The 72089-nt window shown below is 41.1% G+C and overlaps 3 protein-coding genes across 3 annotated transcripts; 2 read left to right on the top strand and 1 right to left on the bottom strand.

Moving 5' to 3' along the window:
* Positions 1–17756: 17756 nt before the first annotated feature.
* LOC119782577 (galactose-specific lectin nattectin-like) lies at positions 17757–19869 on the top strand. The gene is made up of 4 exons (XM_038283589.1): positions 17757–17862; positions 17974–18108; positions 18195–18306; positions 19802–19869. The coding sequence occupies exons 1-4, from the start codon at positions 17758–17760 to the stop codon at positions 19867–19869; spliced, it is 420 nt and encodes a 139-aa protein (XP_038139517.1). The 5' UTR covers position 17757.
* A 17086-nt stretch (positions 19870–36955) lies between these two features.
* On the top strand, positions 36956–38505 carry LOC119782545 (galactose-specific lectin nattectin-like). Its single transcript, XM_038283557.1, has 7 exons — positions 36956–37004; positions 37095–37188; positions 37275–37304; positions 37407–37516; positions 37628–37762; positions 37847–37958; positions 38209–38505. Exons 2-7 carry the CDS (start codon positions 37128–37130, stop codon positions 38274–38276), a joined length of 516 nt encoding a protein of 171 aa, XP_038139485.1. The 5' UTR covers positions 36956–37004; positions 37095–37127; the 3' UTR covers positions 38277–38505.
* Positions 38506–63377: 24872 nt separating this feature from the next.
* LOC119782705 (microfibril-associated glycoprotein 4-like) lies at positions 63378–71639 on the bottom strand. The gene is made up of 6 exons (XM_038283793.1): positions 71510–71639; positions 68628–68783; positions 67729–67767; positions 67465–67561; positions 66887–67057; positions 63378–64171 (listed from the first exon to the last, which is right to left on the bottom strand). Exons 1-6 carry the CDS (start codon positions 71513–71515, stop codon positions 63918–63920), a joined length of 723 nt encoding a protein of 240 aa, XP_038139721.1. The 5' UTR covers positions 71516–71639; the 3' UTR covers positions 63378–63917.
* Positions 71640–72089: the final 450 nt, after the last annotated feature.

Here is a 72089-nt window from a genome sequence, read left to right as displayed (position 1 = left end):
AGTTGATCCCAAGTTCATGGCAGGCTCACACAAAATTGGTTCCACAATCTGACCTGAATTGTTTGGCGGGCCCTCTGCCTGCAAAAAAGCATCTTAGAGCATTAATGAAACTGGATGAATCCATTGATTCGACAACCTCGATGTGAATGGCATGTGTGCTCATACAAACAAAGATGATTGCCCACCGCTTGCTGTTGACCAGACCTCCACGTGTCCTCCTAGAACTGACACACCATGGTCCAAAAACATCCATTCCAACAAAGGTGAATGCGGGATCTGTACTGACACGATCAGCAGGCAGGTCCGCCATCATCTGCTCCTCCTGCTTCCCACGCAGTCTCCGAAATTTTACACAGTTGTAGATCAAACTGCTGACAGCCGGTTTTCCTCCAATGATCCAAAAACCAGCACTCCTCAAAGCTCCTTCTGTTAAGTGCCGTCCTTGGTGGCAGACCTGTTCATGGTAGTGTCTGATGAGCAAGGAGGTGACATGATGTTTGCCAGGAAGGATAATAGGCCTGCTTTCTTCTGCTGTGAGCTGTGACTTCTTCAGCCGTCCTCTGATGCGCAGAAGGCCTTCAGAATCAATAAAAGGGGATAGTTTACAAAGAACAGACTGTTTAGGAACCTGCTCTCCCTTCTGGATGGAGTTAATTTCCTCTGAGTAGACCTGCCTTTGAACAGCAAGCAATTCTGATCTTTGCGTGATGTAGCTGTTCTGGACTGAAGAGCAGCTTACAGTCATGCCAACCGTGACAAGGACCTTCTTTTGCTGCTATTGTGAAGGAGTGAGCAATGTAGCAGAGCCTGGCGACTGCTCTGCAGAGTAATCTCCAACTGGAAAAACGCTCAAAGCGCTCACTGCCCAGCTGCGGTAACACATTTGTGGCGTTTGTCACTACGACTGGACGTAGTTCCACATCTGTTTCGGGATCAACCAAGCAAAAAGCTGTCTGTTCTAAGTGACTCTGTTTCTTGTCCAGAAGAAATGCAGGTCCAGTCAACCAAGAGGAAGTTGCGAGCTTGTCAGCTGGAATGGCTCTAGTCGCATGGTCAGCTGGGTTGACATCAGAAGGAACGTAGCTCCATTGGCCTTTATGTGTCAAACGTCTGATCCTTTGTACTCTGTTATGCACGTAGACGTAAAATCGTCTAGAGTCATTGAATATATATCCTAGTACCACTTTGCTGTCTGAGAAGAACTTGATGTCGTCAGCCACAATGTCCAACTCTGCAGATAGAGTCTCCGCCAATTCCACCGCTAGAATGGCAGCACAAAGCTCAAGCCTTGGAACGGTGATGTCAGGTTTGGGCGCCAACTTGGTTTTCCCAAACAGGAATCTGACTTTGCTATGTCCTGCAGCATCTGTGACCTTCAAGTATGCGACAGCAGCAATAGCTTTGGTTGATGCATCACAAAAGATGCAGACCTCTTTTCTCTGTGCTTTGGAGAGTGGGATGGTAGTGTAGACTCTTGGGATCTTTAACACTTTTAGGTCTTGTAGAGAGGTACACCACCTTTGCCACTGCTCAAGCTTTTCCTGGGGGAGTGGTGCATTCCAGTCGAAAGTATCAGTGGTCAGGTCTCTTAAGATAGAACGACCTTGAAGTCCGTACTCCTCTTCACCCTCCATGGCTGTTCTCTTCAGACCATAAATAGCTACAGCGGGAGATGGACAGTTACCAAACACATGAACCTTCATGCGGTACTCCAACACCTTATCATCAAGTTGGTGGTTACGAAACCACAAGAATCGGAGGTAGTCCTGATGATCCTCTCTCACAAGGAAGCTGTGGAACATCTGCTCAATGTCTGACATTACAGCAACAGGTTCAATTCAATTCAGTTTATTTATATAGCGCCAAATTCACAACACATGTCATCTCAAGGGACTTTACAGTTCAACCAGATCATACAGTCAAATTGATACAAAGTTTTCTATCGAAGGAAAACCAGTTGATTGCATCGACTCAAATACAATCCCTCACACTAAGCATGCTTGTAGCGACAGTGGAGAGGAAAAACTCCCTTTTAACAGGAAGAAACCTCCAGCAGAACCAGGCTCAGTGTGAGCGGCCATCTGCCGAGGCCGACTGGGGTTCAAGGAGACAGAAGCAGAGATACAAAAAGCAGCTGTAAAAGGCGGCCCCGTCCAGGAAACACACAGCCAGGCAGACAAGCTCCAAGGCAGCTCCCATGCCAGAGGATGAAGAGAGCACATCCAGCCAGTCACGGTCAGAGAAACAGGACCACACTGGCCGATCTCCAACATCTATAAACAAGGGTGTTGATGGAAGAAGCACAGCTGATGTTTCTTTCCAGGATGACGTCACAGCCAAACAGGAACAGACGAGGCAAAGCTACTCTGAGGAAAAGCAGAGAGAGCAGAAGGTTAGAGATTGAACTAACAGATCCTGCAGTTAGGAGAACAGAGAGAGAATGAAGCAGAATGATGAAATGGGGGTCCCTATGTCCTCCAAAAGTCTAAGCCTATAGCAGCATAACTATAGAGATAGCTCAGGATAACCTGAGCCACTCTAACTATAAGCGTTATCAAAAAGGAAAGTTTTAAGCCTAGCCTTAAAAGTAGACAGGGTGTCTGCCTCACGGACTAAAACTGGTAGTTGGTTCCAAAGGAGAGGAGCCTGATAACTAAAAGACCTGCCTCCCATTCTTCTTTTAGAAATTCTAGGAACCACTAGTAAACCTGCAGATTGAGAGCGAAGTGCTCTGTTAGGAACATAAGGAACAATCAGATCTCTGATATAAGATGGAGCTTGGCTATTTAAGGCTTTATATGTGAGAAGGAGGATTTTAATTTCTATTCTTGATTTAACAGGAAGCCAATGAAGAGAAGCCAGGATAGGCGAGATATGATCTCTCTTTTTAATTTTCATTAGAACTCTGGCTGCAGCATTTTGGATCAGCTGAAGGCTTTTAACTACAGTTTGTGGACTTCCTGATAGTAAAGAATTACAATAGTCCAGCCTTGAAGTAACAAATGCATGGACTAGTTTCTCAGCATCACCCCTGGACAGGATATTTCTAATTTTTGCAATATTCCTCAGATGAAAGAAGGAAATTCTAGAAACCTCTTTGATATGGGATTTAAATGACAGGTCCTGATCAAAAATAACACCAAGATTTTTTACTTTATTATCTGAAATTAGTTTAATCCCATCCAAATGAAGTGACTGGCTAATCAGTTTCTTTTTCAGAGACTCTGGTCCAAAGACTATAACTTCTGTTTTATCTGCATTCAGAAGCAGAAAGTTAAGAGTCATCCAGGTTTTTATGTCTTCAAGACATGCCTGTAATCTATGTAATGGGTTAGCTTCATCTGGATTTATAGCCAGATATAGCTGGGTATCATCAGCATAACAGTGGAAATTAATCCCATGCTGTCTAATAACTCTACCAATTGGGAGCATGTATAAAGTAAAGAGAATTGGTCCTAGCACTGATCCCTGTGGTACTCCACAGGTAACCTTTGAGCGTGTTGAAGATCTATCATTAACATGAACAAACTGAATTCGATCAGATAGATAAGATTTAAACCAGTCTAGTGCTGTTCCTTTAATTCCAACAAAATATTCAAGTCTTTCCAAAAGAATATTATGGTCAACTGTATCAAATGCAGCACTAAGATCCAACAGGACGAGCACAGATACAAGTCCATTATCTGAGGCCATGAGAATATCATTAGTGACTTTCACCAGAGCTGTTTCAGTGCTATGATGAGCTCTAAAGCCAGACTGAAACTCTTCAAAAAGTTCATTATGGTGTAAGTGATCGCAAACTTGTTTGGCAACTACTTTCTCAAGAATTTTGGATAAGAAAGGAAGATTGGATATAGGTCTATAATTGACCAAGTCATTTGGGTCAAGAGAAGGTTTCTTAAGCTGAGGTTTAATTACAGCAACCTTAAAAGCTTTAGGTACATATCCCTGTAACAGAGATAGATTAATCACATCTAAAATAGAGGAGGAGATCAAAGGGAATACCTCCTTAAATAACCTGGTTGGAACTGGATCTAACATACAAGTTGAAGGCTTAGATGAAGACAATAATTTTGCTAATTCAGAAAGTTCAACTGGATCAAAGCAGTCTAAACCCGGTTCAGATTCCATGACTACCTCAGGTACAATCGCAGATAGAGGAGTGCTTATGATTTTATTTTTAATAAGATCAATCTTATTTATAAAGAATCCCATAAAATCATTGCTGCTAAGAGCAGGTGGAATGGAAGGTTCAACAGAGCTATGGCTCTGGGTGAGTTTGGCAACTGTATTAAAAAGAAATCTAGGATTATTCTTATTCTTCTCTATTAATGAGGAGAAGTATGCTGCTCTTGCTTTACAAAGGGTCCTCTTATACAGCATTAAACCATTTTTCCAGACTAGGAAGGACTCCCGCAGGCCTGTGGAGCGATATTTTCTCTCCAGTTTCCTAGCATTTTGCTTCAAAGTACGCAGCTCTGCATTAAACCAAGGAGCATGCTTTCTATTTTTAACGGTTTTCATTTTCAAAGGAGCTGCGTTGTCTAAGGCAATACGCAGAGAACTAGCAACCCCATCAACAAAATCATCAACCTGTGAAGGGGAATAAGCTATGCTTTTGCACTCTGCAGCACTGCTCAGCGACACAGAGGAGAGAGAAAGTGAAGCAGATTCTTTAAAATTTATAACTGCACTATCTGATAAAGATCTACTAAAATTGAACCTTCTTTTGGGGGAGGAGAACTCTGTTAAAGTAATCCTAAAGGTTATTAGAAAGTGGTCAGAGAGGACAGGGTTGTGAGGAAATACTGTTATTTCTTCACATTCTATGCCGTATGTCAGCACAAGATCCAAAGTATGAAAATGAGAATGTGTGGGACTATTCACATTTTGAACAAAGCCAATAGTGTCTAAGATAGCATTAAAGGCTGCTCTTAAGCTATCGCCTTCAATGTCAGCATGGATGTTAAAATCTCCCACTATGATGACCCTGTCAGTATTTAATACCAAATCAGAAAGGAACTCTGAAAACTCATCTAAAAATTCAGAGTAAGGACCTGGTGGACGATACAAAGTTACAAAAAGAAGAGGTTTTCTTGCCTTGAAATTTGGATGAGGGAAATTAAGGGTTAAATGTTCAAAAGAGTTGTAGGTATTAACTGTTTTGGGAGTAATCAGTAAGTCAGACTGGAAGATTGTTGCTACTCCTCCTCCTCGCCCAGAACTTCTGGGTATGTGAAAATTTAAATAGCTTGAAGGAGTTGCCTCATTTATGCTCACATAATCCTCTTGCTGCAGCCAGGTTTCTGTAAGGCTAAACAAGTCAATGTGATTATCACAAATCAAGTCATTAACTAGTAGACTTTTAGAGGAAAGCGATCTTATGTTAAACAGACCGCATTTAATTGTTTTAACTTTTTCCCCAATTGGAGTTATTTTGATTTTAATTAGATTATCATGATTTACTCCTTTGGGAATCTTTGCTAATTTATTAGATTTTGGTCGTGGACAAGACACTGTCTGGATGGAGTAAAGAGTGGGTAACAGTAGAGAAGCTGCAGAGATGTGTGTTAAACTAAAACTCTGCTTCCTGGTCTGCACCCTGGGTGGTCAGGGTTTTGGAGGACTAATAAATGTGGCCAGATTCCTAGAAAGAAGAGCTGCACCATCCAAAGTGGGATGGATGCCGTCTCTCCGAATCAGACCAGGCTTTCCCCAAAAGGATTGCCAATTATTAATGTAGCCCACGTTGTTTTCAGGACACCACCTAGACAACCAGCGGTTGAATGACGACATGTGGCTAAACATGTCATCACTGGTCAGATCAGGGAGGGGACCAGAGAAAATTACGGAGTCCGACATTTTTTTGGCAAACTTACACACCGAAGCAACACTAATTTTAGTGACCTCCGATCGGCGTAACCGGGTGTCATTACCACCAGCGTGAATAACAATCTTACTGTATTTAACCTTATCCTTAGCCAGTAGTTTCAGGTAGGATTTGATGTCGCCCGTTCTGGCCCCCGGCAAACATTTGACTATGGTCCCTGGTGTCTCTAACGCCACGTTTCTGACTATGGAGCTGCCAATCACCAGAGTGGGCTTCTCAGTGGGTGTGTCACTGAGTGGGGAAAACCGGTTAGAAACGTGAACGGGTTGGTTCGCCTGGCCAATCGCCTGGCTGCTCAGGCACTTTTGGAGGACAGCTACGTGGGGGGCCTACTTTAACTCCTGGATGTTCAACAGCCTGAAGCCTGGATTCTAACTCTGACACCCTCGCCTCCAAAGCTACAAAAACTCTGCACTTATTACACATCCCATTATCACTAAAGGAGGCAGAGGAATATCTGAACATCTGACACAGAGAGCAGGAGAGAGGAGAGGAAGAAGGAAGAGTTGGAAAAGAGTCAAGGGAGGGAGAGAGAGAAGCCATAGCAATGCTAAGCTAGCGCTAGCCTAGGCTAGCTACTCCTTGCTATCAGAAATAAAACCGTGTGAAACTGACAAGTGCTCAGTAGAAAAGTACAGCAGAAGGTGCTATGTTTTAAAGTAGTCAGTTAGAGTTACTTAGATACAGAGATATCACAGAGAAAATAACTTAACTTCAGATGGAGTTCCTCTGGACAGCTGCAACAGCTGCACACTCAGTTAATCCAAACAGGAAGTGAACAGGTCCAAACAGGAAGCAGGAAGCAGAATCTCAAGGCCAGCTGTCCTGAAACGTACGAGAACCCCAAGGAGGGTGTTGTTGAGGTCTGGACCTTGTAGGAGTACATCGTTCAGTGATATGCCTTTGAACTTTGCACTTGAATCAAAGACAATCCTTATCTTCCCCAGTTTCTGTGGATGGTAAACACCGAATGAAGGTAAGTACCAATACTCTTTATCAAGTTCTGGTGGAGGAGCTGGCTCTGCATGTCCGTTTCTGAATATTTCTTCCATGAAGTCCACAAAATGCCGTTTCATCTCCGGTTTCTTTTTCAAGGTACGACAGAGTGACATCAGTCGACTAAGGGCTTGTCCCCGATTATTAGGGAGGCACAGCCTTGGACTGCGAAACAGTAGAGGATCCACCCAACTATTGGAATCATCTTTCCTGAACTCCATGTCCATGATCTGGAGGAAGATTTCATCTTCGATGGAGGGTGCCATCTTATCGTCATCTTTTGAATGACTGAAGACCAGTTCACCTAGGCTTTGATGAGTAGAAGACAGATTGGCAGGGGATGTGAGCTGTAAGCTTACAAACTTCTCTTTGAAAATCAATCTGTTCCCACAATGCTCGAAATAGCTCGGCCGGCCATTCTCAAGAACATTGGTTTTGAATGTGTTGACAGTTGGAAGGTGAGCCCCTCCAAGGCAGACGTCACCAACTATGACCCAACCCAAGTCCAGAAGTTGGGCATAGGGCTCGTTGTGCTTACCATTGCGCTGACTGCGGACCTTGTGTACTCGGATGATATCTCTACCAAGTAAATAAAGTATCTCAGCTGAATGGTCAAGAGGGGGAATATTTTCAGCTATAGGCTTGAGATGCATGTGGCTACGTGCAGCCTCTGGAGTGGGGATTTCATCTCTATTATTAGGAATGAGGTTACATTCAATAAGAGTTGGCAGTGACAGGTGAAGGTCTCCATCAGCGGACTCCATCATGAAACCAGAAGCCCTTCTTCCAGCGGTGTCTGTGATTCCTGAGCATGTTTTGAAGGTATAAGGGGAAACTTCACTCTGGATGTGAAAAATGTCAAAGAATGCTGATCTGGCTAATGACACATTGCTTTGGTCATCTAGCATAACATATGTCTTCACCTTTTGCTCTGGGTGACCCTTTGGATAGACATTGACTAGACAGATTTTTGAACACGATTTACCTTTAAGACCCTCACCACACACAGCTGTGCATGAAGATGTTGCTAGGTCGGTGATGCATTCAGTAGACTCCCCACCCTTCTCTGTCAATGGACGGGAACTTGTAATCCAAGGTGCTGGTCCTGGATGAAGTGCTGAGATGTGCCGGTTACTGTCACATTCTGAGCAGTGGATGTCAGTCTTATACTCTTTAGCTTGGTGGGCTGTTGAAGCACAACATTTAAAACATATGGAGTTATCCAACAGCAAGCGCCTTCGCTCTGCAAGTGATTTCTCCCGAAAACCTCAACATTTTCTAAGGGAGTGAGGTTTCAGATGGAGAGGGCACTGTTTATCCAGATCTATGATGGATGCTTTGGTGGAATAAGAGGATGAGGGGTTTCCTACCTCAGTTTTACTGACTGATATATGAGGCTTGGGTTTCCAGGGCTTAGAGAGTCATCCGTCACCTTTAAATGTAGCTTAAAGGTGAGGTTTGAGGTAGCAAAAACAAAGCTAGGATCATTTCTCATCTCTGCATAGTTGTACACAAAATTTACAAAGAATGAAAAAGGGGGATAGGGAACTTGGTGTTCCCTCCTATAGTGGGACCCCTGAGTAATCCACTGTTCCTGAACGTTATGGGGCAGTTTCTCCAATATAGGGTTTATTCCCCTTGCAGTGTCCAAAAAGGCGAGTCCTGGCATATAGCCCTCTCTCTTTGCAGCTTCAATCTCTAGGAGCAGATCTCCAAGCTCTTGGAGCTTCGGATAATCTCCATTTGTAAGCTTTGGGAAGCTGTTCAATCTATTGAAGAGAGAAGCTTCAATCGCTTCCGGAGATCCGTACCACTTGTCTAGTCTCTCCCAAAGCATGTCCAAACCTACAGATGGGTTGTTAATGTGGACTGCCCTTATCCTTTTAGCATGGTGTAGCGACTCCCCACCAAGCCACTTAATAAGCAAGCCCAGTTCTTCACTGGGTTTTAGCTGAAGGCCGTCCACAGCATTAACAAAGCTAGATTTCCAGGACAGATAACTAGCAGGCTGGCTATCAAACACTTTGAGTCCAGCTGTAATGAGATCTCGACGTGCCAGAAATACAGCCAACTCGGACATCCGTTGACCTTCTGGGCTCGAGTGGGCTGGAAGTTGGTTTGCTGAGACAGTATGGCAACATGTATGAGTCATAGGAGCATTGTGACCTGCATGAGGGGCCTTAGAGCCACGAAGATCTTTTGTGGGGTTGATTTGTTTCAGAACTTCTGCAGAGCAAGCTGGGGGACCAAACTGTTGCGTATCATAACTGACATTGTGAGCTTCAATATCTGGGAAACGATTATGTTTTGGTCCAGCAGCAGAATGTTCCATTTCTCCATTGTTATGAGCTGAAGTATGATACTGACTTACATTAAAATGGGTTTGGATGTATTCACTGGTGCGCTGTAAGGACTGCTTTGATGCTCGATCACGACTGGCTTTACTCCCAAGATCACAGTTTTCTAAATCTGCTGCAGCCTCAAACACCTAAGCCTCTGCCGAGGCAGCCTCAGCCTCACACTCTTCTTTTAATGCATTCAGTGTAGCCTCAATGCGTGCCTTCTCCACTTCCATATCTATTTGACGTTTTGCATAAGCTGCTTGTGTGCGTGCAGCTTCTGCCTTGGCACAAGCTTTAGCAGCAGCATTGGCTGAGGACCTGCTTGAACTTGACTTTGAAGATGCGACTGAGGTACCACATTCTGACCTAACCTCCAGCTGCTGAGTGTCGGCATTGACAGGGTTTGAGCTTGACATTGCGTAATGCAGGCAGGTGGATGTGTGTTTAATTCACATGAAAAAATGCTGCAGATGCAGATACTGACTGCTTTACTCACTCTACGACTGGTGACTGAAAAGGGTGCTGCCGAGGTTTCTTCATCTTTTCACTGTTCTGTCCTCATTAAGCGTTGTTCCCCTGAACGTGGGCTCAGCTATACAGACAGCTAAACACTCTCCTTTTCAAACTCCAAGGAACAGGCTGATATATTGAGTTGGATGCTTTAATCAGGCTAAAGTGTGAAACTGTTGACAAAATCAGAAATAAACAAAATATTGCATCAATACACAGATGACTTCTAAATATAAAATCAGTGCAAAAATGTACTTTTTAGATTTATGCATAATCTAAACATCACACAAATCAAATGATAAATTAGCTGTAACAGCCATAACCTGCTCAGGTTTTACATTTGTCAGTAAAGTTTAAACTACAGCTTCCTAAAACAAAATAACAATGCACACATGTTGTTTATATACAAAGAAACAATATAACTTACAGATGATGCCGCTTTTAAGCAAGTAAGGACATGGATGGCAACATATGAGCCCATGTGTGACTGCTCTTGGCTAGATTCTTAGAAAGTGACATCTAGAACAGGGACCTCACATCCTGTCTAACTCAGGTTATCAAAATAAAATACACAAACCAGTCACTAGGGGGCAGACAGCTGCATAAAAGAAAAACACTGATTCCATCACATTTACAATGGAGAATCCTTCATGGTATTGTAGCTGTTAATTCTTTTGTGTCTGTTATTCATCCTTCTGTGGAAGATAAATGTCCATTTTGTGAACAGAGAGAAACAGTGTTTCATTGTTTTTCTAACTGTATTCGTCCGTCGGCTCTTTCTGTGCTTTTGAGAAGTATTTTCAACAGATATGGTGAAATGTTCACTAAACATGGATTTATTTGTGGTTTTAGATTCACACGCCAAAAAAAGAGCAATTGTGAATTGATTAATTTCTTGTTAGGACAGGCAAAAATGGCTGTGTACATAAGTAGAAAGAGTAAGGTCGTGGAAGATTTGAATATTGACTTGGTTTCTTTGTTTATTAATTTGGTGAAGTCTAGACTAATACTTGAATTTAATTTTTACAGATCATGTCATGTTGGGTTCAAGGCGTCTAACCCACATGCAGAAAACACTCTTGAAAACAGGGGAAAAGTTAAATGATTTATTTTACAATGTTCACAGAGTAATGATGCACAGGTTCTGGGTTCTTCGGACTGGTCACGGGAGGAACACCACTGAGGAGGACAGAGCAGTTAGAGTAGATCCAGGAAACTTGTAGTTTTACAGATGACGGGGTAAAATACCTGCTCAGAGATGGATCTGATCAGCAGGGGGGAACCTTGAGGGTCCAGAGGCTTGTCGGCGGGCAGAGGGCTGAGGGCAGAGGCAGAGACTGAAACGGAATGCAGGCAGGCAGATTCCAGACAGAGATTTCTATCTTCAGGATTTCAGGTTTCCAGACAAGTCAGGATCTGTGAGGCAGAGAGAAACAGGGTCAGACAGGTTCTCAAAATCAGGGTTTCAGATTAGGCAGGCTGGCTCAGGTTTTGCTAACCATTACTGGCAAACACTCTGGCAGGGAAGTGTCAGCCTCCTCCTCCTTAAATAGGTCCTCTGATGAGGAGAGATTACTGGTCAGCACACTTCCCCCCCAAGACCGGACCATAGCCTCTCTACTGTGAGTGTCAGCCCCACCAAAATCCTCCAGCACAGTTTCCTCTCATTCACCAGTCTCATCTTCTCTGCAGAAGCCCAGAAGAACCTGACCAGACCAAACTGCTTCCAGTTCATGTCCACTATCTTGTTTTTCAATAAAACCCCTTAAACCTTCTCCTGCCTCTGTAGTTGCTCTCGTCCAGAGTCACCTTCAGTTATGACAGAATGAACTGACCAACCTGACACTGGTGAGCAGCTACGGAGTGCGATTTCCCATCAGGGCCTGTTACTAGGCCAGCATGAAACCGTCATTCAAACCATGGTCCAGCAGCAAACTCAAGTGATGCAGACAATGAGCACTCTCACCCACGAGCTTCAGGATATGAAAGCCATGCTGAACTTAAATCAACCTACCTCCGTTTCTCCTCCAGCTCCAAGGCCTCCCGCCGTATCCGCTCTGCCGCCCGTTCCCGGAGTCGGTGTCTCAATCCCAGTCCCCGAACCGTTTTCAGGTGATCTGAGTAAGTCCAGAGGGTTCCTCCTCCAATGTTCTTTGGTTTTCAGTCGCTCCCCACAATCTTTTCCCGATGACGCTCATATTGTTGGTCTTCTTAGAGATCGTGCTCTTAGATGGGCAGAATCTTTTATTGATGAGACCTCAATCTATAATTACTCCTATGCTGACTTCTTAGATCTTTTTAAACAAACCTTTTCCTCTTCCATTAGCGAGGAGGAGGCAGGCAAAAGATTGTGAGAGCTGAAGCAGGGAAACCGATCGGTTGCTGACTTCAGCACTCTGGCTGCTCAGGCTGCGTGGGACAGCCGCGCATTAAAGACGGCTTTCCTCAACTCCCTCTCAGATAGGCTTAGAGACGAGCTGGCCACCCGCGATAAGCCCGATAGCCTGGAGGGGCTAATTGATCTAGCCGTTCGGGTAGACGAACGCCTCCGTGAGAGGACTCGTGAGAGGCGGGGCCGGGACCGCTCCCCTGCTCAACGTTCCAGTCTTCCGGTTCCTGTGGTGTCACATCAATCACAACCGTCTGTTTCTGGTAGTCAGCCTATTGATGAGCCCATGCAAATTGGCAGAGCCAGGTTATCTACCGAAGAAAAAGAACAGCTATTCAGAAATAGAAGGTGTCTTTACTGTGGTGCTGCCGGCCATTTTCGTTTATCTTGTCCCCTTCGCCCAAAAGACCTGGCCCACCAGTAGTTCAGGGAATACTGGTGGGCACATGCTCCGAGACTCCCAGTTCTAGGTTCCTGCTACAGGCTGTAATTTGCCTTCAGGACAAGCAGCACCCTGTTTCCGCCTTGGTTGACTCCGGTTCTGAGCAAAATCTCATCGATCCAGCCTTAGTTAAACATTATAATATTCCGGTCCGTACTTTACCATCCCCCATCTCTGTCACAGCCCTTGATGGTAGCCCACTAGCTACTATAACTCAGCAGACTCTCCCTTTTCTGTTTATCTCCTCTGGTAATCATGAATCCATTTCTTTTTTTGTTTTTCCTACAAGACACTCACCTATAGTTTTAGGTTACCCTTGGTTAGCTGCTCACAACCCTCACATTAACTGGAGAGACTTGCGTATTGAGACCTGGAGCTCCGGTTGTCTGGCTAATTGTCTCCAATCTGCTCTCCCTCTCACCTCAGCTAGTCCTGAACTTCCTGATGTTCCTTCTGATCTGTCTAATGTGCCACCCAAGTACCATGACCATTTTAGCAAAGATCTGGCTCTTAGCCTTCCGCCGCATCGCCCTTATGATTGTGCTATTGATCTTCTTCCTGGGGCTCCTCTGCCTTCTGCTCACCTCTATAAGTTATCTCAGTCAGAGCTAGGTGCCATGGAGAAATATATTAATGATTCTTTAAAGACCGGCATCATTCGACCTTCATCCTCACCCCTAGGGGCAGGTTTCTTCTTTGTGGCTAAAAAGGATAAAACATTGCGTCCTTGCATCGATTACCGTGGTCTTAATCAGATTTCTGTAAAGAATAAATATTCTCTTCCCCTCCTGGCATCAGCATTTGATACGGTTCGGGGCGCCACCATCTTTACTAAACTGGACCTTCGAAACGCCTATCACTTGGTCCGGATTCGAGAGGGAGACGAATGGAAGACGGCGTTCAGACCCCCATCGGCCACTACGAGTACTTGGTCATGCCCTTCGGCCTCACTAATGCCCCAGCCGTTTTCCAGGCCCTCGTAAATGACGTCCTGAGAGACTATAAATCCGTTCGTGTTTGTGTACATTGATGACATCCTTATTTATTCCCAGAACCCCCAACAACATCAGCAACATGTCCGCCAGGTGCTTCAACGTCTTCTGGAGAACCGCCTCTTTGTTAAGGCTGAGAAGTGCGAGTTTCACCAAAGAACCATCAGCTTCCTTGGCTTCATTTTCAAGGGTGGACAGGTGAAGACAGACCCCGGAAAGGTAGAGGCAGTCGTCAACTGGCCCGTGCCCAACACCCATAAGCAACTCCAGCGCTTCTTGGGTTTCGCCAACTTTTATGATTTATCATTTTTTCATCAAGAATTATAGTATTCTTGCCTCACCCCTCACTGCTCTGACCTCCACAAAGAGCGTCTTCCAGTGGTCCCCTGAAGCTGATCAGGCGTTCCGCCTCTTAAAGGAGATGTTTTCACAGCCTCCCATCCTCACCTACCCTGATACGTCAGCTCAGTTCACATTGGAGGTGGATGCCTCCGACTCTGGAGCTGGAGCTGTTTTATCACAGATGTCGCCTTCGGATGGCAAACTTCATCCCTGCGCCTTCTTTTCCAGACGCTTCTCTCCTGCTGAGAGAAACTACGACGTAGGGGATCGAGAACTCCTGGCCATCAAGATGGCCTTGGAGGAGTGGCATCATTGGCTGGAGGGAACCGAGTTGCCCATAGTCATCTGGACTGATCACAAGAATCTTTCCTATATCCAGTCAGCCAGACGTTTAAATTCTCGTCAGAGTCGTTGGTCCCTGTTCTTCTCTCGGTTCAACTTCATCATTACCTACCGCCCTGGATCCAAGAACACTGTGTCCGCATGCTCTGTGTGTGCCAAAAACAAGGGTTCCAGTAGACCTCCTGCTGGTTTGCTCCAAAACCTACCCAGACACAGCCGACCTTGGTCCCATATTGCATTAGATTTTGTTACTGGCCTTCCCCCATCTAACCGCAAGACTGTTATCCTACCAGTTATCGATCGTTTCTCTAAAGCCTGCCACCTGGTGGCCTTGTCCAAGCTCCCTTCTGCTCATCAGACAGCCCGGTTGTTATTTAACCATGTCTTTAAACTCCACGGGTTGCCATCTGAAATAGTCTCCGACCGCGGTCCTCAGTTTATCTCTCGGGTATGGCGTGACTTCTGTGGGTGTTTTGGGGCTAAGGTCTCCCTCACATCCGGGTTTCACCCCCAGTCTAACGGGCAGTGTGAACGGTTGAATCAGGAACTAGAAAACACCTCCGCTGTCTCTGCTCTCGCAACCCCAGCACCTGGAGCTACCAGCCTTCTCTCTTACCCTCAACCTTCCCTGACTCAGTCTTGCCGTCCGTAAGAACCCACCTTCGCTGTTGTCGTAGGGTCTGGGACCAGACGCGGGCAGCCCTTGAACGTGCCTCTTGTCGAGATAAGAGCTTTGCTGACCGCAAACGCATCCCTGCCCCCGCTTACACCTCTGGGCAGGAGGTTTGGCTCTCTTCCAAGGACTTCCCCTTAAAGGCCATGTCCAGGAAGTTAGCTCCCAGGTTTCTCGGTCCTTTTAAGATAGACCAGATTATTAGCCCCACAGCTGTCCGCCTTAAGCTTCCTCCGCACCTCCGTGTCCATCCTACGTTTCATGTCTCCCAGATCAAGCCTGTCATCTCCAGTCAGTTGGTCCCTCCGACCAGACCCCCTCCTCCCGCCCGGGTCGTTGATGGCCACCCGGCTTTCACTGTCCACAAGATCGTGGCCTCCAGGCGTACCAGTACCTTGTGGATTGGGAGGGTTATGGCCCCGAGGACAGGTCCTGGGTCCCTCGTTCTTTTATTCTGGATCCTGATTTGATCTCTGCCTTTGAGGCTTCCTCCTCCGGGCGGCCGCCAGGGGACGGCCGTTGAGGGGGGGGTGCTGTCACACTCCGGGTTCTATCCGGGTGCAGGCCAGGTTTTCTCTCTCTCTCCTCTGCAGGTGATCACCACCCTTCTTAAGGAGCTGGAACCAGGAGGAGGGCGTCAGTTCGTTAACGCCACAGCGTTGAACCCTTGTTTCTGACCCCTGGACCTAGCCGTGAACCGTAGACCTTGGACCCTCCGCCTGAGAAACAACCAGGAACCCGAGAAGGATCTCGGGTTAACCACCGTTCAGCCCTCCTACCTGCGATCACCTGCCTGTCCACCCTCGAACCTCCAACCAGGGAGAGATTACTGGTCAGCACACGGACCACCGGGGACACTTCCCCCCCCAAGACCGGACCACAGCCTCTCTACTGTGAGTGTCAGCCCCACCAAAATCCTCCAGCACAGTTTCCTCTCATTCATCAGTCTCATCTTCTCTGCAGAAGCCCAAAAGAACCTGACCAGACCAAACTGCTTCCAGTTCATGTCCACTATCTTGTTTTTCAATAAAACCCCTTAAACCTTCTCCTCCCTCTGTAGTTGCTCTCGTCCAGAGTCACCTTCAGTTATGACACAGACAGGTTCCCAAAATCAGGGTTTCAGATTAGGCAGGCTGGCTCAGGTTTTGCTAACCATTACTAGCAAACACTCTGGCAGGGAAGTGTCAGCCTCCTCCTCCTTAAATACGTCCTCTGATGAGGAGACAGGAAACAGGTGTGTAGGAGTGAGCTCATGCCCTGAGGAGGAAGATCTCAGGCGCCCTCTGGTGGAGAAAGTGGACAAGCCTCCAGATCCCAACAGATCAGTTTCAGATTTAGATACTTTCTGTCACATCTGGAGTTATGGGAAAGTAATTTGTAGTGTGGTAGGAGGAGAACTCATTTTTGGAAAAGTGTAAATGTAATATATTCTTTGCTGTTTGTTTTTTGTTGTTGTATTTTTCTGTTACATAGTTTGTGATACTATGTCAATTATTTATTGATAATAAATGAGTTGTTAAAATCTCAAAATCTCTCTCTCTCTACCTCTCTCTCACACACACACACACACACACACACACGCACACACCTCTCTCACACACACACACACACATACACTGTACCAGAGACTGCACCTTACCTGCACTACCTCAGCCTGGAATACACTATTGCTGCTGTTTTTATTGCTTTTATTGTAATGTCTATACTCTATATTTATCTTATCTTCTTTTACATGTTCAATGTTAAATATTGAATGTTAACATTAAATGTCATATGTTCTTTGTAATGTATTTATTATTGACCACTTGTTGTTACCAGTCTATCACTGTTACCTGTCACGTCCCGCACTTTATGTCAGTCTGTAAATGTCAGTCTTGTATATGTTTTGTCCTGGCATGGTATGGAGAGAAAACGTAATTTCATTTCCCTTTTATGTCTTGTGCATATGAAGAAAGTGACAATAAAAGCTGACTTGACTTGACTACATGTGTGAGGGATTGTAGGGAGGATGTAATTTCGCTGCATTCTTTTCTAAATTAGAATAACACCCTAATATATTTCTTAAATGTGTATCAATGGTAAAACTAATTTAAACAATTCAGAATTGCAATCAAGAGCTACAGAAAAGTCCCAGAGGGCCACAAATGGACTTTAGACCCCACTTTTTACAGAAAAGGTATCCCTGAGTTGTTGCAACTTTCACAGCCATGACAGGCATAAATGGTAATGTGGGGGGTTGGTCTTTGGTAATTTTAGCACAGGTTACAAACCAGATCTGATCATGTAATTTTATTCTGTGGAATTAGTTTCTGAGTCATTTCCTTATTTTGTGGATGATGATGAAAAGGTTAGTAGCTCTATAAGAAGTCTGGGATGGCACATTGAGCCTTAGGTTGTCCTGGCAGACGAAGAAAACAAACCATTCTGAATCAGGTTTGCTGATCGACTCTCTGCTCTTCTATTTCACTCACTGATGAGTTTAAATGTTCATTACATAGGTAACTTATTTTTCATTAATTCCAGCTTGTATATCTCCATCATTTCATCACTTCCATCATGAAGTTGCTGGTTTTGTGTGTCCTGGCTTTCTCTGAGATGGCATGGGTCGGAGCTGATCGTAAGCATTTCTCAAGTATACAGAGTTTGTAAAGTTACTAAGACTCAAACAAACTCACTAATTCCTGTTGTTTAAAATGCCCACAGCTGTTCCAGATGATGGCTCTGCTGATAAAGGTCAGTGAGTGTTGTTTTGTAATAGGATCATGAAGAATAAAGTTCATTCTAATGCTTAAATACATTGCTTTTAACTAAGGCTTCCATTTGTTTGTCTTTAGAAGCAATGGACTTGGTCCAGAGATATGCTTCTTGTCCTTCTGGCTGGTCTGAGTACAACGGTAACTGCTACCACTATGTTTCCATGCCCATGGATTGGGCTTCAGCTGAGGTGATTTTCAATAACATTGTGCTCTTATGCTCTTTTACCTACTTATCTCATGGTTTTTGATTAACAGAATGCAGCTACTACTTCTGTACATCATTCTGTTTTTGTCTTCAGAGGAACTGCATGTTCATGGGGGGACACCTGGCATCAGTTCATAACGCAAAGGAGTACCATCAGATTCAGCATGTGATAAGAACGGCAAGTTATGGGTCCAACCTAGCATGGATTGGAGCCAGCAATGGACAGAAGGTATTTTTTTGCTAGTTAGTTTATTTGTTAAGTATTTTGATAAGTTATTGAAAGACCTTTATAATGTGCTGGGTTCTTTCTCTCAGCTAAGCATTTGGCTTTGGAGCGATGGAAGCCAATTCCACTACACAAACTGGTGTCCAGGACAGCCTGACAATTGGCAAGGCGACCAGCACTGTTTGCAGATTAACTATTCAGGTAAAAGAAAATATCACACATTGGGCCGGATTTATCAAGATCAAATTTTAAGTGCAGTAATTTGCGCTAACAAACTGGAATTTTGCGCGAGGGGCTGAACCATGGTTTGCGGGTGATTTAACAAGAGCGATTGCATAACTGGTGGCAGGTGCAAAACTGTTGGAGACGCCCTATTTAAATGATGGCTTTGCGCATTTTGTGGTTTGCGGCAAAGTAGTTTGTAGTTTGTGCAAACTAGTGCATTAAGAAATTTTAATCTTACAGTGACACCCCCACCCCCCAGAAAAAATAATATATATATTTATATATATATAGCCCTGCGATGGACTGGCGACCTGTCCAGGGTTTACCCCGCCTCTCGCCCATTGACTGCTGGAGATAGGCACCAGCACCCCTTGCGACCCCACTTGGGACAAGCGTGTAAAGAAAATGGATGGATGGATGGATATATATATATATAAACTTTGGCAACCTTTATTCCCTAAGGTGGTATGTGGCTGAATTTCTACTTCACTGCAGTAAAAAAAAACAAAAAAACAGGTGTTTTGTATTGGCCTGTAGAAAAATGCACATACCAAATGGCTCACAAGAAGTGACTGTGGATAAGATGACTGCGCGCACTTCTGAAAAACGAGATTGGGAGATCCCAGATGCAAAAAAGTGCAATGTTGCAAGGAGTTTTGTGATATCCGGGGTATTGCGTGGGTCCTCCTTGTGGCTGGCTCCAAATCCATTCGGAGTTCCCCCAACAGCTCCAAAATGGCAATGCTGGATAAACTATATGTTTTGATGATCGTTTCCTCGTTCATTCCAAAAATATTCACACGGAGTGAAAAAATGCGTTTTCTGCGTCTCCTTGCTTCATTTCGATGTCTCCTTCTTGCGACAATAACCGCTGCCATGTGTGCGCAATTACGCATACAGACCATTTGCACCTTCTTTTGAAACGTGTTAAATATAGAGTCAGATACCGTTAGCAAAATTGCTTTCAGGTTTAATAAATCACTTTGCGAGCGCTAAATTAATATATTTACATGTTCTCCTCCCACAAGACGCAGTTTTGCGTGTAAACGCCCCATATTGCATATTCATTGCAGAAAAAGTACTAAATGGATAAGAGGCGCTATTTAGCACGTTTTAAAGACCAAATCCTTTTAGCACGCTGTTGATAGATCAGTTTGTACATTTTTTAGCGTGCGCAGTGAAATAGCTCACGTTTTTATACACGCAAACCTTTGATAGATCCGGCCCATTGTATGTTTTTCAAGCAGTCAAAGGAGTAATGCGTAATTAGCAGGTTAAATATGTTAGTAAAACTATAGCTAGAACACTATTACATTTACTGGATTAAATACAGTGGCATGTATTGTTGATTGTTTCGTGTTTTTGTTTGGGAAAACGGTTGTAGAATATCAAGCTTCCCTGCAATCATGGTTCCTTATAAACAGGATTTTGTTTCTGTTATATTAACAGATTTTTTTTTTTTTGTGCTCAGCTTCAAAGTGCTGGGATGACGGAGGATGTTGTTATCGTCACCCATCTGTCTGTGCCAAAAAAGTCTGAGCAGTCCGAGAGGACTTGAACCAGAACCGATGGAGGATGCTGTATTGTCTTTCAGTTATTCTGCCACAAAGAAATCCTGTTTTCTAAAAGCTTCTTCTATTTACTTCATATAATTACTTATAAAACAAAAGGTAGACTCGAGCAGAGTGAATGTTTTATAAATGATTATTTGAGTAAAACCTTTTTCTTTTCTTTAGCCTTGCATTAAATAAACTTTTTATGCATGAAAACAATTAAATGTATATAGTCTATTCTCTGTCTTCATCTAGTCATATTAAGTGAATTTGTAAATTTTGTTATTATTTAGTTTTTTTTTCAAATTTTTTCACATTGAAAATAAGAGAAACTACTGTCATCCCTACTGAATTCCGTTACATAATATGGAGAAACTGAGCACAGTTTTTGCTTGCATTGTTAAATATAGCATAGTAATAATTAAAACGGAAAGGGAATAGATTAATCATTAGCATATTTCGTTATGGCGCTCATAGCATCTCAGCCTGCTGGAGCGTGATAGCTACTTTTGAAAGCAAGTTTTATATGTTCCAATAAAATCAGTTTTTATGATAAAGATTATTACATTTAAGAGTTGGAATTGGATGAATATACTCAATAGAACTTCAGTGTGCCTTAAAAAAGTTCAACAATGTTCTTATTCAGCACATCAAAGAGCTACAGATTCATAAATAAATAATCCCACTAGAAGGAGACCATGTGGTGGCCTATATTACTTAGCAGTCTGGGCTTACAGAATAATGAAACTCAAAGATTTGTATCAGGCCTGCTATCAAACTGTCATGATCTGGCCTGTTTGCTCCTGCTTAATTAGTCATTCCTTTCACCTGCCCTCTTCCTTCCCTGCCTAAATTATAATTTATTCCCCTCACCTGTTTCCTCTGGTTTATATTCAGTTCAGCCTGAGCATTCAGTGCCAGATCATTGCTTGTCTTTCTGTCAGTCTTTCTGTTCAGATCTATTTATGGTTCGTGTCCTGGATCCTAGCTGCCAGTGGAAAGAGGGTTTTAGTGTTTGTCTCGTCTCCTGATTGTCCACTGTTCCTCCCCCACGGAGTCCTCTGGGTTTTGGCTCATTATGGGGGAAGGTTCAGTTTTTATCAAAGTAAGCCTGGCTCCAGGGAGGAGACCAGTTTAAAGTCCTGCTTCAAGTTCCGGTTCCTACGTCCTGCCTTGGCTACCCTCTTCCACTGTGCCTGCCTGTCTGCACCTGATCCTGTCTGCTCCTGTGCGTGATCATCATGCTTCTGGTCCCAGTCAGACTCTGAACCCTCCTGGAAGCCTGTGGATGCCTGGAAGTCTGAATCCTGCCACCTGTTCTGTTCCCGCCGGATCTGGATCCTGCCTGTTCTGTCTGTTCCTGTCTGTTCTGGATCCCTCACCAGGATCGGCTGCCAGCATAACCTCTGGGGCTGAAGCACTGGGGACATTCGTGGTCTGGACTGTTAAACCAGGTAAGTGACCAACACAGATAATCTTCTATCAGTTGATTGTGGTCACTTACCTGTGTTTCTCCCACTACAGAATGTCTGAGATTGGGCGGTGCCCCGCCCCCCCCGCCTGCAGTGTCCACGAGCCACAGCTCCGCTTTTGTTTTGTTTTATTTAATAAACGTTTGAACTTTCCTACTGACTGTCTCGCCTTGAATACTGGGTCCATCTGTCCCCGGTTCATGACACAAACAAGCACCCTAAGACGTACCTGTTCAGCGTGCGGGCGGATTCTCCATGGGACTTTTTTTTCTGCTACATTCAAGTAAACAGCGCAGCAAAACAATGATCAGAAGTCAATCGGCAGATCCTCAGATAAGTTGGCTGCAGATATGAGGAGCCAAAGCAGATCTCATAGTTTTTAGATGTATGTGCTTGTACTGGCCTCGTAGAACCCAGCTCTACTATCCAGGGGTTAAACACCTCCACAAAATAAGTCACCGACGCCAGGATGGGTTTAGACTGTTCTTTATATGGCAGGTGTGAAACTGTAATGAAACAATACAGTATACATGAGTGGAAATGAAAAGAAATACAGCAGCCATGCTTTAAATGCTAATACTAACCAAATGTATCAACATGAATAACAGAACTAGCTTAAAAACGGCTCCCTTTTATCTTCAAAAATGTGCTTTTAAACAATCTTATTAATCAGAATCCTTAACTTAATCCTTAATCACAAATGTATTGCATACTCACAGGGAATGCCTTTCATGAACTCAAAAATCACAGAAACACGTCAGCCATCAGAGAATTCTCCGCTCTTCTGCTTGCTGCCACACATGACTGAAAAATAGATCAAATTAAAGAAAATAATTCTAGTGACATTTCATGAGATTAACTATGATAGTAATCATGAAATTATTATACTATTATCAGTGGCAGCTGGTGAAAAATATTTTTGGTGGGGCTGATATAGCCTAGTGTATGTCTCCAACTAATCAAGAATAAGAATTCAAATAAACAATTGGAAATGAAATACAATTTAACAGTAATGATTTAATTTACTATATAATAACAGTAACAGCAGTGTTGGGAAAGTTCTCTTTCTACGTGAACTAGTTCAAAGTTCAGTTCACACATTTTAAAATGAACTAGTTCAGTTCATAGTTCATAATTCAAAATTTTGAACTAAGTTCACAGTTCCAAAAAATGAACTAGTTCATAGTTCTTTTTTTTTTCATATATTGCTCAATTACACCATAGCCTACTGAAGAACCTCAGACAGCAATTATTTTATCAGTTGTAACACTGAAACTATGCGTCAGATTTCATCTTCATATCCAGTTTTGAATCCTTATCCACCCAGGGTTTACATTAGCATTGAGGGGACAGCATTTCCCCATTGTTGCTTTAATGCTTTGTTGCTGTCGATTCACTTCACACTAGTAGCAGCTGCAGCTTTCACCCCTACAGTATATTCTCAAAAAAATCAGCAAAAATGTACTGCTTGAATGGTCTTTTTTTATAAGAAATTATGAACAGAAAAACAGGAAAGTAGTCTTTAAGGTGCAAATGTTTTTTTAATTTTAATAATTTTTTCCATTTGAAATTTCATTTCAGTACATACTAAAAAGGAATACTGGAATCCTGGAAAATGATACCAGGCAGGTTTAAGTGCGGATTTTTTTACTGAAAGCCGGTGGGCAAAGTTTGCAGAGAAATGTAAGATTGTTGCCATCATTCTCACCGCCCACCTGGTCATAAAACTGTTTTAAGTGATCATACTGCTGTTTTGTCGCCTCCACGGTCGCCTCCATGCTGCTTTGGCTGCCACGCTGCATTTTGTTTTGATGACAACGCGGCTGTAGTCTACGACACTGGTAGCTGGTGTTGCCAGATTGGGTGTTTTTCCCGCTACATATTAAGGCCTGTTTACGGTGTGATTTAGCCGGGGTTTCGCCTGGAGGGCTCTATAGAAATCTGGCAATCTATTGAACGGAGTTGAACTGAGAGAGCGTGCCGTTCACAGACACCAGAATGAACGAGTTCACAATAACGTTCATCAGGCAGTAATACAGTACGTTCAGTTCACGTTCGCCAAAAATATGAACGAGTTCATGAACTTTCGTTCAATGAACGCGTTCAGGAACAACACTGAGTGACAGTGATGATTTTGGTCTCTGTGACGGGGTTCTTTGGCCTCCAAGAATCCAGGCTCAGTCGGGTTACCGGTGTTGGTGATTTGTTGTGCTCAAAAACTCAAAACAGGGTGCAAAAGAAGCTAAACATGTACAAGATACTCTGGGCCTCAGCGTCCCTCCAGTTACCAGCAATGTAACAAAGAAAAAGAAAACAGAAATGGCCGCTCTTCTTCCCACAGCCCTCATTAAATAGTTTAAGCCCCTCACCTCAGGCTCTCTTATTTCTGATTTCTTCTCATAAATCAGTTTTGTCCATTTATTACCTCCACAGACAATTGATATACAAAAACAAATAATTTTTACAACTTAATTCCTTTACACAGATTCATTGACTTATTCAATTACACCAAACTGGGTTTGAACCCAGCAAAGACGCCGCCAGACTGAAGATGACAGGTCCCCGTAGCATAAACACGTACACTCACACACACACACACACACACACACACCCTCACACACACGCACGCACACACACACACACACACACGGCTAACCCCACTGAAATATTAAGTGTGCACCCTCAGTACGCCAGCAGGTAACCAGGAACAGCCTGTGTGTTTTAAGTTAATGGACCGCTACTGGGCTCAGCGCGAGTGTATTGGTCCTCACAAGCACAGTATAACAGGAATGTGTGTGGCGCGCAAAGTTAGAGAGGTTATTTTAAGTGACAAGGTGGATTCGTCACAGTCACAATAACCATGACAGGAAATTTTCATATCCTACAACAGGGATGTTCTTCTGGCAAACGGGTAGATAAATAAGGATCTCACCGAATTTGGTGGAAGCTGCATCTCGTTCGTTACAATCATCATTGTCCCTCTAATTGTCTGCACCTGCGCATTTGGTGCAGAAGCCTGTTAAAGGGCAGTATTTTCAGAGCCCCAAACCATAAATGTTTGAGACGCTGATTGGCCTTTAAATTATTAAATTCACCTAGCAATAGTACATGATTGAAAGATTCTCTGCAAATTTGGGGTAGTCTGATCAGAGACAGAGACGGTAGGAGTCTGTCTGTGGAAATCCACAAATGAATGACAGTAGGTAGGCCACAAAGCAGGGCCCCAATGGAGGAGAAGGCTGGAAGCCAAGATCAAGGCAACACGAAGATGTTGTCCATTCCTGAGGCTCTAGAAACTGCCAAACAAAGACTGGCCGCCCTGGCCACCCGCCTAAAGAGATACAAGGGAGAAGCATAAGCCAGGAGAATAAACCAGGTGTTCTCCACCAACCCATTCAAAGTGTACTCACAGTGGCAGGGTAATTCAAGATCAGATCCACCTAGGGCTGAGACTGAACAGTACTGGAGAAACATATGGGAGAAGGAGGCATCCCACAACACCAATTCTCAGTGGCTAGAAGATCTTAGAACAGATCACAGCAATCTCCCAGAACAAGAACCAGTAACCGTTACAACGGCAGATGTCCAAGAAAGAGCGGCAGGTATGAAGAGCTGGACAGCACCAGGCCCTGACATGATCCACACCTACTGGCTGAAAAAACTAACCGCACTTCATGCACGCCTCGCAGCACAAATGAACCAAGGGCGGAAAATCCTGATCATGAAGGATCCCCAGAAGGGAACAACCCCATCCAACTACCGACCAATAACTTGCCTATGTACAACATGGAAGCTCCTGTCAGGCATCATAGCGGCACCCTTCCCAGAAGGGAATAGGCAGTAACACCAGAGGAGCCAAGCACCAGCTACTAGTGGATAGAACAATCAGTCGAGACTGTAAGACCAGACAGACAAATCTGTGCACTGCCTGGATTGACTATAAGAAAGCCTATGACTGAATGCCACATACATGGATACTGGAATGCTTGGAAATATACAAGATCAACAGGACTCTAATAGCCTTCATCAAGAACTCAATGAAGCTGTGGAAAACAAGTCTGGAAGCCAATGCAAAGCCAATAGCACAAGTCACCATTAAGTGCGGCATATACCAGGGTGATGCACTATCCCCGCTGCTGTTCTGCATAGGCCGGAACCCCCTCAGCCAGATCATCACAAAGACTGGCTACGGATACCAATTCCGAAGCGGAAACAATCATCAGTCACCTCCTCTACATGGATGACATCAAGCTGTATGCCAGGAGTGAGCGAGACATCGACTCACTGATCCACACTACCAGGATCTACAGCAACGGCATTGGGATGTCATTCGGACTGAACAAGTGCGGTCGCATGGTCTCAAAGAGAGGGAAGATGATCAGAACCGAGGGGGTTGAACTACCAGAAGGCCACATTACAGATGTGCAGGACAGCTACAAATACCTTGGGGTGCCACAGGCTAACGGAAACCACGAGGAGATGGCAAGAAAGACTGCCACAGCTAAATACCTACAAAGAGTAAGGCAGGTCCTGAAAAGTCAGCTGAATGGGAAAAACAAGATCCAAGCCATCAACACATATGCCCTACCAGTCATCAGATACCCCGCTGGTATAATAAACTGGCCAAAGGAGGAGATAGAGGCTACTGACATCAAGACGAGAAAGCTCCTCACAATGCATGGAGGGTTCCACCCCAAATCCAGCACTCTGAGACTGTATACCAAGCGTAGCGAGGGAGGCCGAGGGCTAGCGAGTGTCAAGACCACTGTCCAGGATGAAACAACTACGACACAGGAGTATATCAGAAAGATGGCCCCCAAAGACAAATGGCTTGGTGAATACCTCAGGCAGGAGAAAACCGAAAGTGAGGACAAGAAAGAGGAAGGAAGACCATCATGGAGGGACAAGCCGCTGGACGGCGTATACCACAGACAAATAGAAGAAGTGGCTGATATCAAAAAATCCTACCAGTGGCGGGAAAAGGCTGGACTGAAGGACAGCACAGAGGCACTAATCATGGCAGCACAAGAACAGGCACTCAGTAAAAGATCAATAGAGGCCAGGGTCTACCACACCAGGCAGGACCCCCGCTGCAGACTGTGCAAAGATGCCTCTGAAACAATACAGCACATAACAGCAGGGTGTAAAATGCAGGCAGGAAGTGCATACATGGAACGCCACAACCAGGTAGCTGTCATAGTGTACAGGAACATCTGCCATGAGTATGGGCTGTAAGTCCCAAGGTCAAAAATGAAAGACACCTCCTAAGGTAGTTGAGAATGACCGAGCTAAGATCCTATGGGACTTCAAGATCCAGACTGACAAACAGGTGATGGCTAACCAACCAGACATCGTGTTGATCGACAAACAGCAGAAGAATGCAGTAGTGATAGATGTGGCAAGTTCCAAGCGACGGCAACATCAAGAACAAAGAACATTAGAAGCTTGAGAAATACCAAGGGCTGAAGGAAAAGATGTGGGAAGTAAGAGCAGCAGTGGTGCCAGTGGTAATTGGAGCACTGGGGGCTGTGACCCCCAAACTGGGAGAGTGGCTACAGCAGATCCCAGGTAAAACATCAGAGGTCTCTGTCCAGAAGAGCGCAGTCCTAGGAACAGCTAAGATACTGCTCAGAACCCTCAAACTCCCAGGCCTCTGGTAGAGGACCCGAGCTTGAGGATGACACATACCACCCCACGAGGAGTGAGAAAACAGTTTTTTTTATAGACAATATATAAATATGGACAATATATACCATATTGTTTGCACTATAAGGCACATTGGATTATTTGGTGCACGCTCAATAAAATAACTTTATAAAGGCTGTTTTTATAAATAGGGTGCACCGGGTTATAAGGCCCATAGAAAAGAAGCTGCAATCAAACCTAACTGGGGTTGTGTTATGCATCCACTAGATGGAGCTGTGCTAAAGGGAATGTCAACAAAACAGTCAGATAAATCATTCAATCAAGCTTTTGAGGATGCAACGGAAAAAAACAGCATTCTATGTAGACTTCTATTTGTTTATTTAAAATCAAACGTGTAATTTTATCCTTTCATACAACTTAAGGGTCCGGCATGCGCAGTTGAGGATTCGATAAGGTCACAAGCCGGCGTGCTCAGTGTTGTCATTGATGGAAATATTTACCGTACAAACTTGATGGATGACAGTCTATGGATTGCAAACGTTTTGTAGCATTCTGCTGCCTGAGGAAAGATTTTCTGCTTTTCTCTGCTGTCCACAGAGAGCAACTTTGACAGAGAGGTTTTTCAGCAGTTGGAATGGAGTACTAACATTGATTATATAAGAAATAAATACAAATAATTTCAAAAATAATTAAATCAACATAACCGTTATTAAAATAACATTGTTAATTTTTATACATTTTTATACATTTTTTTATAATTTGTTTTTATTTATTTATTTTTTTATTTCTTTTATATTTTTTTCATACATTTTTATTACATACTTTTTAATTTTGCTTATTATAAATTTTTTATATTAATTTTATATTCATGGAGGCGGGACTTATCTATTTTATCTATGGGAGCGGGAGTTACGGCTGTCACTTTGGAATGTGGGCCTGGTTTGGTGATTTGATGGAAGGTGGTGTATATACTATATATTAAAATATTTTGTGCCTTAAAATTTTAGTTGTTAATTGTGCAAGCTTGGACAGGACGTTCGTAGTCAGAAAAGGGAGTCAGAAAAGTCAGGAGGAGGTCTGGTTCCGTTCATTGAAGTTTTCTGGTCATTAAAGGTCCCACATAGCTATTAGAAAAAGGCAAGTGTTGCAGGTGAGATGACAAAGAGCATCCGGAGACGGAGTTAGTAACAAAGCGGGGAGAGAAAAGTGATCACTCTATATCTGCAAAGGATGTCTGCTTTCACTTATAATTGCTACTGCATCCCATTTTCTAACTAAAAAGGGTTAATTGTGCCCAATGTTTAAACATATTTGGTTGATAAGTTGTTAATTGCAAAAGAAGAAGTTATTACATAAACTGGGGACATAAGACAAATTTAAATTTTTTAAGGCGACGTTTAAAAGCTTCAAAACACATCTTCTTTTCCTTTTTCTTTTTCTCTCTGCACCGAGGCAAAAAGCCCCTTACCATTTCTTCCTGTCTCCTCGCACTATGAGCCTGCTGACTGTGCGCTGACACACTCACCCTGGAAGATTTCAAATGCCATTGCGTTCTGTATCTGTTTAAATACAGAAACAGAACTATATTATTCTAAACAACACTATGGGCCGGATTTATCAAGATCCAATTTTGTGTGCAGTAATTTGCGCTCGCAAACCGGAATTTTGCGCGAGGGGCTGAACCATGGTTTGTGGGTGATTTAACAAGAGCGATTGCGTAACTGGTGGCAGGTGCAAAACTGTTGGAGACGCCCTATTTAAATGATGGTTTTGCGCGTTTTGTGGTTTGCGGCAAAGTAGTTTGTAGTTTGTGCAAACTAGTGCATTAAGAAATTTTAATCTTACAGTGACACCCCCACCCCCCAAAAAAAATAATATATATATATATATATATTTATATATATATATATAGCCCTGCGATGGACTGGCGACCTGTCCAGGGTTTACCCCGCCTCTCGCCCATTGACTGCTGGAGATAGGCACCAGCACCCCTCACGACCCCACTTGAGACAAGCGTGTAAAGAAAATGGATGGATGGATGGATATATATATATATAAACTTTGGCAACCTTTATTCCCTAAGGTGGTATGTGGCTGAATTTCTACTTCACTGCAGTAAAAAAAAAACAAAAAAACAGGTGTTTTGTATTGGCCTGTAGAAAAATGCACATACCAAATGGCTCACAAGAAGTGACTAAGGATAAGATGACTGCGCGCACTTCTGAAAAACGAGATTGGGAGATCCCAGATGCAAAAAAGTGCAATGTTGCAAGTAGTTTTGTGATATCCGGGGTATTGCGTGGGTCCTCCTTGTGGCTGGCTCAAAATCCATTCGGAGTTCCCCCAAAAGCTCCAAAATGGCAATGCTGGATAAACTATATGTTTTGATGATCGTTTCCTCGTTCATTCCAAAAATATTCACACGGAGTGTGAATATTTGTGCGTAACTGATGGCAGGTGCAAAACTGTTTGAGACACCCTATTTAAATGATGATTTTGCGCGTTTTGTGGTTTGTGGTAAAGTAGTTTGTAGTTTGTACAAACTAGTGCATTAAGAAATTAAAATCTTACAGTGACACCCCCACCCCCTCCAAAAAAATAATAATAATAATAATAATATATATATATATATATATATATATATATATATATATATATATATATATATATATATATATATAAAAAATACTGTTTTCTCACCCCTCGTGGGGTGGTATGTGTCATCCTCAAGCTCGGGTCCTCTACCAGAGGCCTGGGAGTTTGAGGGTTCTGCGCAGTATCTTAGCTGTTCCTAGGACTGCGCTCTTCTGGACAGAGACTTCTGATGTTTTACCTGGGATCTGCTGTAGCCACTCTCCCAGTTTGGGGGTCACAGCCCCCAGTGCTCCAATTACCACTGGCACCACTGCTGCTCTTACTTTCCACATCTTTTCTAGCTCCTCTTTCAGCCCTTGGTATTTCTCAAGCTTCTCGTGTCTACCTCTTCCCTACACCTTTCTGCAGGTCTGAGAGCTGACTAACCTCTCTTCGTGTTGCCTTGATCTTGGCTTCCAGCCTTCTCCTCCATGGGGGCTCTGCTTTGTGGCCTGTGGTGTTTATCTTATAGCCAAGCATCTCTAGGATCACTGTAGCTGTGGCGTAGGTCAGCTCGTTGGTCTCAGTTATGTCTTTAGTAGGGATAGTATGTAGTGCTGCATTTACATCTTCTAGAAGACTTTCAGAGGGTACTCTGTCACTTAGCCTTGGCAGTCTTGGACGTTGTACTAGGGGATCCAGTTTGGTCATGATCAGCCGTCGTAGGTCAGCCGCCCTTACGTTTAGTGGGTTTGTTGTTGTTGGGGCCCCAATCTCTGTGTGTTGGGATGATGGTATTTCCCTACTGACCTGTTGTCCTGACTCCTCCTTACTGCAGCATGTCAGTTGTACCTCATCAATTTCTAGTTGTGATAGGAGCTGCCGTTTGCGGATGTTAGAACACTGAGTTAGTAGTTGTTTCTTTGTCAGTGTGGATGATGGTTGTTGGAGCTGCCATAATTCCCATAGTCTCTGCATGTAACCTCTCTCACTGGGGACGCTTGTATAGTAGCATTTCATCAGTACCAAGTTTTCTGCTCTAGTCCATCTATGTCTTGTTCCAGTAGCCAATAATGTCATCAAGTTGCCCTGGTTCCCTAGCAACTGACGCGGACCTTGTTAACCCGGGCGACGTCAGAGCCGGTATGGCTCTTGTATTTGCGGTATCACTCATGCCTGAGGTAGGCTACTAAGCACAAAGGACCTTGCCTAAGGGTCCACCTGGATGTCCATGCCGGGAATCGAACCCCAGTCACCTGTGCCGGAGTCGTCGGTGTTACATAGAAGTTATTACATAAACTGGGGATATATATATATATATATATATATATATATATATATATATATATATATATATATATATATATATATATATAAAAACTTTGGAAACCTTTATTCCCTAAGGTGGTATGTGGCTGAGTTTCTACTTCACTGCAGTAAAAAAAACAAAAAAAAAACTGGTGTTTTGTATTGGCCTGTAGAAAAATGCACATACCAAATGGCTCACAAGAAGTGACTGTGGATGAGATTACTGCGCGTACGCATCCCCGCAGCATTGGCATGTTGCTCCACAGGCGCAGGGGGGAGGTCGGGGTTCTCCGGTAGGGCGTCAGGGCGACATGGCATTTAGAACGTTGGACAGTACTTCTGAAAAACGAGATTGCGAGATCCCAGCTCTCGCTGCAACCGTACGCTGGAATGACCCAGATGCAAAAAAGTGCAATGTTGCAAGGAGTTTTGTGATATCTGGTATTGCGTGGGTCCTCCTTGTGGCTGGCTCCAAATCCATTCGGAGTTCCCCCAACAGCTCCAAAATGGCAATGCTGGATAAAAGATATGTTTTGATCATCGTTTCCTCGTTCATTCCAAAAATATTCTCACGGAGTGAAAAAATGCGTTCTCTGCGTCTCCTTGCCTCATTTAAAAGTCTGCTTCTGGCGACAATAACCGCTGCCATGTGTGCGGAATTACGCATACAGACCATTTGCACCTTCTTTTGAAACAGTTTAAATATAGAGTCAGATACCGTTAGCAAAATTGCTTTCAGGTTTGATAAATCACTTTGCGAGTGCTAAATTAATATATTTACATGTTCTTCTCCCACAAGACGCACTTTTGCGTGTATACGCCCCATATTGCATATTCATTGCAGAAAAAGTACTAAATGGAAAAGAGCGCTATTTAGCACGTTTTGAAGACCAAATCCTTTTAGCACGGTGTAGATAGATCAGTTTGTAAATTTTTTAGCGTGCGCAGTGAAATAGCTCACGTTTTTATACACGCAAACCTTTGATAGATCCGGCCCTATGTTAGAAGCCGGCATGTGTCTGTCTTTATATTCTGTGTTTGTCTAACTGTCTGTTGTATTCTGCTTATTCAATGTCTGTCTGGGGTATGAAATGTTTGTCAGTATAAACAGATTATCAAGAAATATGATCTGGTCTAGACAATTTCTATCAGAAAGTGTATGGTTTTGGTTATGTTTCGTTGCTGTCGTTATGCAAATGCTGTCGATGTTTCTGTGATTTTTGGACGTAAACCTGAAGCTGAAAATATAAGAAATATATTGATTGATATATTTAAATAGTTCTGGTTTATGGCAAAGAAATGGAAAACATTGGGTGTGAAAACTTATTTTGATGTCTAACGTGAGCAAATAAATCTTGGACTTCTATAAATGTGCACATGTAGTTTAACAAGGATCCTAAAATTAGGCTGAAAAGCACTGGTGCAGAGGTCTTAAGACCGGACTGGTGAAGAAATTATGATTTTTTCTTGAAATTGGGAAAATTCCTCTATGAAGATTGATCAAAAAATTGTTACTAATGGATTAAACAAACTTTATGGGGCCAATGTCTGTCTGTTTGTCCTATATGTGGAATGCATGTGAGGTAGAATGTGTATGGTGCATTTTGAAATGATCTAGAATAGTTTTTGATGTGACATTAATATGATTAGCATTTTTACAGGATTTAGAAGGAGCTCTCCACCTATGAGAGGCTCTGACAAGAACGGAGCAGGGTGCTGTTGTAAGGCGTGAGGTAATTTTTGGTTGTGGAGTGCAGCTGAGAAAAAATCCTGAGAGAAGCAGAATGGGTGCTTTTACATTTTGGGAAACTAAAATCCAAGACAGGGACATTACATGATTTTAATATAAAAGTAGTTTTATTTTATTTTTCTCTCTCATTAGGATTGCATTAGAGATTGATTAGAAACAGGATGAATCACACTTCGAGCTGGAACTGGACAAAGCAATACCAATTCTTAGCATATGGCCAAGATACCCTCAGGAGCTCAGCAGATTAGCTGGGTCAATCTTTTATAAAAAATAAAAAAAAAGCTGGAGTATTTAAAACAATTCTGATGTGACCTGGTTTTTCAGCCTCCTTTTTTATCCATTTTTATTTCTATCTGTGTATATAATGCCGTTTGGAAACTGCCAAGGCACAAACTGCTTAATTTGCATATCTAATAATTACTTACACTTATCTTTTCACTATTCATCTGGGCATGACTTATCAAATTCTACTTACTCTACTGATTTTTGTGAATGAAATGATTAACTATTGATTAACTGTTTGATTGTTTTTTCTTGGTAACAAACCTGAGGGGTCATTTACTTTTGCCCTGCTGGTAGATAGTGACAGTGAGGCTGTCAGTGAGCAGGCATGATAATTGGAGGCCCAGTTAAGGGGAATCAGGAGGTTGTTTTGCTTAAATATGTTTTTGTTTTTTGTAACAATCCTTAAACGTTAACATTTTTCTTCCAGGACATGCTGGCAAAGTCTCATCCTTCATTGTGTTTTATTTAAGATGTGCATTAACCCTTATTTTCCCAGCAGGTGCAGAAGCCCTGGCAAATGAAATGAAGAACTTGGCTGAGAGTAGCAAGAGAGAGAGAGGGGTTCAGATGGTTGAAACCTTTTGATAAGAGGAATTGAATAGGTTCTGACTGACTGGACTGACTTGGTTAATAACTGGACTGGATCCGAATCATTGATTAGGATATCAGAGAGATGGTGTTAGAATGCAGCATGCCAGATACAGTGTTTAGAGATTGTGAGCTACATGCTTTGTTCCTGGCTGAAGGCCATTCTTGTGAGCTCTGAGTTTGTTTTAATTTCTCTGTGGTTCTAATATAACCTATGAGGTGCAGATGGATATGGTGGTTTGAAGCTTAAGGACTTTTGTTGGGATGGAATTGTGCACCCATTAAGACCAGTCATGCTGGCAGAGGCATTAAATGAATGACATGATGAACCTACAACTTTCTGGAGAAATCAACACCACGGGAGTTTTTTGTTGTTGTTGTCCTACATGTCTGTTGTTGTTTGTGTCTGTATGTTTGTCCTTTTACTAACATCTTAGTCTTTAGAAAAAATAACAAAAAAAGATGTGGCACACATGTTAATTTAGTTTGAATAGCGCTGACTACACTATGGATGGAAATGTTTCAAAATGTACAATGGATTTTTTTTTGGAAAGACATTGGACACTTTTCTTGAGTCACAGGAAGGATCACACTACAGGGGACACGGAGACTAATTTTACACCTAAACTTCAGAAGGACTGATGGTGTGCAGCTGCTGAGATGCAGACATTAAGGAAATGACTGGATGCCCACTGCTTCAGATGGGAACAGGCCACTGGCAGTGATGGGGTGATGGAAGGTCATGGGATCATCGGACAAAACTGATGAAAAAAGATAAGTGAACTGACGCACCAGACTTCTTATTCACAATGAAAAATTATGAGCAACTTATTTAAAACAGGTTGATTAATACAGATCCATGAATAATATATTTGGTTTACAGGGATCAACAGGTAGATCTAATACCTTTCTAAACAACACGGCAGTAGTTGGGGATTTTTTATTTTATTTTTATTTTTTTAAACAGTAGTGATGGCAACAACATAGATTTTAATCATAGGAATAACTTTATCGGCAGGTTGAAACGGTCTACTAAATATTGTCCATATCATTAGGGGGTGAGCTAACCTTAAATAAAGGAATACAAAAGAGGATTTAGAGATGTTTTACTATGTTATAGAGTGGATTGGTTTTTTTCTAAAAAAAAAATCGGTTGGTCAGTTTTAATTAGCAGAATATTAAAGGGACAACAAGTTGAAACTTCAACATTTGGGAATAGTAAAGTAGCAACAACAAAATGCAATTTAAAATAAATTAAAACATTTTAAGACTTAATTAGTTAATGGTGCTTATGGCAATTCAATATCAGGCCCAGGATCTAAAACTTCACCATTTTTTTTGTATTATTTATTATTATTTTAACTGCAAGCTGATAAAGATAGCATTACAGGAGCTATATCTTTTGGGGATTGTTGGGATCCTGAGGCTTGCCCACCAGAGGGCGCCGAGATCCCTTCCTGGGCACTTTTCTGTTATTGTTGGGATCTGGGGGTTTTCTGTCTACCTTTCTCCGCCAGAGGGCGTACTGGATCTCCTGAGGCTGGAGCTGACTTCACCAGCTATTCTTCATCTGCTCATCAGGAGACCAGTACTTAAGTGGGCTGAGGACAACACTCCGGTGCCAGAGTGTTAGTCAGTCACGGTACAGCAAACCCTGAGCCAACCTGCCTGTCTAGTCTTCAAGACAGCTAAACCGGAACCTGAACCTTTTGTTTTCTCTGCTTCTCAGGTCTAACCTGCCTGCAACCAAAAACCTCCAGAAGAGTTTCTCTGTTGAAGATCAGTCTGCCTGATCTCAGCAGAACCCTGGAGAACCAGCCCTCAGCCTGCCGTCTCCCTCTGAACCCTCCTGGTTCCCTCCTTCTGCCTGCTCAGCTCAAACCTCAGCCCTCAGCCTGCCGTCTGCGTCTGAACCCTCCTGGTTCCCTCCTTCTGCCTGCTCAGCTCAAACCTCAGCCCTCAGCCTGCCGTCTGCCTCTGAACCCTAGACCTGAAGATCAACTAGCCCCAGCCAAGCCAAGCCTCCTCCAAGCCCTCAATCTGCCGCCAGCCTCAGAATCCTCCTAGGATTAATCCCCTCTGCTGCTCTGCTCAGCTCCAGGTCAGCAACCCAGCCGTGACCAGCCCTGGACCTGATGACATCCTGATCTGCTTTGTTCCATATTATAAATAAACCTTTGAACTTTTTCCCTGCCTCCTGAGTGTGTTCTGCATATGGGCTTGAATCCAAAACCCATCATGACAGGGATACTATATTGTGGGGATGGATAACCATACATTTCATGCACAAAGAAATGAGAACACCTGAATTTACTTCACTTGCAGCTGCAATCAATACATTAGATGGAACTGCACACTTAATACGATAGTTTATTAGAGATAAAACATATGAGATTATGTTTCCTGCACATTAACGCTCTGTTTCTTTCTACGTCTATGTGATACTGCTGATGACACAAATAAAGACTTATCCTTCAGGGGGTGTGGATACACCTGGGACACAAGACTCTTATGGTTCAAGGCTGCTGTGGTAACAGATGGTAACCTGAAGGACATTGAACTGTTTTACATGTTGGAGAAGGATCACTGCTCCAAGATACTTTCTCTTCCAAGACCAGCACCAGGATGGCACCTGACAGTTTTCCCCAGATAGATTCACTCCCTCACACACACACACACACACACACACACACACACACACACACACACACACACACACACACACACACACACACACACACACACATACGCTGTACCAGAGACTGCACCTTACCTGCACTACCTCAGCCTGGAATACACTATTGCTGCTGTTTTTATTGCTTTTATTGTAATGTCTATACTCTATCTTTATCTTATCTTCTTTTACATGTTCAATGTTCAATATTGAATATTGTTAAATGTCATATGTTCTTTGTTCTGTATTTATTATTGACCACTTGTTGTTACCAGTCTATCACTGTTGCCTGTCATGTCCCGCACTTAATGTCAGTCTGTAAATGTCAGTCTTGTATATGTTTTGTCCTGGCATGGTATGGAGAAAAAACGTAATTTCATTTCCCTTTTATGTCTTGTGCATATCAAGAAAGTGACAATAAAAGCTGACTTGACTTGACTACATGTGTGAGGGATTGTAGGGAGTATGTAAATTTGCTGCATTCTTTTCTAAATTAGAATAACACCCTAATATATTTTTTAAATGTGTATCAATGGTAAACCTAATTTAAACAATTCAGAATTGCAATCAATAGCTACAGAAAAGTGCAACTTTCACAGCCATGACAGGCATAAATGGTAATGTGGGGGGTTGGTCTTTGGTAATTTTAGCACAGGTTACAAACCAGATCTGATCATGTAATTTTATTCTACAGAATTAGTTTCTGAGTCATTTCCTTATTTTGTGGATAATGAAAAGGTTGGTAGCTCTATAAGAAGCCTGGGATGGCACATTGAGCCCTAGGTGGTCCTGGCAGACGAAGAAAACAAACCATTCTGAATCAGGTTTGCTGATCGACTCTCTGCTCTTCTATTTCACTCACTGGTGAGTTTAAATGTTCATAAGATGTCTAACTTATTTTTCATTAATTTCAGCTTGTATATCTGCATCATCTCATCACTTCCATCATGAAGTTGTTGGTTTTGTGTGTCCTGGTTTTCTTTGAGATGGCATGGGCCGGAGCTGATCGTAAGCATTTCTCAAGTATACAGAGTTTGTAAAGTTACTAAGACTCAAACAAACTCACTAATTCCTGTTGTTTAAAATGCCCACAGCTGTTCCAAATGATGGCTCTGCTGATAAAGGTCAGTGAGTGTTGTTTTGTAATAGGATCATGAAGAATAAAGTTTATTCTAATGCTGAAATACATTGCTTTTAACTAAGGATCTCCATTTGCTTGTCTTTAGAACCAATAGACTTGGTCCAGAGATCTGCTTCTTGTCCTTCTGGCTGGTCTGAGTACAACGGTAACTGCTACCACTATGTTTCCATGCCCTTGGATTGGGCTTCAGCTGAGGTGATTTTCAATAACATTTTGCTCTTATGCTCTTTTACTCACTTATCTCATGGTTGTTGATTAACAGAATGCAGCTACTACTTCTGTACATCATTCTGTTTTTGTTTTCAGAGGCACTGCATGTCCATGGGGGGACACCTGGCATCAGTTCATAACCTAATGGAGTACCATCAGATTCAGCATGTGATAAGAACGGCAAGTTATGGGTCCAACCTTGCATGGATTGGAGCCACTAATGCACAGAAGGTATTTTTTTGCTAGTTAGTTTATTTGTTAAGTATTTTTAAATGATTGGAAGATGTTTATAATGTGCTGGGTTTTTTCTCTCAGCTAAGCATTTGGCTTTGGAGCGATGGAAGCCAATTCCACTACACAAACTGGTGTCCAGGGGAGCCTAACAATTGGCGAGGATACCAGCACTGTGTGCAGATTAACTTTTCAGGTAAAAGAAAATATCACACATAAGTGTCTTTTTTAGCTGTTAAAGGAGTAATGGGTTAACTATATTAGTAAAACTTAAGCTAGAACACTATTACATTTACTGGATTAAATACAGTGGCATGTATTGTTGATTGTTTCATGTTTTTGTTTGGGAAAGCAGTTGTAGAATATCAAGCTTCCCTGCAATCATGGTTCTTTATAAACAGGATTCTGTTTCTGTTATATTAACAGATTTTTTTTTTTGTGCTCAGCTTCAAAGTGCTGGGATGACGTAGGATGTTGGTATCGTCACCCATCTGTCTGTGCCAAAAAAGTCTGAGCAGTCCGAGAGGACTTGAACCAGAACCGGTGGAGGATGCTTTATTGTCTTTCAGTTATTCTGCCACAAAGAAATCCTATTTTCTAAAAGCTTCTTCTATGTACTTCATATAATTACTTATAAAACAAAAGGTAGATTTGAGCAGAGTCAATGTTTTATAAATGATTATTTGAGCAAAACCTTTTTCTTTTCTTTAGCCTTGCATTAAAGGAACTTTTAAAGCATGAAAACAATATAATGTATATGGTCTGTTATCTGTCTTAATCTAGTCATATTAAGTGAATTTGTAAATTTTGTTATTATTTAGTTTTTTTTCACATTTAACTATTAATCCAAACTTTAGCCTTACCAGTCTTCTTTTATTTTACTTCCACAAGACTCATTTCTTGGGAATATGTTATTATTACTTTTTTGCAACACTTAAAGTAATATTTTTCCCACATATTGGTGCCGGTGTAAAGTTAAAACTCAGGTAGATAAGAACTCAGTCTTACTCAGCGAAAACTCAGCTTGGCTAGAGTACCCAAAACTGGCAATCAGGTAGTGGCAATCAGCAGCTTAAGAGCACTCCGTTAACAAGGTAAACGTCAGCAGGTGTGTGAGGAGGTGGACCGGAACCAGGTGCATCCTGTTGGGGTTTCTTGCGCAGATTGGCCGAGAGTGGGACTTCCCTGGGGTTACTTCCTTTTAGAGAAGGTAGTGTTTTCTGGTGGAGAACAGCCCGACCTGTCCTGTGACGTCACTGCTGTGACTGAATGATTGGTAAATTGGGATGGATGGTTTATCCATGGTGAGTGGTCACATTTAGGAGGTCTCCAGGTGGGAGTGAGAGTAGATGAATTTGGCCTGATTAGTTTTATAGGCTTAGATTACCTAGTCTCAGGTAAATTAAAATAATGTGCGCATAGGCAACTAAAACAGCCTTCCTTTAATTAGATGAAACCCAAATTGTAGTTGAATGCTGGAACTGTGGTCTTGTGTGACAATATTTGATCTCTGAAGTTTTGATTGTGATTACTTTTGATCTATGATTAATAATACATATCCATGGGGGCTGTTGATTGTTTATTCCATGATTCTATGATGTTGAAAGAAACAGCGCTTAAAGTTTTCTTCTATGATTAATATCCTGGTCATCAGCAGACATCAATGGGTTTGTTTAAAGTTGACATTGAAAACTTCAACTTTTCAGGAGGGTAACATATCAGAGTGAAATAATGGATGTTTAATTCACTGATTTTTGCTATATTTACTGATTTTTAACATTCACTATAGATACTTTTTTAACATGCGTTAGACCTTATTGTTCATATTGAAGAAGTATATGCCATGTATAATCTAAGGATGGGCAGCAAATTTACTATTCCCAGGTGTTAGGCCATAGCTCACAGAGGGGAGGATGAAATCTGTAGATAAGAGGGTAGAATGACCTTGTTCGCACACACATGCAGAAAAAGCTGATTAACAAGGTAGAAGCAGAAAAGTAGGAAGCAACTCCATACATGGAGATAGGAAGTAGGGAGTATGATCATTCTGTGGGACTGTCTGTGTGAAACTGTAAGATGTTCCCCTATGAAGATAATAAAAAGAGCCGGTAATGCAGGGGGGGTCAGAGTTGCAGTTCGCAGATGCGTGCTGCTGATGCTCCTCTACCTTTGCAAAGGCGAATCAAAGCTTTGTTGTCCAGAATTTTTTTATAACACTCCATCTCAGTTAAGCTACCTGCACTTGAATTAACGGACCCCAGGAAAAACCATGACGGTGTTTTTCAACAGAACAATTAAACAGCTATATCTTGAGATATTGATTAAAAATATGGCGAGAGTAGGTGGAATTGAAAGATGTTTTTGGAAATTTTTCTTCTCAATAGGTTGCTCAACAATGCCACCATGGGAATTTCCCCCGGGGAATATTACCCCTTTGGTTTAAGGCACACAGGTTTAATTATGCAGAAGGTAAAACATCTGAGACGGCATTTCAGAATGTAGAAAAATTTTTATTAAATTCTTTCTAAAATTCTCAGTTCTTAGAAGCCAGTTCTTTAAAAATGAAAACCAAAAACAAAAGAAAACTGCAGTGGCTGAGGTTGCCGGCCGAAGGAGTGCTATGGGGACGACATCCAAACACAGCAAACCAAAAAAAAAAACCCTTTGACACACCAGACACAGTGAGATAACCCAAATCAAGGAATCACGGCACACAAAAGAGGTAGACACCGTCACCACACCGACGCCAGACCTCAGCAACTGCAAACAGAAAAACAGTTAAACACAACAAAATAAACAAACAATATTTCAGAAATAAATCATCAAGTTTAGAAATAATCAAAACATTTGTAAGCAAAATGATAAAAAAAAAGAAACTAAGAAAGAGAAAAACTAATCGATGTAGAAAACACAGATTTTAAAAAATCATCAAGGCTGGGTGCGGTCCTCCTGCCACGCCACGATCTGTGGCATACTGGGTACGCCGAGGCCAAACCCCAAACGCTGCGTCGAAACAGTCCAAGTTTAAAGCAGGTACGCCGCCGAATCCAGGGAAAAGAGACAAGGGCGTCCGATAAAAACATCCAAAAAAAGAAGAGAACAGAGCAGCAGTGGTCCAAAGATGAGATGGACCTAAGAAAATTAATCAATCACTGAGCAACTATGGGAACAAACTGAACTTACAATGAGCATTGCAATCTTACCTTTTAGTCCACCCAACCGCACGCACAGACACACTGGTGATGAGGACGAGGAGAACGGTAGCGTGGTGCGTTAACTATCATCACAGTTGCACTTAGATTTAATCAGTAATCAACGGAGGTGCAGAGAGAGAGAGAGAGATAGAAACACCTACCACCACCACCGTTGCCTTTTTTTTCTGTTGGTCAAAAACCCATGCGAGCCACACGGTGGTGATACACAGCTGACACATGTCAAAATGAGCACAGCGGCCCTTTATATACCCCGCCCACTTTACCCAACTGGAGTTCCACACCGGCAAATAACATGTGAAAATAGTGATGTTAAAGGAACAGAAAAAGACATTACAGGCTTTGCATGCTGGTCCAATAATGCGATTGATTTTCAATCAATCAATTTTTTAGTTTGCATGTTAATGAGAAAACAAAAACTCCCATGTTAATCTCTTTCCAGAAAGTGAAATGATTTTTGAAAAAGATTAAAATACATAATAGTCTCTCAGTTCAATGTATTTAATAACACACTAACACTTGCATATACTGCAAAAAACAAGTTAGACAAATTTTGAAATCCACAATGGAATCATTATGTAAATAAAGTTGATTGGATTGGATCTGGGTGAAATTCTTTCTTGGTTAAAGGAAATGATTGATGGCTTGAAGAAAACCAAAAGAAGCCTTTTTAAATGACATTAATTATTCAAGGGGTCCATTATGAGAGACAAACTGGCTGTCAAAAGCAAATGTAACCTATATTACATTTTAGAAATATTAGTATTATTAAATAAATAATCCAAGTTAGAGTAAATTCAAATAATTCTTAAATTAGGTTTGTCTGCTACAGGAAGTGGCAAATTGTAAAACACAAGACACAACCAGATGGTGCAAAATAAGTGAATTGTATTAATATTTACAATATATACAGGTTATCAACAGTTGATGAAGTCCAGAATGGTTCCTTAATCCGAGGAACTCAACAGTTCATGCTGGTGAAGAAAGGGAAAAAATAATCCAATTCTTTCTGGAGCAGGTCAGTCTAGAGTGAAGATTTTAAGGCTGGATGTCTCCAACCAATTAGAAGAGGTTTCTTTGATAGGTGTAGTATTTCAGGATCTGCTTATTGGTTAGCTCACCAGTCTGGTCAGCATGATACCAGACAATCCATGATTTATCCCCAGCAGCAAATTCCTTTGATTGAAATCTGTAACACGCCTGGCCTTTGTAAATAGGCATAAATAATCAGTTAACATGCTGTTAGGTTTCTTCAATTCAATTCAGTTTATTTACATAGTGCCAAATTCACAACACATGTCATCTCAAGGCACTTTACAGTTCAACCAGATCATACAGTCAAATTGATACAAAGTTTTCTATCTTAGGAAAACCAGTAGATTGCATTGACTCATTGACTCAAATACAATACCTCACACTGAGCATGGTTGTAGCGACAGTGGAGAGGAAAAACTCCCTTTTAATAGGAAGAAAGCTCCAGCAGAACCACGCTCAGTGTGAGCGGCCATCTGCCGAGGCCGACTGGGGTTCAAGGAGACAGAAGCAGAGACACAAAAAGCAGCTGTAAAAGGCAGCCCCGTCCAGGAAACACACAGCCAGGCAATCAATCAATAATGATTATAAAATTAATGTATGTACATATAAACATTGAAGAAAGGAGATGCTTCACTCTGTCTTATGAGTCAATCAGAGGACCCTTCTGTCTGATTCAGTCAGTGGAGCATCCTGTCTTATGACCTGATCAATTGTCCTGTCAGAACAATACTCTGTTTTGTAACCATGTGTTATGTTCTGTTAATAAAAACGCTCTGCAGAGGAGGTGTGAGGGAGAGAGAGAATTGGACAGTTGGGTTTGGCCCTTTCCCCTTCTGCAGAAACTGTTGTTGAAAATTCCTTTCTGTCCACAGTCCTGTCCAGTCTGTCCTCAGTCCTTCTTTTACGAACCTACATTTTTTAACCTAACATTTTTGGTGCCGAAACCCATGAGTCAAGATCCAATTGACCAGGACAGTGTGGGACCAAGGCCAAGAATCTGTCGACAGCCGTCCTCCCTTCACCGGACGGGGTCAATAGGTTGGTCCAGCCCTGCCCTGGGCATCCTGGTGACGACTCCCTGAGGACTGATCTGCACAGCAAAGGGTAGGCCTAAAGCTTTTGATCAAAAGTTGGTCTGGGACCATTTAAGTTACAGCTGTAATCGCAAGAATATTTGACGAGACAAAGTCTTGTTGACAGATATGGGATCTGGGTATTCTGTGCGTTTGAGTCTAGGACTCTGTGTTGTTCTCGAGATAGTAAGGTTTGCAGCTGCCACAGCAGGGATGTTTGATGAGACCAAGTTTTGTTGACAGATCTGGGAGTGGGTATCCAGTGCGTGCGAGGGCCTGCACGTGCTGAGTCTGGGACTCAAAGTGTACACATAACAATAGGAGCTTTGCATCTGTATTGGTTAAAAAAAATAAAGTAGGCCTTAAAAAAGGAGTGACTGTCTGAAAGTGTGTGAGGAAACAATCGAACCTTTAGTTTCCGTTGTTTCATACCAAAACAGCAGGAGTAAATGCAGTACTGCTCTTGTGGATGCAGAGGCAAGAATTTCTCACCTGAAAAGGTAGAAGCAGAAATAATTAATAATAATTATAATAATTGTAATTAAACCTCTGCTTAAGAAACCGTCTCTTGACCCAGATGACTTGGTTAATTATAGACCTATATCCAATCTTCCTTTCTTATCCAAAATTCTTGAGAGAGTAGTTGCCAAACAAGTTTGCGATCACTTACACCATAATGAACTTTTTGAAGAGTTTCAGTCTGGCTTTAGAGCTCATCATACCACTGAAACAGCTCTGGTGAAAGTCACTAATGATATTCTCATGGCCTCAGATAATGGACTTGTATCTGTGCTCGTCCTGTTGGATCTTAGTGCTGCATTTGATACATTTGACCATAATATTCTTTAGAAAGACTTGAATATTTTTTTGGAATTAAAGGAACAGCACTAGACTGGTTTAAATCTTATCTATCTGATCGAATTCAGTTTGTTCATGTTAATGATAGATCTTCAACATGCTCAAAGGTTACCTGTGGAGTACCACAGGGATCAGTGCTAGGACCAATTCTCTTTACTTTATACATGCTCCCAATTGGTAGAGTTATTAGACAGCATGGGATTAATTTTCACTGTTATGCTGATGATACCCAGCTACATCTGTCTATAAATCCAGATTAAGCTAACCCATTACATAGATTACAGGCATGTCTTGAAGACATAAAAACCTGGATGACTCTTAACTTTCTGCTTCTGAATGCAGACAAAACAGAAATTATAGTCTTTGGACCAGAGTCTCTGAAAAAGAAGGTGATTAGCCAGTCACTTCATTTGGATCGGATTAAACTGGTTTCAGATAATGAAGTAAAAAATCTTGGTGTTATTTTTGATCAGGACCTGTCATTTAAATCCCATATCAAAGAGGTTTCTAGAATTTCCTTCTTTCATCTGAGGAACATTGCAAAAATTAGAAATCTCCTGTCCAGGGGTGATGCTGAGAAATTAGTCCATGCATTTGTTACTACAAGGCTGGACTATTGTAATTCTTTACTATCGGGAAGTCCACAAACTGTAGTTAAAAGCCTTCAGCTGATCCAAAATGCTGCAGCCAGAGTTCTGATGAAAATCAAAAAGAGAGATCATATCTCTCCTATCCTGGCTTCTCTTCATTGGCTTCCTGCTAAATCCAGAATAGAATTTAAAATCCTCCTTCTCACATATAAAGCCTTAAATGGCCAAGCTCCATCTTATATCCGAGATCTGATTGTTCCTTATGTTCCTAACAGAGCACTTCACTCTCAATCTGCAGGTTTACTAGTGGTTCCTAGAATTTCTAAAAATAGAATGGGAGGCAGATCTTTTAGTTATCAGGCTCCTCTCCTGTGGAACCAACTACCAGTTTTAGTCCGTGAGGCAGACACCCTGTCTACTTTTAAGGCTAGGCTTAAAACTTTCCTTTTTGATAAAGCTTATAGTTAGGGTGGCTCAGGTTATCCTGAGCTATCTCTATAGTTATGCTGCTATAGGCTTAGACTTCTGGAGGACATAGGGACCCCCATTTCATCATTCTGCTTCATTCTCTCTCTGTTCTCCTATTTTGCAGAATCTGTTAGTTCAATCTCTAACGTTCTGCTCTCTCTGCTTTTCCTCAGAGTAGCTTTGCCTCGTCTGTTCCTGTTTGGCTGTGACGTCATCCTGGAAAGAAACATCAGCTGTGCTGCTTCCATCAACACCCTTGTTTATAGATGTTGGAGATCGGCCTGTTTTCCAGTGTGGTCCTGTTTCTCTGACTGTGACTGAGTGGATGTGCTCTCTTCGTACTCTGGCATGGGAGCTGGCTCGGAGCTCGTCTGCCTGGCTGTGTGTTTCCTGGACGGGGCCGCCTTTTACAGCTGCTTTTTGTGTCTCTGCTTCTGTCTCCTTGAACCCCAGTCGGCCTCGGCAGATGGCCGCTCACACTGAGCCTGGTTCTGCTAGAGGTTTCTTCCTGTTAAAAGGGAGTTTTTCCTCTCCACTGTCGCTACAAGCATGCTTAGTGTGAGGGATTGTATTTGAGTCAATGCGTCAATGCAATCAACTGGTTTTCCTTAGATAGAAAACTTTGTATCAATTTGACTGTATGATCTGGTTGAACTGTAAAGTGCCTTGAGATGACATTTGTTGTGAATTTGGCACTATATAAATAAACTGAATTGAATTGAAATTACCACAACAGTTTTTGGGTACTGTGCTGCTGAATAAACATCCAGTGCATAGAATACCCTAGGTGTTTGTACTGGACTAAATTCTTTAAAATGGGTAAAGGTCAAAGTATATTTGGAGATAATTTAAAATCTACGATCAGAAGTTTGTAGAAGCGCAGGATCCAACAAAAGATAAACACTTGAATATATGGATAAAAAAAAATTTGGGTTTGAGGGACCCCTCTATTCCAAAATAATAAAATGATAGAACTTAAGGATAAAATAACTAAAGAGTACCAGCGAGGTAAAATAAATTAAAAAGGATGGGTTCACGAAAGAGTAAAGAGAAGATCATAAAGGGGATGAAAAGTTTGTGTCAGATTGATCCGAGTAATTTAAAATACTTGTAGAAGTGGAAGGAAAAGTATGAAATAGATGGTGTGTGTAAGGTAGATCAATGGAGAAACGTGTGCCGGCTAGAAACAAGCACTAGTGCAAAAATGGATAGATAAATAAATAAATGAATAAATAAATAGATAAATAAATAAATAAATGAGCTCCAAATGGTAAGGTGTTGATATAATGCATTCGCAAAGTAGATACAATGTTATTATGAAAAATTAAATAAATAGATCTAATGTTGTGTTTGTCCGTCTTTTAATTTTGTGTGCTTCTGTCTTTAAAGTTATGTTTGTGGGTCTTTTAAGTTGTTTGTGCGTCCAGAAGATAATGAAACCCCTTGTAGAGGAAGACAGCTTGAATCTCCAGGGGTGGGGGAGTGGGGGGGTGTTCAATGGAGCAGCGACTGCAGCGCGGACTTCAGCTGACAGCCTTCCTAATGCGCCTGCATGGTCTCCAACAATATTATGTTCGGAAACAAAAAATTACAAATAAATAACCAGACAGAAAATTACTCCTGTCATGCAAGCTACAAGAAGAAAGGAATTAAAGGGGTTAAATAAGTGGATTGTGCAAACTAAACATAGACAAAGTGTAGTTTGGGCCATAATTGGGCTCAAGTGAGGGGCCGGTGGTCACAGGGGGAAACAAGAGGCCACGTAGAAAGCACAATAGGTGCTACAATTGTGATAAGGAGGGCCACTTTGCTCGAGAATGTCCAGACCCCCACAGAGTGACCCTTCCCGTCGCCAATATTATGACCAGCACTGACGCTAGGAGTCATGTGCACCAGCAAAAAGTGCAGTTAATTGTGGACCCAGTGGAGGTCCTGGACCTACAGCAAATTTTCTTTTCTTTTTTAAACACATTAGAAAAACCACACTGGCAATTAAACATACAAGGAGTAAAAGGGAAATTTTTGTGTGACACCGGAGCTGATAAATCTGTCATGAGGGATAAATTACCTCAGGTTAAAGCGGGACCAAAATGGATCACAGTAGTCTCTGCTGATGGAAGAATGGTGGTTCAGCGCATTTCTGAAAAACAATTGGTTACTGATGAAGAGGGATTCAAAGTGGAAGCTGATTTTGCGTCAAGCCCAGAGTGTCTAGTTAATTTATTAGGCAGAGATTTGTTAACGAAATTGCAATTAGCGCTGGTGCCTACAGACAAAGGGATGGGAGTGAAAAGATGTACAGATTTTATGCTACAAGGGGAAGTTACACCAGAACTAAAAACAGCTGACACACATGTTGTACATTCAGGCTCATTCCCAAAAACATTTTGCTCCCTGGATCTAACCACCCAGGAGAAAAGATGAACCACAGGAGGGTTATAAATATTTGTATGTGGATGGGTCAGCTTCCGAAAAGAACTTAGTTGGTTTTGCAATTGTAGATGAAAAAAAAACATTTACAAGGCTGCCTTAAAATCATCATATTCGGTGCAAGCTACAGAGATTGTTGCACTAACAAAAGCATGTGAAATGTCAAAAGGCATCAAGGAGGCAGGGGCGGTCCTAGGGGCTGAGGGGGCTTTCAGCCCAGACCAGTAAAAGTAGACCAGGAATGCTGGAATTTTGGGTCATCCAACCATTGGTTTAGGGTGTGCTCCAAACAGATACAATCAGCTGATCCGCAGATCAGGGGAAGAGTCCACAGGGCAGTTCTTCATCTGAGGTGTGACTAGGTGCTCGAGCAAATCAGGAGCCATTAAAATAGTAGATGTGTATGGAGCATGGGAGATATTAAATGTATTAAAAGAAAAAACATGAATAGTACTAGCAATTAATGGACAGGCAGTTAGACTTGTATGCGATTCAGGAGCCTGTAATACTTGTATTAAAGATAATGTAAATGCTAAAATCATCTAAAATGCTAATTTTTGTAAAATCAGCAAATGGTCAAACATCCTAGGAATGGATGCCAAGGGCAATAGGAATAGAAGACCTTCAAACAGGAAAAAGGTTGCAAGGTTGCATGCTTCTGTAGTAATATCACCAACTCACCCCATTAATCTGTTAGGGCGAGACTTGATGGAAAAATTAGGCATTGCAATTTTCCCCACACTGGGGGGAATTAAGGCTGTACGAATAATAGATGTAATGGTATTGCAACTAAATCCTTCTTTGTTTTATGCAACATGCTTATCGTCACTTCTCCATGTCTATCTGTTCTAACTATGGAAACAGCCTTATAAAATTCTGTTCGATGTAAAACCCCAGGTTAAATTTTTAGCATGTGTTAAAATGATTCAGCATTCTTTGATATCACAATCTGAGGAAAATTATTTCAAAGATATTCCAAATGCTTTGTGGTCTACAGGAAAAATTGATGTAGGACTGTTGACAACTGTAGATCCAGTTAAAATAGTTCCTAAATCGCAATACAGGCCAAAGATAAAACAATATCTGCTAAAATGTGAAGCATAGGAAAGTATAAAACCAGTTAAAACTTTTTTTGTGGGTGCAGAAACAAGTCTGTTGCTTGGGCCATGTTATTTCAGAAGAAGATAAAAAGATACAAGAGTGAAAAACTGTAATTGAGAGAGCGTAAGCCAGTAACTAAAGAACAAATGTCTTTTTAGAATTGTGCAATTACTGCAGAGCTTGGATTCCACATTATGGAAAAAAAAACTCAGCTTCTCTTAAGCTTTTTTATGACACACTAGTAGCTATGTCAGAGACAATCTAATGGACCCCAGAAGCAGAACAGCAATTCACAAAGCTAAAAGCAGAACTTTTTTCAGCAACTGTTTTGGCTCTACAAAATTATCAAAAACCGTTCATCCAAACAGTTGACGGTAAAGCAAGTTATATGTCCTCTGTGTTGTTACAGTCTCATGGTGATAAGCTCATACCTGTAGTGTCCTACTCTACAGGGTCAAAGGGGATCCATAAAAACAGTACCTCCCCCATATTCTTATTTTTTATCCTTATTATATTGTGTAGTTGGATGTGTGTATATATATATATATATATATATACACTGCCTGGCCAAAAAAAAAGTCGCCACCTGGATTCAACTAAGCAAATGGTACAAGCCTCCTATTGGATAATTACTGCATGGGCGATTATCTTTCAGCTGGCAGCAAGTTATTTAACCCCAACTGGCGCAATGACGGTCAGACTCTACCATCATCAATGCAAGATCTTAGTGAAAAATTAATGCAACACTGGATGGAAATAAATCTTATGACATTGCAGAAGCTTATCAAAACAATGCCACAGCGAATGCGGGCCATAATCAAAGCTAAAGGCGGTCCAACAAAGTATTAGAGTGAATGACCTTTTTTTGGTAGCGACTTTTTTTTTGGCCAGGCAGTATATAAAACTGTAACTGTAGCATGTAACAAAAGTAATTTCCCTCTGGGATTATTAAAGTATTTGTGATTCTGATTGAAAGCAGTAGCTATTTTGAGCCATGGCCTTTACCATGTCTCAACAGGAGGGATAATGAGTATAGGTTTACTTTAAAAATGTTTGCAGAGCATGTCTCACATGTTACGAAGAACATGTAATCTGCCCAATGCTCCTTTTGTTTCCCCAAAGGAAGGCCTGAAGCCTGGAGACCGAGTGTTGATTAAAATCATCAAGAGGGAAAATTGGGCAGCTTCAAGGTGGGAAGGACCCTACATTGTGCAACTAGCAACTCCAACCTCTGTGAGACCCAGGAGAGAGACACTTGCATCCACCAAAATCATTGTAAGCTGATTTAAGATTTTCCTCAGCGAGGAGCCCAGTTACCTTAACAGGGACCCCACGACTAAGGTAGGGATCTGTGGTGAAGCCCAGCTACAAAGGGGTTAAGCAATTTAGAGCTTTTCGTCTCAATGCTGGTGAAGGAACCAACCTAACCCAGTCTTTTAGAGTCCTGGTTAATGGGCGCTTCCTTGGAGGAACTGGTGAAAATGGGAAAACTAAAGTGGCTCTGCTGCCTGATGGTGACCATTTGACTGGTGTTCTAAGGGACTCAAACTGACCGCCTGAAACAAAGGAAAACCAGAATGGTTTTTGATGGATCCACAGCAAGTCATCCCTACAGCGCCAATATGTGGTGGCAGCATTCCAAGTGCGTTGCTGAAGGTTTGAATAAAACAGACTGTTATGTTTGTACTCATATGCCTACTTCCACCATTAAGACTGTCTCTGGATGAGTTGAAAGATTTAATGAAGTATGTTGACCATCAGACCTCCGGTGCAAGTCCAGCACCATGGACAAGTTGGTTCACCATGAGATCATGGTGGCAGGTGCTGATGAAGATAGCTTTACCGTTTGTAGGATTGTTCTTCATATTTTCCCTTTTTATTTGTTGCTTAATACCATGCCTACAGTCAATGATTCAGAAAATGATAGGATACACTCTAATCCAGTATTCAGCTGTAACTTATGTTCAACTCTGCCAAGATGCTGGTGAGGATACTGATGATGTTGAAACTGTGTAATCTGTTACAGGGATAATGATGGCATCCAAGGGAAGGGTCTGGTAGGAATTTTCCCTCGATTGAAGAGGTTTTGCCTGCTCAAGGGACAGATTTTTTAAGCTTTTTACATTCTTGAAAAATCTTACATTTTTGTTTAAATTTTACATTTTAATCCTTTTCATATTTTTGTTTTTTGCATATTAATCTTTGATTACTGAATTCCCTATCTGCAATGCATTTATGATGTGTGTAGTAAAAATCTTTTTAGAAGTGCTATGTGCTGATGTTTATATGCACAGCAGGAGGGAAATGTTAGGTTTATTCAATGATGATTATAAAATGTCTTATGATTCAATCAGAAGACTGCTCTATCTTGTGATTCAGTTGGGAGGACCACTCTCTCTGTCTTGTGATTCAGTCAGTGGAGCATCCTGTCTTATGAACTGATAGGGATAGGGTTATGGTTACAATACTCTGTTTTGTAACCATGTGTTATGTTCTGTTAATAAAAACGCTCTGCAGAGGAGGTCCGAGGGAAAGAGAGAGTTGGAGTGTTGGGTTTGGCTCTTTCCCCGTCTGCAGAAGCTGTTGTTGAAAATCCCTTTCTGTGTGTACTCAGTCCTTCTTTTACAAACCTACATTTTTGAACCTAACACGTGTACATGTAGATTCTTATAATTAAATAAGTTTACATAATTATGCAACTTGTGTAAATTAAATTCTTTTACACAACATTAGTGTTTCATACCGGTAAAAAATTCAGTCTGAATGAAAAATAGACCGGAGTGTAATCAACTTAACAAGCCGGAAAGACTAGCGCTAGCATGCTAGCTCCCTAATATAACACTCACCAGTTCCCTCTTTACAAACCGTGATCTTTACAAGGTTCGGTGGAATGCTCACACATCTGCAAGTTAACAGATTCATACGATTGAAGGATGCACAATAGACATTTCATAACCACTTTGGAAACAGACCAGAAGCCTACCTGCATACCAGAGTCCGACAGCGTCTCCTACCTAAGGTGCCCATAAGCAGCCATATATGCATCAGCTGTTAATTTGGGACCTGATGTGAAGCGGTCATATGACTTCAAAACCACGCGAGAACAATGTTTTTCTCACTTAGTTTGTATAGGATAAATTAAGAAAAGGAGGATTTTTAATTAAATCTTTAAATAAAATAAATAAAACTAAGTTTAACAAAATGGAAAAGAAAAATAAACTGATTCTAATATGGAAAATGTATCCTGGTTACACAAACCTTTTACAAGTGTAAAATAATTTAGTTAACGGGTAATAGTCGTCCAATAGTTGTGCATTGACAGATGTAAGGGACCAGAAGGCAACAACCATCTGCAAAGTTCATTCATTATCCTGCTTAAACTATACTAACGTTAATAAAGCTATAAATAAAATTTATATTAATATGTTGTTGTTTTTGTTAGCACTAAAAGCATATGTTTTAAAGAGAACCGGCTGCATGAATTATTAAAATCTCACTTTGTGACATGCTGCCACCTTAACTGTTTTGGTGAAACAACCTTTCTGCCAACTGGAGTTGAGCTAGCAAAATAATATAGAGGAACCAGGATATTTGAATGCATGTATTTATAGCTGTTCTACAAAATGTCTCTACTGATAGCCAATCAGTTTTAGTATTCACCCCTGGTATAAAGCATTTATATTTAAGTATCTAATGCTTTGCTTTACCTTCTCTTGCTTATGCAAACAAACCTGTTAATGAATTTTAAACTTTTTTTTTCTCCTTTAATTCATAGTTCATAAGGGATCAGTAACTCTCAAGCCTTTCTATAGAACATCTAACCCATTGCCAAATAGGCTTTAATGCAGTGGTCTCCAACCCTGGTCCTCAAGATCTACTGTCCTACAGATTTTAGATGCATCCCTGCTTCAACACAGCTGAACCAAATGAATGGCTTGAAAAGGTAATCAATAATTTGATTCAGCTGTGTTGAAGCAGGGATGCATCTAAAATCTGTAGGACAGTACAGATTTTGATCTTGAGGACCAGGGTTGGAGAACACTGCTTTAATGGGATCAAAATTGTACACCTATGTAGGAGTCTTAATTCTGTTGGCTTGCACAATAGCAATCTGTCGTTGGAGTCCTCACTGCATGAAAAGTGAGATTTTCATCCCCGTAAACTCCCGCAGATCTCCCTGATTTTCGTCAGTTTCCGACAATTTGCAACCTGCGCTTGTCACCGTTTGTCAGTGCCACAAATTGTCGGGAATGGACTCTGACGTACGTGGAGAGCGATCAGCTGCACTAATGGCCCTAATTAGCATATGTGCAGCGAACCCGCGCGGCTGGCCAGGTCTGGCTTGAATAACCTACTCAGTATTGGCTGAAACCACTATTCTCAAACAAGTAAAATCGCTCATGATTGGCAGCAAAACCACAAGTGGCCAGGCCAGGCTTTAATTTTCTTACTGAGTATTGGACGGAACCACTTCTTTTTAAACAAGTAAAATCGCTCGTGATTGGTTGGCATATATATATATATATATATATATATATATATATATATATATATATATATATATATATATATATATATATATTTACATAAATATATATGTAAATATATATATATATATATATATATATATATATATTTACATAAATATATATGTAAATATATATATTAGTGCTGTCAAAATTATTGTGTTATTAACGCGTTAACGCGAGGCCATTTTAACGGCGATAATTTTTTTAACGTGAGATTAACGCTATGTGGTTTTATGGTACAATTTTCCAAGTACATCCCGCTGCAGCCTGCGGGAAGGCGGGGCTATTTTCCCCCAGTGTATGCATTTCTCATAGGCTTCAAGAGCGGAGCTCCTCAAGGGAAAAAGACGCTCATACACTGGGTAGCGCTAGTGCCTTTTCTTTAAGCCCCACCACCAACAAACAAGTTGAGTGTCTGGTAACTAGTAGCAACCTGAAATACGCTGAGAAAACTGATTACTGAGGTGAAATGGAATCTCGTAGCAGCACTCTTGCCGTCTGTGTACGCCACAGGTCGGTATCGTGTGTGTGTGTGTGTGTGTGTGTGTGGGTGGGTGTGTGTGTGTTCTCATTTTTGTTAAGAGGCTGAAAAGTAACTTTCTAGAGCATAGACTACCTTCATCTAGTGATGTCGGTCTATTGATTTTGATGTATTGATTGAAAATTGTTCATTATTACCTTGGTTAATTAACATCTAATGTTAACTCTACTAAATTTTATAGCAGTAGGGTAAAATGCTTGTCTTTGTTCAAAAGACTGTATTAACTGTAAAGACTGTCTTTTACATCAGCCTGTTTTCAGGGCCTTTTTTTTTGGCTACATATTTGTTATTTTTTGCTACATGCCTCCCCATCTTCTTGCCATATGTTTCTATGGCATAAATCAGTATCTGTGACCTGTTTTCATTTTAAAAAAAGAACATTGGCACAAACCTAGCCTGTATGTATTTTTTTGTATGTCATCGAGAGTATTTAAATGATTTTCAATCAGGAAAAAAATGTGCGATTAAAATGCGATTAATCGCGAGTTAACTCAGGCATTGATGCGATTAATCGCGATTAAAAAATTTAATCGATTGACAGCACTAATATATATATATATTCATATATTTATTCATTCATATATTTATTTATTCATATGCTGTGTAGTTATGTTATCCTTGACTCCTACACAATTATTAGGCTACCATCAAGGACATGAATGAATTTATACAGGAAATGAACGTTTGCCAGGAAGCTGTTTATGCAAAGAAAGAGCTTTATTAAAACAAACACAACTATATACAACGCGAGGATCTGCCCACACATGCGTATCCAAAAATTACAACTCCGTGAACTGTCCGTTTGCCTCCTCGGGGTTGGAGGTAACTGGCAGCATTCCCTCCGAGGCAGGTCCAAAGTGCAGACGCCTACTGTGCGTGGCCCTGTACTTTGGCATTGCTTCTAACCGGGACTGCAGCTTAACACAGAGTTCAGAGAGATCCGGCCTACGAAATGACGGCGGCCGTACAATCCATCCGCCAACGACGCCATTTTGTTCGTCAGACATGAGGTCGACGGTGGCGGACTTCCAGAGTTCCACTTCCTCATGAGCTAGCACACTCTGCCTCGATTCCAGCAGCTGTAAAAAAAAAAAAAAACAATGAATCAGCACTATGCGATGGGATGCACTGCGTATGGACACAACACATCTATCAATGCAACTGAAAAATAGTCACCAAATAAAGTCTTACTCTCTTTCTTTTCTGAATGCTTGGCAGCTTCCGCGCACGTGTTCTCAGGCTGCGTCTATCTGAAGCTCCAGCGTACCGTCTCATAATACGTCTTACAGGCAGCTGGAAAACAATTAAATGAGAGTGGTATGAATAATAGGAGGTCACCGCTTCATTATGAGGCGAGATTAGTCTGTGAAAACAAAATGTACAGTTATGATCGGTATCTATCCGTATCTATTTCCTTTTACCACAGAATGAAAGCATATTCTTTAACTCTTACTCTTGCTCCGGTTCATAGTGCCTGCAACTTGTCTCCGAGTTGTGAAGACGGTATACTGCTTCCTGTGAATCACAAAAAATACACTTTAATAAAGCTTGTTCTTGCAAGGCTACTATTAGCCGTAGCTTTAGGCTAGGCTGCTATTAGCCGTAGCTTTAGGCTAGGCTGCTTTTAGCTTAGCAGGCAGTAATCGAACATGTATTTACCGCTAGCTTCTATTCTTTGAGTTTGTCTCTCCCGCACAGTTGTTCGACTGCAGAGTCGCCATCGCGTCCAAGAGGAGTTGAAGGAGAGTTGAACGCGACACGTCGTCCAGCCATTGATCACGTACCAGCAAAATCCAGATAAAGGAACTGGAGATAAAGTTCTTCTGAGTATAGCTCCTCCAATCACATACGAGGTCCTTGTTACACGGAAGGACTCGCGAGAACAGCTGCGCCTATCATGTTTTTTTTTTTTTTTTTTTTTTTTTGCTTTATTGGCAATTCCGTGTAACAATACAGAGTAATTCAAACATCAAACAAAGATACACAGCAGTTGGTGACATTATAACTTTAAAAAAAAAATGAGACATAGAATGTAAAAAATAAATAAAAATAAAACAAGGGAAACAAACATATAAATAAATAAACAAATAAATAAAATAAAGATAAAATAATAATAGCTAGGGGTTTACATTGAGTTTATGGTCATTTAACTTTTTGCAGAATCAACAACTAGTTTTACCCAATCACGAAGTGTAATTAAATATATTGGATATTTTTAACTTTTTTAACAAATAAAAAACTGAAGAGTGGGGTGTGCAAAATGAATCGGCCCCTTTTACTTTCAGTGCAGCAAACTCTCCCCAGAAGTTCAGTGAGGATCTCTGAATGATCCAATGTCGACTTAAATGATACTAAATAGAATCCCCCTGTGTGTAATCAAGTCTCCCGATAAATGCAGCTGCTCTGTGATCGCCTCAGAGGTCTGTTTAAAGTGCAGAGAGCATCATGAAGAACAAGGAACACATCAGACAGGTCCGAGATACTGTTGTGGAGAAGTTTAAACCTGGATTTGGAAACAAAAAGATTTCCCAAGCTTTAAAAAACCCAAGGAGCACTGTGGAAGGAATGCATATTTTACATTGCTGATTTTGATTCACATTTTACCAACTGATTCTGATTAAAACACATTTTTGAAATTAATTATTTTGTGTATCTTTTTACATAACATTTGCCATTGCTAATGGCATACACAGTAATCTAGCGTACTTTAATTAAATAAATCAATTCAAGCTAAAATGTAAGAGTCTATAATTAGGTCATATTGAGCCTGATCTATTTGTACCATCTATTTGTTTGATATTTATTGCCACACTTTGGGCCACTTAATACCAATTTAGCATCAAATAAATGAGGCAGCCTACCTCAGCATTGTTGCTGACCTTATGTCCTTATGACCACAGTGTACTAATCTTCTGATGGCTACTTCCAGCAGGCTAATACGCCATGTTATAAAGTGAATCATCTCAGACTCATTTCTTGAAACTTTTCCACTTAAGTAATTGTGAATTAAGCATATTGACATACAGCATTTTATTTTTTATCTTAAAAGCTAATTTAAAAAAAAAATTACTGCTCTAAATGTATTGCTCTGTCAGCTAAAGATATGTTTTGGTCTCTATACTTTAATTAAATCAATCAATTCAAGCTAAAATGTAAGAGTCTATACTGAGCCTGATCTCTTTGTATCAGAGATTTTCTTACCTTTTAGAAAAAATGTCACTTGGGGTAAAACTCCCCCTGCAACCCTGATTTGCATTTGTATAGCACACAGCATTCTCATTTACATGTTAAAGCCTCCCCTAGAATTCCATGGGGGGGGAGGCATGGGGGAACACTGCCTAAGAAAGCCCACGTCAATTTCTGACAATTTATGGGAGTTTTCGGCGAAGCCTGCAAATTACCGTAAACTGCCGTTAACCTGAACTTCCACGACAATCTACAGTGCCGCATATTGACGAAAATCCCACTTTTCATGCAGTGCCTGATTTACTTAACCTGCATTTAACAAGCACTCAGGACTATTGTCCTGCACACATTCTAAGTAAGATGCTTTCAAACTATCTTTCCTCTCTGTCCAAAATCTAAACATTTTGGTCTGCGTTTTGTTCTTGAGGTGGAAGTGTACTGCTGAATCTGTCCCAGAGTTACAGGCTCTTCTATGCTGTGCCATGCATTTGTGAAATTTGTTTTAGATTTCTCCAACATAGGAGGCTGTACAGTGCTTACTGCACAGGACGCTGCTCAACATTGTTCTGTCTTTAAGCTGACCAAGTTTTAGTTTGAGTATGTTATTGGGTTTGAACTTCACAAGTATGCAACGTTTCCAGAGCATCCTCTGAGTTTCTTAGAAATTCCTGAAACATATGGAATTAGTGTTTTTGTGGTGGGGAAAAAACATCTATTAATTACCTTTTACATATTATGATTCAGGAGTGCTTAATTTAATTCATTCAGGCCTCAGAGCTGCAAGGCTGCAAGGTGTCCAAGGGAGAGGGGTTGTTCATCATGAAAACCTTTTTCCACAACAGCAGGCAAAAAGAAGTGCTTGGGAGGATGGACCTCAAGGCTGCTTAGATACATCAGTGCTCCTTCTATAGATTGCTCTGGTTCAAGCCAACAAAACTGACTTCCGTTGTCTTCTTGATGCTTTTTTTCTTTAATGATTTCTAATAAAACCTGGAGGATTAAATTACTGTCAGCTGGATTCCATTCACTTAAAAGCTGAAGCAATGATTTCACAAGGTTAAATTTATTTCTTTGTCAAAGGGGAATGAAAATGAACACATACTGTAATTATCAGATTTTTTTTTAATACAAAAGGATGTGCACCGTTCTGATCCTTTAAGATGGTTATTGCCCTCCCCGGTAGGGGTGGCAAATATATTTTTTAATCAGATATTATTTGGACTGTCATATATAGTTTATGAACACATGCTGTACTAACTGTGTGTTATAAATAAATGAAAGAGTTATGCCAGCTCAAATCATGGTCAAACTGATAATTCTGCACATACATGGAATAAATTCACTACAACTTCTGTTCAAAATATGAGTTTATTAAAAAAATCATTCAGCTCCAAGTCAAACATATGTCAGTTAAAATCTCTTGACTAAAACTAGTGAAACCCAACTGAACTAAAGTACTATGTATAAAGAGGAAGGGGAAACATGGTTGAAAACCATATTATAGTTTAAGGTGGAGTTTGTTTTTGAAAACCAAAGTTCGTCTGGGAGAATTTGGAATGTGATCAAATTAGCTTTTCACTAATTTAGACAAATTGGAATGTTTTCAGACCAATTCACAATGCAAATCCATTAGGTGAATATTTATAATTTTTTTTTTTGCCAAATAATAATTATTTTAATCAGAGTCCTTTAGTGGGCCAGATCCCGAGCCACAGCCCATTAGCGGGCCAGTCCCCGAGCCAGAGGCTATTACCGGGCCATTTCCCCAACCAGAGCCCATTAGCGGGCCAGTCCCGAGCTGGAGCCCATTAGTGGGCCAATCCCCAAGCCAGAACCGATTAGCGGGCCAGTCCTCGCGCGTAACAGACCCTCCCTTCTTAGTTAACTCCCCTCAGTTTCCTAGCCACTTAACCTACTCCACCCATTGTCCTAGCTCCTAAGTCAGACCCTGTTAGCGTCTCCACTCCCTAGTCAGAACCTGTTGGCGAGCCAGTCCCTGAGGCAGAGCCCATTAACTGGCCAGTCCCCAAGCCAAAGCCCATTAGCAGGCCAGTCCTCGAGCGTGAGCCCATTAGCGAGCCCTCCCTTCTTAGTTAACTCCCCTCAGTTTCCTAGCCACTCAGCCTACTCCACCTATTGTTCTAGCTCCCCAGTCAGACCCTGTTAGAGTCTCCACTCCCCAGTCAGAGCCTCTTAGCGTCTCTACTCCCCAGTCAGATCTTGTTAGCATCTCCACTACCCATTCAAAACCTGTTAGTGCTTCTCTTCACTCAGATTCCTTCAGTGTTCCCCAACAGTTAAATCCTCTTAATGAGCAACCTCTGTGCCATACAGAGATCCCTGAACCCCAGGAAGGATCAAATGGTGAAACTGAGAACTCTAAGAGCTCCAAGGTGGTGAAACCTCCAAGTCCCCTCAGCAGGTGCTTTATGCCACCAAGTGCCCTCAGCAGCGCTCCACACCTCAAAGGCTCTCAGCTGGCACTCCAAGCATCTTTATGGGTCCGAAGCTGTGGGTCCTTTGCCTCCTGGTCTCTGCATTTCAGTCCTCAATAATCTCCACCCCATGGTGACACTGGGTTGATTCAACTACATAATTTAAAAAATGCAGCTGAAGCATATTAGTTATAAAAAATGCAGAATTTCAAACTAGCATCATACTTTTTTTCTTATAACTATCTAAATGTGCTTTGTGTAAAACAGTCTGTGAATATAGCCCTATTAATGTATTAAAAAATTAGCTAGAAAAACTACAGCAGGTGCTTTATGCCACCAAGTGCCCTCAGCAGCGCTCCACACCTCAAAGGCTCTCAGCTGGCACTCCAAGCATCTTTATGGGTCCGAAGCTGTGCAGCCCCCTCTAAGGTTCCTGAGCCGCAGTTGGCGGCCCCCAAGGTTCCTGTGCTGCAGAGACGCCGTCCTTCAAGGTTCCTGCTGCAGTGACACCATCCTCCAGAGGTTCTCCTTTGTTGCCGGCCTCACGGGCTGTGTTCCAGGGATCCTCCTTCGTCACCGGCCTGATGCTTTCTGGTGTTTCTCAGTATTTTGGATTTTTGGTTGTCTGCCTCTGTTCATTAAATCTTCAAGATTCACCTTTGCCTCCTGGTCTCTGCATTTCAGTCCTCAATAATCTCCACCCCATGGTGACACTGGGTTGATTCAACTACATAATTTAAAAAATGCACCTGAAGCATATTAGTTATAAAAAATGCAGAATTTCAAACTAGCATCATACTTTTTTTCTTATAACTATCTAAATGTGCTTTGTGTAAAACAGTCTGTGAATATAGCCCTATTAATGCATTAAAAAATTAGCTAGAAAAACTACATGGAGGCATGTTTGCTTCTCAGCCTTTAAGGTACTTTTTTGCTACGTATCTAATATTTTTTCTTTTAATAAAATGTTCTGACTGCATATGCAAAATTTCGGTTTTAGTCATTGTTTCCCCCTTTACATTATATTAAATATTTCCATAAAAGGAGGCGGACTGTCATGATGGGTTCTCAAAGAGCGACCCAAGTATGCAGAACACCACTGACGGACACAGGAATAAAAGTTTAACAAGTTTATTTTGCTACAAGCACACAGAATGTACTGGTTCTGGCTCGGGCCTGGATACTGGTTCACCGGAGTCTGCGTGAGAGACAGTTCAGTTAGCTTTGCAAGTTGGAGCTTGATTTCTTGATGATTACTGATTGTACCTTGAGGGTTCTTGAGGTTAGCTTTGGGAGAGTCACTGTTGGATCTGGAGAGGAGTTGATCAGCAGAGTCCGCTTGCTGCTTCAGCGTCTCACGTCTAATAATGAACAGACCTTGGCCTTGGGTTTTCCAGCTCTTAGTCCTGAGCTGCATGGAAGTTCTCTATGGTTCTTCGGGTTTGGCTCTGAGGGTCGGCTCGGCAGGTTAGCTCTTCCTGAGCTTCACAGAGGAGACACTGGTTTCCTGGAAGACAGAGACAGCGGTTAGAATCCAGGCTGGATTCAAAGTCACAAAGTAACACTGAGAATCTAGGCTTAGGCGCTGACCAACTGGATCAACACTGCGGCGTTGAGGCAAGGTCTGAAGACAGCTTATATAGTGGATCCTCTGATGATCTTGATGGGCTGCAGCTGTGCAGGAGGCTCAGTCAGAAGGATCCACTGCGGACTCTGCTGGAGAAAAGGTGGAACTTCTCCAGCTCCCAACACGGACAACTGTAATAATCGTGAGACAAAAATTCTATATGTTGAAGTTAATAAAGAGAAATTAGAGATTCTAATGCAAATCCGTTATCCATTTTTACCTCAGCTATTAACATGAACACTATTGTGTCTGGTTACTGCTTCAGAATTCTGGTTAACATATACACTCAGCGGCCACTTTATTAGGTACCTAGTAATGGGTTGGACCCCCTTTTGCCTTCAGAACTGCTTCAATTCTTCGTGGCATAGATTCAACAAGGTGCTGGAAGCATTCCTCAGGGAGTTTGGTCCATATTGACATGATGGCATCACACAGTTGCCGCAGATGTGTCGGCTGCACATCCATGATGCGAATCTCCCGTTCCACCACATCCCAAAGATGCTCTATTGGATTGAGATCTGGTGACTGTGGAGGCCATTCGAGTACAGTGAACTCATTGTCATGTTCAAGAAACCAGTCTGAGATGTTTCCAGCTTTATGACATGGCGCATTATCCTGCTGAAAGTAGCCATCAGAAGTTGGGTACATTGTGGTCATAAAGGGTTGGACATGGTCAGCAACAATACTCAGGTAGGCTGTGGTGTTGCAATGATGCTCAATTGGTACCAAGGGGCCCAAAGAGTGCCAAGAAAATATTCCCCACCCCATGACACCACCACCACCAGCCTGAACCGTTGATACAAGGCAGGATGGATCCATGCTTTCATGTTGTAGACGCCAAATTCTGACCCTACCATCCGAATGTCGCAGTGGAAATCGAGACTCATCAGACCAGGCAATGTTTTTCCAATCTTCTATTGTCCAATTTCGATGAGCTTGTGCAAATTGTAGCCTCAGTTTCCTGTTCTTAGCCAAAAGGAGTGGCACCTGGTGTGGTCTTCTGCTGCTGTAGCCCATCTGCCTCAAAGTTTGACGTACTGTCCGTTCAGAGATGCTTTTCTGCCCACCTTGGTTGTAACGGGTGGTTATTTGAGTCACTGTTGCCCTTCTATCAGCTCGAACCTGTCTGGCCATTCTCCTCTGACCTCTGGCATAACTGGATGTTTTTTCTTTTTTGGACCATTATCTGTAAACCCTAGAGATGGTTGTGCGTGAAAATCCCAGTAGATCAGATGTTTCTGAAATACTCAGACCAGCCCTTCTGGCACCAACAATCATGCCACGTTCAAAGTCACAATCACCTTTCTTCCCCATACTGATGCTCGGTTTGAACTGCAGGAGATTTTCTTGACCATGTCTACATGCCTAAATGCACTGAGTTGCCGCCATGTGATTGGCTGCTTAGAAATTAAGTGTTATCGAGCAGTTGGACAGGTGTACCTAATAAAGTGGCCGGTGAGTGTAGTAACTTGACATGAATGTTGCCTCTATCGTTTTTTTGGGGGGGGGTTCTACAAAGAAGTGTATTAAGTGGCCTTAGTCCACCCAATAACATAAATACTCATACAACCTATAATTTTGCACTTTTAAGGAGAAATGGAATACGTTGTCTCTGATGCTGCCCCCAAAATCAACAAAAAGTGAAATAACTGGTCGTAGACTGACTCCGTTATTGGCCATACAATGCAAAGTCTTCACTTTCACTCAACATTAGTCGTATTTTTTATTTTTGTTTTTTATATCAACAGATAAGGGGGTGTATAAAAGCTGATTTATTATTCCTCAATTGGAAATTTCACAATTTCATACTAAAAGCAAGAAGCTGGATCTGGTAAGTCTTTTACCAATTTTCTTTATAAATATTTTTCCTGTTATCATTTAGACTCTCATTTTCATATTATATTTTACTGTTTATTGTTACAGCAGGTGATAATCATCTAGAATACACCAGATCTGCAGGCATGAGGATGTTGACTCTGTGTTTGCTTCTTTGTGAATTGATTCTTGTAAATAATGTTACTGGTAAGTGTTTTGTTAATTAATGTGCAGTAAGTAAGATAAAATCTTCTATTTCTCCATTAAAGTGCTATGAAGCAACTCTACTAACCAAATATGTTATTTTATGATAGACAATATCCAGAAATTAAGATTACTGAGACATGAATAGAGATTCTTTTTCTATGTCATTAATGCATTTGGCCAGTTGCTTTGACGGCAGCAAGGCCTCGGACACCACATCCCTCCCCTAACTCTCAGGCTCTGTTGGTCTAAAACAGTTTTCTGTCTTTCTTGTTCATAGTACAAAAGTGCTTGGATGATGATTGCTGCAAGGTCTGCAAACCATCTGTCTGTGCTTTGAAAAACTGAAAATATGCTAAGGCTCAGACATGATTGCTTCTTAGTTCTCATAATTTCGGAACTAAGAAGCAACTTTCAACTAACACTCCCATTTATGCTTATTTCTGTTTAAAAACTGGTGTGTAGTTTGTCTTTTGGAAAAGAAATATCTGCACAAAAACAAAGAGCTGTTTGCTTTATATTTATTGTCAGAAAGAAACAGGTAAATTGATTATAGATGAGAACAAAACAGTGAAAAAATGTTAAGGCTCAATTAAATGGCTTTCATGCTAAAAGTAAAATGTATCTAGTTAACTTTTAAACCCCATTCACATGTAAAGGAGAAAGTCAAGAAACAGCAACAGTTTATATTTTGCAGAGGTGGGTAATAATGGTTCTGGAAGATAATAAGTTTGTACAGATATCAGCCAAATTGGATTTCCATCACCACAACACAGACAGGGGCTCAATCCAGGTACCTCAGGTGTGGCTCCTACCTCCTGTTGGTTGTTCCTATCCCTTTATCTTAGTAGAGTAAAAACTAACACTATTCAGAGTAGAAAATGACCTCTGGACTGCTGTGTTGAATCCAAACTTTGAAATTATTATGGGAGGGACACATACAAGAATTGTGCTGGTTAAATTATGACCGGCATTATGAAGCTGGAGTTCTTACTTTCTTAATTCAAATTTTCACAACTGTGATATTTTACTGGAAGCTACACCTGCAGTTTTACTGGGCAGGCCGTATCTTCATGCTTATGCTCTTTAAGGAGTAATCATTGCCCTTCCAAGTTTCCCATTCCACTCCAACAGCATGGACTGCATTATCAGCCCCCCAGCGATAAACCCCGTTAGGGTTTGCATCCAAACAATTGATATACCAGAAGGCTCCCAGAAATTTTCTGGCGCAGTTATCTTCCCAGGTGTCCTGATCTTTGTCAAATGTGGAGAATTTCTGTCCATTGTGTACATTAAGGCTGTCTCCTGTAGAAATCATTGCACACAAGAGTTAAAATATTAACACATAAAAATTATTCAAGTCCTGCTTTTTTTAAAGCACCTTAAAAACAACAGTTGTTTAAACAGAGGCCCATTTCACAAAGAAGGTTTACTGAAAACTCTATATTTTAAACCTAAAAATGTTTCCCATTTCCAAGAGAGGCCTTTAAAAATACTATAGCGGCCTTCCATAATAGACTTCTTATAAACCTAGCATTAACTTGAGCAGCAATCTTCTACATCTCCTTTGCAGCTGTATTAGTCTTGATTAGTCTTTTAAACAGATTCTTAAATATTTTTTTTTATAATTAAGCAACAAAATCTTTGGTTCCAGTAGAGTGAAATAGGCACTTCCTATTGTCATGGTGACATGTCGAATAGGTGCTCTACTGATAATGGCTGTTCATACTTGTTACGCGCGTGCTCAGCTCTGAGTGGGTGTTAGGAATCCAGTTTGTGTTGGTTGTGTTTTTTGTTTGTCTTCCCTGCTCCACCAGGCGGCGCCTGGTTCTGGTTGGCCTCCTCTCACACCTGCGGATGGTTACCTCATCTAACGGAGGACTCTTAAGCTGCTGACTGCCACTACCTCGACGCCAGAGTGTTTGCCAGTTTTGGGTACTCTAGCCAAGCTGAGTTTTGTTGAGTCAAACTGAGTTTCTGTCTACCTGAGTTTTTAACCTTGCTGTTTTTGTCTTTGCTTCTTGGCAGGAAGTCATCCTGCAAACTGCATGTTTTGGACCTTCTCCCCCTTGGAAGGATTCTCTGAGCACCAAACTGAGCTGAGCAATCAAGTTTGTGGTTTGGATCAACTTTTCTGCTCAATGATTGTTTTGGGTTTCTCACTGAGCAGGGGATTCATCTCCACTATAACCCCTTTAAGTACTGCAGGAAAACTAAGTGGCAGTCAGCTTCTCCGTTCACCAAGGAATAACCGCAATCTGGGAAAACCCTGTCCGCCCTCCAACGAACAAGATATTCACTGGAGCAACCCACACCAACTGGATTCAATAAGAGACACCTTTTTTCTGGAAATGTGAGTCTGCAACCTAATTTCTCTTCTCTGTCAAAGACAATAATTTCCCACTGAGCTTGTACTAACCATAGTATCTTCCCCTTCACTTTCCAGTTCCGGTTCGACAGTGTTCAGAGCAGCACTGGACTCATCTCCTTCACTCTAAATAAAAACCTGTTAAACTTTTCCCTGGTCTCTCTGTTTGGTCTTCTGCACGTGGGTTAGAGCTCTAGATAAAATCATGACAGTGGGCCTATTCAGAGTTGACTAAACTAACTCACAGCAACCATTGTGAGAGCAAAAACTCACTGTTTCCAATCTTTGGCCAGGTCAATTTAGAGGTGAGGATTTTATTTTAAGTTTGTTAAACCTGCTTTGTCAAACAGACGTCTAAAAGACATTAGACTTAACAACCAAGCAAATCTGTGCATCCAGCTTCTGATCACTGTAACGTTTCACACTACAGATGTCGCTACAAGTTTCAAATATATATTAAAAAATTATAATCACCCCCCCTCCCCACAGTGTACATAACTGGCTCAAAGAATTCAAGATGCACAGCCTGAAATGGCCCAAAAGTCGTAGTGTAGTGTAGTGTAGTGTAGTGTAGTGTAGTATAGTATAGTATAGTATAGTATAGTATGGGTATGGTATGGTATGGTATGGTATGGTATGGTATGGTATGGTATGGTATGGTAATTTTTTTTTGTCAGTTTTAAGGAGATATAGCCTATAGCCTACTGGACCCATGCATCTGTGGCTAGTCTGGCTAGCCATGCTGCTAGCTATAACTTGTTAACTCTTTTAATTCTTATAAAACTATAACTATTTTTATATCCTTGCTGAAAACGCTAAATGATGGAAAATATGGATTATTCATAGTTTTAAAAACTAAATGTGTTGTTAAATATTGCTGCCATTTATACATAAATATAATAGTAAATAATAATTATAATGTTGTCATTTATCAGTAAATATAATCCAAAGGGATATAGAGCTCACCAAACTTTGGGATTAATTGGTTTTTCTCTTCTTGACATCAAGAGTGTCATCTCAGAAGTCATCTGATGTCCTAGCATCTCACACATCCAACAAAACTAGACGCAGGATGAAGTAAGCTTGTATTCACCATCTTTAACTATCAGCTGTCATGACAGCACTTTTTGGTTCTCTTTAAGTTTTCTTTTTTTTAGTTTTCAGTTATACTTTGATTCATGTCTTTCTTTGTTTTATAGTGTATTGGTTTCACTTCTATTTTTTGTTATTCTAGTGATTTTTCGTTAAATTTTTGAGTTCTTATGTATTTCTTGTTTACCCTCTGTTGCCCTTTTGTGTCAGTCTCCTTCTCCTAGCTCCCTTCTTGATTCCTCTGTCCACACCTGCTCCCAATCTGCCGATTAGCTTGGTCTTTGTTCAGTCACCAATTTAAACACCTCATGTTCAGTCACTTTTTGCTGGTTCCTCGTCATTTTCTTGCTCCTTATATGGGTTTTTCCTGGATGTCTCCTAGGTTTTGGTTTTATGTATTTATCATTATGTTTTTTTGCTTTATTTAATGCTTTTTGGACATTAGACCTACAAGAACTCATCTCTGCCTCCCTCATCTCAGCATTTGGGTCTCCTAAAACCTCCACTCAACATAAGCAGCTTACATAAGATATGAACAAAAAAATAAAGTCATGACTCACCAGCACCTCCCTTATTGTTAAAGCCAGACACTTGCATGCGGTAACCTTCACACTCATTATCCACTTTAAATGAAGAGTAAAGAGCAAATTTTTTGTTTCCTTCAAAGTCTTCCATGTCAACCATTAATTCCTGGTTTTCAAGGCAGGTCAGCTCATGGATGTTATCCAGACCTGTAAAGGTATTCAAACAAGTGATATTTGGTATTTTCATACCTTTTATGTCTTAGCAGGTATGAAGACAGTAAAAATGTTTAGTGGGGCATCAAAGGCATTGGTTTTTATTTCCTGCTGTAGGTCCTGTTAGTGTAGATATCAAAGCTTTGTAACAAAAAAAAAAAAAATAACATGGACCAGCAAATCATATTAGAAAAAAAGGCAGCGAATTGATTTTTCTTATTAGCCCAATTTAGATATAAACCTAACATTTTCTGACTGTTGGTTAAATGATCCTTGGTAAGAATGACACAGAAAAAGAACAATAATTAGTTGGAAAAAAGTAATTGTGAGTTATTACAAGATATATTTTCTCCTTTCAATAAAGATTTTTTTTTTTATTGAATTAAAATTGCACATCTTACCTAGCCAGTACTCGCTATTAGCATTTCCAAAGCCTCTTTTGTACTCTGCCCAGGGCCTATAGAAGTTCACAGAGCCATCCATTCTTCTCTGGAAAACCTGGAAAAACAGAGGTTTCTGTTAAAGAAGTCAAACAAAAATGACTCCTTTGTCAGTTCAAGCTAAAGAGAAGTTGGGGTTATTTTCCCTCTTTTACATTAGGTATAGGTATTCTAAGAATAAAAAAGAACTGTTTTTTTTATTTCAAGTAATGATGAACAACTCACCGTCCAGCGTCCTCCTTCTGAGTCCATGTCACAGTACACCTTCATACAAGTAAAAAATGTAATTAGTTGCTGTGATTTAGTTTCTAGTGACCCCAAGAACCCACATGTAAAGGTCAGGAACAAAGACTATAATTAGGGGTCTAGTTTATGTTTGTATGAATTCAGTTGAAGCTGAAATTTTTATGACACTTTTGGCATAAACATATACACTAATATTGACTAATATTGTATCAATAATATTATAACCTTGTATCAATAATATAACAAACCTTGACAAAACATCATTTTCCTATGCAGCATCATGGTCATGGCACAATATTTAAAACTCCCTGCAATTACGGACTCTTATTCCGCTACAGCATTTTAAATCACTATTGAAAACCACTTGCACAGAGAATTGTAACTGTTATTCTAAAGTCTAGTCTATGATTGATTTTATTATGTTGTTTTTATGTATTTTTATATGTCATATTGTACTGCTGCCTCTTGGCCAGGTCTCCCTCGAAAAAGAGATTTTATCTCAAGGGACTTCCTGGTAAAATAAAGGTAAAATAAGAAATAAAAAATATCTATAGATATATTTCAATAATGTTCTCTCTTAATAAAGGAAAGCTTTAGTTTTTGATACAATAAATTTGAGCCCAAACTCAAATAACATAATAACCTCATCAATGCTAAATCTACAATATACAGCTAAAGTACTGTTTATGAGGAGTAAATTGATTTAAAAAAAAAAAAAAACTTAATACATTTCAATTTATATAAAATCATAGCTACTTAAATGTATAAAGAACAGAACAGTTATTAAACAGAATTGGTAAATTATCTCCATTCTGGTCTAAAAAAAACCCCTCTATTTTCATCTTGGTTCTTAAGAATAAACCAAACTTCAATTCAACCTGAACAGGGGATGTAGGTCCTCTGGGATAAATGGTGTAAACTCCACTCGGCTGGTTGTTGTTCTCTTTGTAGATGTGATTGCAGTCAACAGGCAGCTTAACTTCTTTACAGCAGTGGGTCAGAAGTGGAGCAATGAAAAAGATCACGGATGACAACTAATGGAAAAGATATAACATTTACTGAATATCCCTGTTCCAAGAAAACTGAGATACATTCAGAAACATGCAAGAATTGAACTAAAAACTTTGTGAAAAAAATGAATGCTTAGAAACGGAAGGAAGGAAGGAAGGAAGGAAGGAAGGAAGGAAGGAAGGAAGGAAGGAAGGAAGGAAGGAAGGAAGGAAGGAAGGAAGGAAGGAAGGAAGGAAGGAAGGAAGGAGGTCTTAAAGCTACACACTGTAGCTTTACCACTCCCCCCACTGCTTCTCCCCCTCCAAAAATAAACAGACCATCATCTTGCTAAAATCTTGCAACATCACCTGTCTTGTGCACCAATCAGGAATTTACGATTCAATGACCAAAATCAGTATCTGCCAATACCGATATTGCTGATCCCTGATCACAGCATGGAATCCATAAATTCTTCTATACTGTTGCCTCTTGTACATTAAGTCCAGTACATTAGTGTAAAATGTGTGTATTGGTCAGAGGGGCCAAAACAATGGGACAGATCATCTGGACAACAGAGGTAAGGGGAGACGGCATTCTGGAGCTCAGGCAGAAGCAGCCTGAAATCAGTGTAAGGAACAATAACTATGAGAACTTTATAAGTGGGATGAGGCAATCAGTCATGCCCCCCTCCGGAGCTAAGGAACCAGAGGGGTAGACATTAAAAAATGTTGGTACTAGCTCACAAGGGTGTAGAAGCACAGCAGTAGATGCTCAGGCAACAGAACGCTGAAGGCGATAGAGAGGCTATGGCTGGCCTGAGCTAGCTATAGAGGCTAACTTGCTTTAGTCACATATAATCCTGATGACAATCTTTACAGTCACGAGTCTGTCAGCTCTGGACTGATGAAGTGCAAAGATGTCTGCCTCCATACATGTGTAAACTGCTCCTTTTTAATTTTAAACAGTATTTTCTTAGGTAACAAAGAAAAAAGATTGAGACATTCATTGTGTAGATAATAATAAATAACATACTTATGTATGATATGACAAGTGATTCCTATAATTTCAAAAAGTAGAATGGGAGGCAGATTGTTTATTCATCAGGCTCCTCTCCTGTGGAACCAACTACCAGTCAAGTCTGTGAGGCAGACACCCGGTCTACTTTTAAAGGTAGGCTTACAACTTTCCTTTTTGATCAAGCTTACAGTTCAAGTGGTTCAGGTTATCCTGTGCGATTTCTATAGTTATGCTGCTATAGGCTTAGATTGCTTGAGGACACAAAGAAGCAGCCATTTAAAATGGCCCTTCCCAGTCAAAGGCCAGACGAATGGCAGCCCACTTCACTGCAGCTCCCAGCAAATTCCCTTTCAACTTCCAGCCTCTGGCCTTCTCCTGGGAGTGCATATTTTTTTACTCTGACTCCACCCTTTCACTGAATTTCAGGGTCTGACCAGGAGATGGCGCTTCTCTTTAGATCTTAATGTCCACAAATCATAACAGAAAGACTATTTTATTACAAAGACTGATGTTTAAAAAGAAATTACAGGGGACCAGCAAATGGCCTATTTAGGAAAGTGAAAATTTTGAATGGCTACTGCTGTAGCAATCCCTTTTTTTATCATTCTGAGAAACATCAGCTGTGCTGCTGCCATCAACAACTTTGTTTACAGATGTTCGTGCTTTGCCTGTTTTTCAGAGTGTGACTGCCTGGATGCGCTCTCTTCGTCCTCTGATGTGGGGGCTGGCCCTGACCTCGTCTGCCTTGCTGTGTGTTACCTGGATGGGGCTGCCTGTGGAGCTGATTGACAGTTGCCTTTTTTATCTTTGCTTCTATCTGTATGTCTACTTCTGTCTCCTTGAACCCCAGTCGGCCTCACCAGATGGCCTCTCACACTGAACCTGGTTCTGCTGGAGGTTTCTTCCTGTTAAAAGCGAGTTTTTCCTTTCCAATTTCGCTACAAGCATGCTTAGTGTGAGGGATTGCCTTTGAGTCAATTAGTCGATGCAATCAACTGGTTTTCCTTAGATAGAAAACTGAATCAATTTGGCTGCATAATCTGATTGAATTAATGTTAAGTGCCTACAGATGACATGTGCTGTGAATTGGAACTATACTGTATAAATAAACTGAATTGAATTGAAATGAACGATATATTTTATTCCTGTCAGAAAATCCCTGTAATTAATACACACTGAAGCTTTAACACATTTGAATACAGTAATATATACAATCATACACATAAAATGTTTTTGAAACTGATCTCTATAGTGAATGTTTATAGTAGACTTCTTATACACAAAAAAACATACAATACATAATGCATTAAAAACCCTTGCTAGACAAACTTAAACCTTCTGTTGTCTTAAGAGTACTTTCTGATGACCTAGAAGTCTCATGGGAAGTGGACTGAACAAAGACGTTTTGAGCAATTTCTATTGTTTTCATGCATGCTCAAAAAATGTGTGAAACTGTAATGGTGCCTTGATGTCAGTATGACTCAGAGTGGGAGTAAGATTGATCTAGAAAGAGAGGTAGAAAGAAAAAGCATGATACAAACACCAGATGTGTAGGAAGTAGCAATCCTGTAAACAATAAAAAAAAAAGCAATTTGAACCTTTGGTAAGATTTTCTTTGCTTTTTTTTTTGTAATAAATTTAATATTTCACACAAAATATCCACCACCTAACTGATTCTAAATCTAAATAATGAATTCATTTAAATCACTTATATCTAACAAAAGTATTTTTAAAGTAGAAAGTAAAAGCTTACCTTCATCCTTATAGTTAATAAGGATAAAACAGATGAAACCTTGATGTCAGTAATGATAGATGCTGAATGAACTCATGAGCTGCTCTTCAATGTCTCAGACTTTCAGACACCTCTACTTATACCCAGCAAATGTGCTGAGGTTTGACAACACTGGGATAAAAAAAACCTGAAGCATAACACATTACTTCATGGAAAAAAAAGATGTTCCCCTTTATCACATTACAAAACAAATAGTGGATTTTGACAAAGTTCTGCGTTGCTATGGAACACCCTTCTGTTTAAACAAGTTGGAAACACACTATTAGCACCTTCCAAAAACATTTGATCTTTTCTCACTAATATTCATTAGGAAACAACTTTGAAGCTTAAACACACCCAAGAAAGCCCTGTCAATTATCTATAACAACTATTGATGAAATGTATATATAATGGGTAAGTTTAGGAATTTTAATTATAGATGACTACACCAAGAAAAAAAAATCCAAATAATTTAGTTGTAATTACTTTTTTTTTAGTTGTGTAGTTAACACCGGTAAAACATCAAATGTTAAAAAATACAGGGGTCCAATAACTTCCTTTC

The sequence above is a fragment of the Cyprinodon tularosa genome, unplaced genomic scaffold (genome assembly GCF_016077235.1).
Source record: "Cyprinodon tularosa strain WSP-4 unplaced genomic scaffold, ASM1607723v1 ctg1047, whole genome shotgun sequence".
Taxonomy (NCBI): Eukaryota; Metazoa; Chordata; class Actinopteri; order Cyprinodontiformes; family Cyprinodontidae; genus Cyprinodon; species Cyprinodon tularosa.
The sequence above is the reverse complement of the archived record's forward strand: the minus strand, read 5'-3'. Positions and strand labels throughout refer to the sequence as shown.

Bases quoted from the DNA above. Each gene is read 5' to 3' on its own strand.
- LOC119782577 (XM_038283589.1), top strand. From the start codon at position 17,758: ATGGACTTGGTCCAGAGATATGCTTCTTGTCCTTCTGGCTGGTCTGAG. The intron at 17,863-17,973 runs GTGATTTTCAAT...TTTTGTCTTCAG, and splicing joins TGGATTGGGCTTCAGCTGAG to AGGAACTGCATGTTCATGGG. The intron at 18,307-19,801 runs GTAAAAGAAAAT...TTTTGTGCTCAG, and splicing joins TTTGCAGATTAACTATTCAG to CTTCAAAGTGCTGGGATGAC.
- LOC119782545 (XM_038283557.1), top strand. From the start codon at position 37,128: ATGAAGTTGTTGGTTTTGTGTGTCCTGGTTTTCTTTGAGATGGCATGG. The intron at 37,305-37,406 runs GTCAGTGAGTGT...GCTTGTCTTTAG, and splicing joins TGATGGCTCTGCTGATAAAG to AACCAATAGACTTGGTCCAG. The intron at 37,959-38,208 runs GTAAAAGAAAAT...TTTTGTGCTCAG, and splicing joins TGTGCAGATTAACTTTTCAG to CTTCAAAGTGCTGGGATGAC.
- LOC119782705 (XM_038283793.1), bottom strand. The intron at 67,768-68,627 runs GTTGAATTGAAG...ACTTGTATGAAG, and splicing joins GACCTACATCCCCTGTTCAG to GTGTACTGTGACATGGACTC. The intron at 64,172-66,886 runs GTGAGTCATGAC...TGATTTCTACAG, and splicing joins TAACAATAAGGGAGGTGCTG to GAGACAGCCTTAATGTACAC.